Here is a 72,089-nt window from a genome sequence, read left to right as displayed (position 1 = left end):
AAATACCTCTCATAAAGGTATTATGGCGTAACCATGCAGTAAAAGAAGCTTCATGAGAATTAGAATCTGAAATACGCCAGAAGTACCCACAGTTATTTGATAGTACGTAGGTATATAGTAGTGTAGATGGTATAGATTGAATGGTATGATATTTGGGAGAGTCTTGTTTATAGATGTAATCTTCCGATGTATCTTTTATGTAACCTCGATATTCCTCCGCCATATGTGAGGGTATGTAATGAATTTAGGCCAAAGTCACTTTGTAGGTGACGGTCGACTCTTCTGTAAAGCGGAATTATAAGAAAAGATTATGTTAGCAATTGTTAGTAAATTTCAAGGACGAAATTCTTATAAGGAGGGGAGATTGTAAAGATCCAAACCCATATAAGCTAGGTTCGTCGACGAAGAAGTCACGTTCATCGACGAAGTCCTTCAGAGCCTCGTCGACGAGCAAATACCAAGCGAGATTGAGAAATATCCGGAACTTGGGCTCGACGACGAAGGGATGGCTTTGTCGACGAGCTATGTGGCAGATTCGTTGACGAAGACGCCACCTCGTCGACGAGTTGGACTTGGTCAAAGGCCCTATAAATATCTATTTTGGTTGCTTAGAAGCTAAGTTTCTTCTCAAAGCTCTCTCTCTCTTTAAACCCACGAAAACTCTCTCTCTCTCTCTCTCTCTCTAAGACTCTTCACTGTTCATCATCCGTTTCTAAAAACGAAAGTTCCTATGAGGATCAGAAGAAGAAGTTTTACAACTTTAGCGGATCGGATCGTTACTTTGAGGATTTTCGAGTTTTCCCAAAAATCGAGGTAAGGATCTGATCTCAATTTGATTGGATATTTGGATAGTAGTTGGAATTATAGTAATGTTATGTTTTGTGGTTTTAGGTTTTCAGGATCCCGGGTTGTCGGTTTGGATCGTATGAAATTTCATTTCGAGTTTAAGGTAAGGGGAAATTAATTACAATAGCATTTTTGGAAAAAACTAAACCGCTAAAAAGCTAGTTTATATTTATATTTATGATTGAACTACTTATTTGCTAAATTCTACCGAGTAGAAATGCAGGTTTTACGATTTTTACGATTTTTGGTAAAAATGAGGATTTTGGCGTATAATCTCCAATTTTTGTGAAAATCACCTATTTGCATTTAAACTATAGTAGGAGATGCTTGAATCCTTTACTTTTACATTTAAATGATGTTTATTGGATTTTTATCATTTAGCAGATTTTTGGATTGAACTCGTGTGATATATGTTGAAATGGATATGTATGAATTTGATATGCTATGTATATGAGATATGGGAACTGAAGTTCAAAATTTGTTATATGGAAAATGTGGAAAACAGAGGCCGGTTATACACCGAGCGTTATCAGTGAAACAAAAAGGGGTAAACCGAGTGGATAGACGCCAATTTGAACTCGATGTGATTATCCGAATTTGTGAAAATAATGGAATTGCACAAGTTACTATATTTTCCTATAAATTGTATATATGATAAATGGAACCACAACTTGCTACAAATAGGGGTTGAACGATACTCCAGTAAATGGGGTTGAAAGATACTCCGATGTGAGAAGTTGAAAAAACTTCATTAATGGAGGTGAAAGATACTCCCAATGGTAGGGAATTCCTCAGCTGGAAGGGTATAGTGCAACCACACATGTAAATTAGTGTGGGTACATAGATAGTCGGCTAGCAGGAGTAATAAAACCATTGGTGAAATAATAAACCAGATGGGGGCAGTCGGACTATATATTAGATACTTGACAAATGCTTACACGAACAGGACATTGTTGGAGATATTAGTGCACAACCCATGCCATGGGGTAAATAGGAAAAACATGTTATGACAAGCTGGTCGTTGTTCTAATATTCATATGCATGATTTAAATACTAGAATGTGCAAATAAATTTTATATATTGCAGTATTGTAAAGAAATGTTTTACATATACATATATGGGTTTTATTCAAATGTGCATATGTGATCACACACTGTTATAACACTTTCTTCCTTACTGAGAGGTGTCTCACCCCATTATGCAACCTTTGTTTTCAAGTCTATTAGGACGTCAGACTTAGTTGCTTGAGGGACTTGGAGAATTTTTTTTGGTTGTAGCATACGTAAGTGGTTTATGTGTATATTGAACTTAGTTGGAATACCTTTTGGGATTGTATTATTAGGATTTGTTCTAAGTCTGTATAAATATAATTGAGGATACAAGAGTAAACTCTGGTATATGTCTATTAGAAATCCCGATGAATGTTTATGTTTTTCCGCAACATTTACATTCCCGTTATGTATGAGTTACACCCATATGTCCTTGCTTTGGGCGGGTTGTCTATGTATCTTGAACAGGTATAGGTAATTTGTATGAGTGAGTGACACTTGAGTCTGTATTAAGGGTCGAGATGTTACATCTGACTCCAACTTTATTCCTATGCCCGCAGCGTACCAAACTCCAAAACCCTGAAATGTATACATTTCCTAATTACATCAACCCAACTTAGAATAATAACTATATTCACCTTTCCTATGCCCACATATTTCTTTATTCATAAAATTTTAAACTACTAACTATTTATCAACATTAGCTGAGTTCTTGAGCAAACACCCGCTGGGCTCCTCAACCTATGCCTGCGGTGTTCGGACACCCAACCCTGAAATCATAACACCCTAATTTAATCAACTCAGATTCCAATATATTTCCATCCAACATAAAATCTGGGTTCGGAAAACCTTACTAACCATATAATCCCTAAAATAACCTACTGACCCTGATTTTGGGATGGTGCCTAAACTTCTCCAACCAAAATTCTGCTCTGGCTAAGTTATAGATAATCTCCTCGGGATCATCATGGTAGCTTCCGATCGTCAAATCGGGGAAAAATAGGGCCAAAATCTTAGAGAGAAGGTGAGAGGACCGAATTTTAGAGAGAGAAACAGAGAAAAGAAGAATTTCTCTTGCTGAAATGCAATTTTCAACTATATATAGATAGTTGTCCACGTGGCTTCGTCGACAAGCCATGTGTACTCGTCGATGAATTAAAGGAGGGAGTTCATCGACGAAGATGATAAGCTTGTCGATGAACCAAAGGGTCTAAATTTTCTTCTCTCGGTATCTCTTTGTCAACGAGACATTGAAGCTCGTCGACGAACCCTACTTTGTTCCTTCCAAATTTTCCTTTCTCTCTATTATTTAATTGTTATTATTTTTCGGGTCTCTACACCCTAGTAGAGAGAATAGAGAGATTTGAAATTCTTTAACAAAAATGAGCTCAAACTCACTTATAGGTGAGCAGGCCCAGAGGAAATTCGGCGCCGATTTCCCCTGTCTCCACAAAATCATCATCGATTTTGTGGTTGACTCGCCTTGTTGACACAAAACCGGCGACAATTTTTCTCCTGCTCAGAAAACCATCTACAGTTTTGGTCCTACCTTACCAAAAAAGTTCTTTTTCTCTTATTTTCCTTTCTTTTTCTCTTTTATATTTTGGGTCTGAGATCCTACAGTCTCCCCTCCTTATAAGAATTTCATCTTCGAAATTTGCTAACTATTCTTATCACTTCCTCTGCACTAGAACTGCTCTGACTCTAAGAAGAGTCGGCGGCCACCCATATAGCAACCCTGTCCCAAATTTATTACCTGCCCTCTCTTATGACGGAGGAATACCGTGGTTACACATAATGTCTCGAGACATTAAAATATTTGTACAAAACTCTCCCGGTGACCATGCATACCCTAAACCTGAAAAAACCTACTCTATTAAACATATACACAAACAACTTACTTACCATTCTACTTACCTATCTAGCTCTGAACATCTCTAAATAACTGAGGATACTTTTGATGTATCTCTAACTCTAACTCCCATGAGGCCTCTTCTATTGCGTGGTTACGCCACAATACTTTCACTAATAGTATCTCCTTAGTAGGCAGTTTTTGCACCTTCTGATCCAGAATCTGAACTAGTACCTCCTCGTATGCTAATGCGTCTCCGATCTCCAGAGATTCATAACTTAGTACGTGCGAAGGGTTTGGCACATACTTCCTCAGCATTGACACGTGAAACACGTCATGAACTCTGGATAGTGCTGGGGTAACGCCACTCGATAAGCAACCGGACCTATCCTTTCCAAGATCTCAAATGGCCCAATGTACCAAGGGCTTAACTCCCCCTTCTTCCCAAATCTCATCACCCCGACCCTTTCATCGGGGCAATCCTCAGGAATATCATATCTCCTACCTTGAACTCTAACTCCCGTCGGTGAGTATCTACATAACTTTTTTATCGACTCTACACTGCTTTGATTCTTTCCCTGATAAGCTCGACCTTTGCAGAGGTCTGCTGAATCAGTTTTAGTCCCAAAATTTGTTGTTCGCCTACGTCATTCCAGTACAACGGAGATCGACACTGGCGACTATACAAAGTCTCATAGGGTGTCGTCTCTATACTGGCCTGGTAACTGTTATTACACGTGAACTCCACGAGTGGAAGATACTGAATCCAACTATCCCCAAAATCTAGCATACACGCCTGCAACATATCCTCTAAAGTTTGAATAGTCCTCTCGGATTGTCCATCTGTCTGCAGGTGAAATGAGGTACTGAATGTGAGCTGCAATCCCAAAGCATCCTGCAAACTCTTCCAAAAACGAGAGGTAAACCGTGGGTCTCAATTTGAAACAATAGAAATAGGGATGCCGTGGAGTTGTACAATCTCCGGCACATATAGTTCTACCAGCTTATTCATGGAATAGCTGACTCTGAAAGGAATAAAGTGTGCAGTCTTCATTAGCCGATCCACTACAATCCAGATGGCATTTTGTCCATGCATCACTGCAGGTAACCCTAATACAAAATCCATTGAGATATGCTCTCACTTCCACTTGGGAATGTCAAGTGGCTGAAGTGGTCCTGCTAGCCTCTGGTGCTCTGCCTTAACGTACTGACATGTCAGGCAATGTTCTACGAAACAGGTGATCTCTCTTTTCATGTTAGACCACTAAAAAGATTCCCTTAGATCCCTATACACTTTCATACTCCTCTGATGTACTGTGTAGAGCAAACGATGTGCCTTCTTTAGAATGACCCTCTTAATGTCAGTGTCATTTGGCACGCAAATCCTGGAGGGGAATCTCAATATCCCATCACCTGAGATATTGAAATCTGAATTTAAACCATTAAGAACCCCTTCCATAACCTCTATCAGCTTTGTGTCTTCCTTCTGAGCTGCTTTGATTCTCTCTTGTAAAGATGGCTGAATAACTAAGCTGGCAATGAATGCCTATGGATCCTTGTCCACCAACTCCACTCTCAACCTATCTAGATCCATCATGATCTGAGGTTAGATAACAATTGTTGAGACCGATGCGTCCTCGGACTTCCTACACAATGTATCAATTACCACATTAGCTTTTCCTGGGTGGTAACTAATGGTGCAGTCATAGTCTTTAATCAACTCAAGCCATCTGCCTTGCCTCGTATTTAACTCCTTCTGGGTGAAGAAGCATTTGAGCCTCTTATGATCCATAAAGATCTCGCACCTTTCACCATATAGGTAGTGCCGCCAGATCTTTAATGCAAAAACTACAGCTATAAAATTCAAGTCATGCATAGGGTAGTTCTTCTCGTACTCCTTTAGTTGGGGAGAAGCATAAGCGATAACCTTACCCCATTGCATCAAGACACACCTAAGTCCCTTCTGGGATGCATCGCTGTAAATCACGTAGCCATCATCTCCTAACGGAATGATCAATACTGGAGCAATGACTAAATGTTGCTTTAGCTCCTGAAAACTCTATTCACACTCCCAGTCCACTCAAACCTGCTATTTTTTCTCCTAAGTTGCGTTAGAGGACCTGACAGTTTAAAAAAGCCCTTGATGAACTGGCGATAATACCCGACTAGACCCAAGAAACTCTGAACCTCATGCACGTTCCTCTATCTTGCCCAGTCAATTACTGCCTCTACCTTCTTTGAATTCACTTATATTCCTTCCTTGGACACTACATGCCCTAGAAATGCAACCTGTTTCAGCCAGAATTCACATTTCTTCAATTTAGCAAATAACTTCTTCTCCCTGTGTACCTGAAGAACCAACCTCATATGACTCTCATGCTCTGCTGGGCTCCTTGAATAAACCATAATGTCATCGATGAACACCACCACGAACCTATCTACATACTCGTGGAACACCCTGTTCATCAAGTCCATAAATGCAGCAGGAGCATTTGTCAAGCCAAATGGCATAACTAAAAATTCATAATGGCCATACCGAGTTTGGAAAGCTGTCTTCAGTAGATCTTCCAATCTCACCTTTAGTTGATGGTACCCGGATCGTAGATCGATCTTAGAGAAGACTTGTATGCCATGTAGCTAGTAAAACAGATCGTTAATTCTGGGTAACGGGTATTTATTCTTTACCGTCACCTTGTTGATTTCTCTATAGTCGATGCACATCCTCATTGACCCATCCTTCTTCTTCACGAATAGTACCGGTGCTTCTCAGGGTGAAACACTCAGTCGGATGTAACCCTTATATAGTAGCTCCTGTAGCTGCTTCTTCAATTCCCTCAATTCTGCTGGAGCCATTCGATATGGAGCTTTCGATATTAGCACTATCCCTGAAGTCAACTTTATAGGGAACTCCACCTCACGATCAGGAGGCAATCCTGGCAAGTCCTCTAGAAAACATCTGGGAACTCACTTACTATAGGGATCTCCTCCAACTTAAGTTCTTTTCTCGGCGTCTCTTTTGCAAACGCCAAGTACCCCTGGCATCCCTTCAGAAGCAACTTCCTAGGCTGAGTAACTAAAAGGATCCATGGTACAGAACGCGCACACGACCCTATGAAATTGAATTCCTACTCCTCGAGAGGCCTGAATACTACCTCTCTCCTTTGGCAATCGATGGTGGCATAATTTGCTGATAGCTAGTCCATCCCCATAATGATATCGAAGCCATGCATATCAAACAAAATTAAGCTGACTGGTAATACTCTTCCCTAAATCTCTACAAGGAAATCCTGAATCACTTTACTACATACGACTGTAGACCCTGACAGTGTAGCCACTACTAATTCATCATCTAACAGTGACCCCACATAGTTTGATGAATCCCTGAGAGATAAAGGAATGCGTTGCTCTTAAATCAAATAGTACTACATTTTTATTCAAAAGCGTATAAATATTACCTGTCACCACATCTTCAGCGTTCTCTGTGTCGCATGGAGTTAGGGAATACACCCTTGCCTGGGCTCTACCCCTCTAAAATCCACCATGTTGTGCCTGAGTACCTCCTCTATATGGCTTCTGTGGGGGTGCATTGCTCCTCGACATGCCATAATCACGCATAAGATGTCCTAGCTTACCACATCGATAGTAAACACCTAAACTCATTAGGCACTTCCCTGCATGCTGCTTGCTACAAGTAGGACAAGCTAAGGAAGATGTGGTACCTTGAAATGTACAGCCACCAGTCTCTCGACGTTGGCCTTTGCCACCACTATATTTCTTCCAAGTGCCCTGCCTTGCACCTGAATAATAACTGGGAGGCGCTGGCCTCTTCTTTGGGATCTGAACCTTTGAGTCCTCCTGTAGGCTCTCCTCTACCACAGTGGTTTTATACACTAGAGTAGCAAAGTCCTGAAACTACAGTATCACTGTCTACTTTCAGATCTCCTTTTTCAGAGCCCTCTCAAACTTTCAAGCCTTCCTTGCCTCATCCGGTATCATAAAAGGAGCAAAATGTGATAACTCCATGAATCAGGCAGCATACTGCTGAGCTCTCAGCTACCCCGAAGTCGAGATCATAAAATCCTCCATCTTTGTGTTTCTGGCAGTGGCTGGAAAGTACCACTCAAAGAACACCTCTATAAAACGGCCCCATGTCATCACCACTGGTACCAATCGATGCTCCTCCAGCATCCTCACTGATTCCCACCACCTCTAGGCTTCTCCATTAAGTTTGAATGTCGCATAAGTCACCTTCTTCTCTTCCGTACAATATAAAACAACCAAGATCTTCTCGATTTCCCTGATCCAATTCTCTGCTTGAATCTGGTCTGCGCTCCCTGCGAAGGTAGGAGGCTTCAGTTAGGTGAACTGGTCAATAGAACATCGCAGCTCAACTGTGGGACAGTCCTACCCCCTAGAAGTTTGCACGACTTCAGCCATAAGTTGTTAGGCGAAGTCCTGCAAAACTACTGTTGAGTCATTGCTAGCCTTATGACCAGCCCTTCACTGCTATTGCCTCCGGCATTAGCAGTATTATCCCTGGACTCCATCCTAAAGAAACAATTATGAAAATTCTTTAGAATCTTCATACCTTACGTATCTACTACAACTACAAAACTATAAAACTCATTTTAATAAATTAACATTCCTAATAACAACCTACTTTGCTAACTTAATACTCTCATTCTAGCTTAAGTTTGGCCCCTCCACTCGGAAAAAAAACCATCAATGGATTGCTGTGATTTTCTGAACTCGTTGATTGATCCAGAAAAATAAAGAAGTCCATCAATGGATTTATGTCTCCAAGTCTACGAAGCAAGACTCAAAAGTTCTATCCTCATCCTATACTCTGGTAAAGTTATTCAACCTAGTCTGCAGAACCTAGCAACCTAAGTTCTGAACATTTCCATAACCACGCAATGTGAGTCTCTTCACACTTCCAACTGGAAAATGCTCTGATAACAACTGTAGCGCCCCAACCCTCTAGGTGGACCCGGAGTGTTACTATACATACATAACATGCATATCTTTGATACCATACATACACTACCTGCCCAAATAAGGAAATCGAGTGTTTCATATTGAACTTCATATTCATACACAGCGAAAAATATAAACATACATCATCTAATAAAACTTACCAGAGTTTCTAACTGTTTCCTCACATACATCCATACATACTAAAAACATAACTTGTTGTTACAAACCCCAAATGATATCCTGGCCAAAGATCAGCACATATACAAGGACTTACATAAACTAACAAAAACACTATGCTCCAGAGTCCCTCTAGAAGTCTAGGACCGGTTTTTTGCAGGACCTGAAATAAGATTTGTATATTGGGATAAGACACTTCTCAATAAGGTAGATCATATTACATAAGTGTGTGACTATATGAGTTTATTTCAGTAGAAATCAATTATACATTTAAATCATTCACAAACCTGTAATATAGAAGATATATATATATATAATTCCTACAGAAGATAATTTGACTCATTACAAGCCAAAGTCCCCGAGGTTGGGGTAGGGTATAGGCCCACACACTGTACGATCCCTCGGCTTGGTATTCAAAGCTGTAACTTTGCCTATTTTCTTTTTAAATCATGTATATGCCTAATGAACTCATCTCATCTTTGTAACATCATATCAACACCATTTACTTCCCCCATGGTACGGGCTATGCGTTTATAATGCTCTAATCTAGACCTGGGGGCACCAGACTAGTCATGCTACTCTCTTTAGTCCGACTTGACCTACACCACCCTTGCCTGTGATCAACTAGTGGCCTTTCTTACCAAGTCGACTAGTTCGATACCCAAACTCAGGGATAATGTGTGGTTGCACTGTATCTCTCATGCTAGCAACGGTACTGTGCTTTCTTGGTAACAAGCTTTCTCAAGCGATTCATATATCATATATACAATTTATATCAAAAGCACAGTAACTTGTTTTCATTCATAAAGCATTTAAGCAGTTCTAGTATTTTTCACAATTCATTCATTCATTTGTTCATTCATTGGTATAAACCGGCACACACAACTCTCGGTTTAACCTTGGTACATACATCTCTCAGTATTTACCTGGCATCTCTTTTCTATATTTTATTATAACAATTTAGAACTCCAGTTCCTATATCTCATAATCATATTTCTCAGTTCAGTATATTTCCATTTAACATCTCATGCCACACTCATTTGGTTTAAAAAACATTAGTATAGCATATAGTTTGAAAAACATAATTTAAATCGAAAACAAGGGTTTCAAGTTCCTCCTACTTTAGGTTTTATACAAAGAAATGAGCTTTAGGAAAAATGGAGGTCATATCCTAAAACCTTAGTTCTTACCAAAATCGTAAAATCGAAAAAAAACGGCAATTCCACCCAGTGAAATTTTCCAAATAAGTAGTTATATCAAACATAACATCTTAACCTACAGTTCTAAAGGTTTAGGTTTAAAAAATAACTGATGTAAAGAAACACCCTTACCTTTTTATAGAAAAATGAACCCGAACGGCTCGAAATGGCACTTCCAACCAATGAAAACACGTGTATTTGCTAGATGGTGGATGAAAGAGACAACAGGGAAGCAAAGGAGAGCTTGGAAGAGTCTTATGGTGAAAAATTTTTGCAACCCTAGGAAAGAGAATAGAGAGATTTGAAATTCCTTAAAAAAAAATGAGCTCAAACCTATTTATAGGTGAGCAGGCCTAGAGGAAAATCGGCACCGGTTTCCCCTGTCTCCATAAAATCGACATCTCCACAAAATCGTCACCGGTTTTGTGGTTGACTCGCCCTGTTGACACAAAATCAGCAATGGTTTTTCTCTTGCTCAGAAAACCATCTACGGTTTTGGTCTTACCTTACCAAATTCCTTCTTTTTCTCTTATTTTCCTTTCTTTCTCTCTTTTATATTCATTTCCTTTCATCATGGTTCGGGATCCTACATGGGTCGGATCATCCGATTTAGATTATTATATATATACAAAATAAACCCTAACTAGCCCTCTCTTGAATCCCCCTAATTCTCTCTTAGCGGGTCAACCTCACAGCCCTCATTGGCTCAGCCGGTCAGCCCTCAGACCCTCACCACCTCATACACCGACACGGTCTCATAGGTGACTAGGCAAGAAGCGGCAGTGCTGCAGTTGGCAATGGAAAAAGCCTCACCTGCTAAGGTGTTACTCAGACGATGTCATAGGGGACACCTGAATCAGATCAGATCTCATTCAATTCTCACAATATCACTTGCGTAGGCACGCAGCCGTCGCTCATCACCCGTCGAAGCCTCACCGTTGTCGGGTTTGGGTTTACCTGTTAGTCATCCGTTAATGAACGGGTCAACCTGAACATGAACCTATTTAACTTCGACCCATATTTTACCCACCCGAACCCGACTCGTTAACCCATTTTGCCACCTCTATAAACATCCCATTTTGTGTGACCATCATATAGAAAAATTTTAGTTTAATTTTGGTGTCATCTAAAGTTGTTGCCTAAACATGATCTCTCATTTTAATGCTCTTAGACTCACCACCCTAAAATAAATGCTTATTTATTAAGATGGGTTCAGACCCAGGTTTGTTTATAAAGAGTTGGGCTTGGATTGTTTAAAAATATTGACCTGGATTTTTGGGTAATAGGGCCGAAGCCCACTTTTTGAAATCTGGGTTTGGCTTTTTGAAAATTGGGCTTAGGTCTGGTTGCTTAAAAAGGATTGGACCTATCCATTTTTGAAATGACTAGGCCAAGTGTTATATATATATATTTAAAGAATGGGTCATGGTCTCACTATCGGGCTTTTCTAGAATATTGGCTAAGTGGTATGCACGCCTAAAATGGATGTAAGATGCATGACACAGCACAAACTATTTCAAACACATATACACAAAGGATTGGATTAAATCACATGGAAAAGGATGAGGATCTTATCCCAACCCAAGGTAGATCTATTCATTTGACCGGGTTTTTCAAAGCTCTATCCTAAGGAGTGAGATCCTGCAGTTATGTACGTGTGGGTAGGCTCTAATCCCTATAAACAACAGGTTCCCAGATTAAACTTCAATCCTCCCCTATAGGGGTTTGGCTAAAGCTTGGACTAAACGGAGTGGTTCGCAGGTCCCATCAAACTCTACCACGGAGGGACTGACGGTATTTCACTCCTATCTAATTCTAGCAGGGAAAGCCCGAGTATAGAGCATGTGAAAGTGTGTGACTTCATAAGTTCAACCTAATTCTACTATCCTCACATTTATTCATATGTTATTTCAATCATATATGGAAACAAATTCGATCAAAGGCATTTACATACTTATGGAAGCAAATATTCAGAAAGATATCCACATGAATTATTCAAAAGTATAGAAACAAATACTCGCAATTCAAATACTTATTCAAAAATATGGAAATGGATATTCACAATTAAGGTGCTTATTTGGGAATGGATATTCACAATTAAGGTGCTTATCAAGAAAATGTGGAAAAAAAATATTCACAATTAACATGATTATTAAAAAATTATGGAAACAAAATATTCACAATTAACATGTTTATTCAAAATTATGGAAACAAAATATTCACAATTAACATACTTATCCAAAAATTATGGAAACAAGATATTCACAATTAACATGATTATTCAAATATTATGGACACAAAATATTCACAATTAAAATACTTATCCAAAAATTATGGAAACAAAATATTCACAATTAACATGATTATTCAAAAATTATGGAAACAAAATATTCACAATTAAAATGCTTATTCAAAAATTATGGAAACAAAATATTCACAATTAACATTCTTATCCAAAAATTATGGAAACAAAATATTCACAATTAACATGATTATTCAAAAATTATGGAAACAAAATATTCACAATTAACATGCTTATCCAAAAATTATGGAAACAAAATATTCACAAAATAAATATTCACAAAATAATGAGCACTTAAAAGACTTGTCAAATTCTAATTTGAGATAATTCCTAATAAATTACTGGCTCGACTCTCTAGTCATCCCCAGCGAAGTCGCCAAGCTGTCGCGACGTCTTGGGAGCAAGGGTGCCCTGGGGTCGGCGAATGAAAAATGTATATTTAATTTTCGGGAAAAATAGGAAAGTAGTTTCCATTAACCTTTTAGTGTGATTAGAACACTTGATTACTACCCAATTAAGGGTAGAATCGGTCTGCGTTACTAAAGCAGAGATCAGGAGTTTGGTTATGCGAGGGGAAGGTATGAGCACCCCCTACACACTCGTTCTTACGAACAATACCTAATTAATCGATGATTATCCCAAATTAAACTTAATTGTCTTCTATCTTACCCCCTTTGAAAAATTATGAAATTATAATGTATATATACCAAATATTCACAAGATATACTTAATATAGATATTCCCTGAGAATCGGGGTACACGAAGTTTGAAAAGCTCATACCCTTTTGTTACAATCATCGGGATCAAAAAATCAAGAAAATATGTTACAAAATACACTCCCAACATTTTGAACTATCATAGGATTTTTATAAGTATGAAAATACTATTTCGGGAGGTTTTTGATCTTATTTGGGATGAAGAGTACAAATGATTTTCATATCTCCAAAATTTTTTTATTTTTTTATTTTTATTTTTGTAATTTTTCCATATCTCCCAAACTTTGAACAATTAAATAATGAAAAGACAATTAAAGAAAATAGTGAAAGTCTAGTCAAAAATATTTTTAGAATATTCTCCTAATTTTTTTTATTTTCTATAATTTTCCTGTATTTTTCCTAAATATTTAAATAGATAACATAAAATGAAAAATAAATGAAGAAAATATTTAACCATAAACAATCAAGACCTCCATAATAAAACCCTAATCTTAACAACAAAGGAAACTTTCAATAACATGGCAAGAAATCATACCCTAAAGGTAATATGGACAAATTTGGAAACAAATAAGGTGAACTTATGGAAATCAAATTACTTCTATAATTAATATGTAAATAATCAGTATAGCCACTGAACAAAAAAAAATTAATATACAACCCTAAATATCAACATGCGACATATTAAATGAAGAAATGAACCCTAAATATAACCCTACCTATAAACGTCAAATATGATAAGATTCCTAGATGCTAATGCCTGAATATAAATATTGAATATATCGTATAATAATAACAAAAACCCTAAATATATATATATAAATGTTAAACCACGAAAACCCTAACTAAATAAATGCAACAATAACAAATACCCTAAATCTTAAACATATAATATAATGAGAAAACCCTAAAATATTAAACTTTTAATAAATACAGCAATGACGACAACAAAGAGTATAAACATGAATATTTAAATGTAAAAAATAGTAGAGTTCAGTAACCATAATATTAACATTTTAATGTATACAATAAAATCTTAAATATGAATACTAAATAAATATTACAATAAATAATGCATTGAAAGAAGAAAACCTGAACATTAAATATTAACATACATGCATATACAATGAAAACCTAAACATTAAATATTAGAACAACTCAAAACAAGAAAAGAAAATAAAAAAAATACACGTGATGTAAGCTGTATTAACAGTGTATGTGGTGTGTGTGCATGAGAGTGTATTAACAGTGTGTGTGAGCAATGTGTGTGGCGTGTGTGGGCAGGGGACTCACCGAAGGCTGTGAGAGTGCTGAGAGAGAGACAGGAGAGAGATGAGAGGGAAGAGAGGGATGGGATCGTGAGCGACGATGAGAGAGTGGTCGTGGAGCGTTGTCGTGGGAGTGACGTCGGTGTTGGGTTGCCAGAGATACTATTGTTGTTGGGTGTGGCTGCTGCGAGTGAGGCCGTGAGGGGCTGTCGAAGATGAAGATGGTGATCGTGTGGTGCGTAGGATGGCCGGAAAGGATAGGGTGTGTTGTGAGCCTGTGGTTGTTTGGGTAGCGGCTGTTGAGAGGATGAGATGGTGATGCGGGCGTGATGGGTTGCACCGTGAGAATGGCCGGATGGTGGTGGTGGAGATGGTGTGTCGAAGAAGGTGGCCGAATGGAGACGAGGTGAGAGTGTATTGAAGGCACAGCCACGTCTCCACCTCAGCACACCATATTGCACCACTCAGCGCACAGCAAGGAAATCAGCCAACTGCCAAATATTCTAGAGGAATCTCAAGCTAACAGAATGGCTGAGGTGGTAGGACAAGATAGTAAAATGTAGTCAAGTTTGTTACCTGTAAAAGCCTATATATTCAGGTCTATGACTGTGTAATTATCATTGAAAATGAATGCAAGAGATTAGTTCATTCTATGAAATATCTCTTTAGCCTTTAATCAAATATTTTGTTTGCATTTCTTTCACCTTAACATGGTATCAAAGCCCCTTCACTGGACTCACGTCCCGATCCAACATACAATAGATTTCAATCATTTTCTTCTCCCATGGCATCCGACTCTGAGTCCTCCTCTGCTCCAGCTTCTCCTCCTCCATCCCCTCCACCTCCGTTTCCTAACCCTACACCGTTTACTACTACTTCTCATTTCATTACAACTAAACTTACCATTGACAACTATCTTCTCTAGAAGACTCAGATGGTTCCCTTCTTGAAGGGTCATCAACTCTTTGGTTTTTTTATGGCTCTTCACTATCTCCTCCACCATAGATTCATGGTAAATCAAATCCTGATTACCATAGATGGATACAGCAAGATCAGTTGCTGATGTCTACTCTTACTTCGTCTCTCTCCGACTCTGTTTTGGCTCAGGTGATTGATTGTACCTCCTCCTTTGAAATTTGGATGACTCTGCAATACTTGTTTGCTGCCAAGTCCTCGGCACATGTCATTCATACACGGTACCAGTTAGCAACACTCAAGAAAGGTCCTGAATCTGTGTCTGATTACTATGGTCGTGCTAAAAACTTAGCCTCGACCCTATCTATGGCTGGTCATACACTCACCAACTCTGAGTTCTCTATATATCTCTTAGCCGGACTTGGTACAAAGTATGAGTCTCTTGTCACCTCCTTGACCACCCGTCTAGAGTCCTTTTCTCCCCATCAGATTTACATTTACCTCTTGAATCATGAGTCTTGTTTAAATCATCAAACCCAAGCTCTCCTATCTTCCATAAATTTGCCTGCCAACTCCATTACCTTCCGACCTCCCTCACTTGGGTATTCTCGTGGCCGTCTCTCTGGTTCAAATTGCGGGGGTAGGCAAGGACATGGTTTTCGTCCCTCTTAGAGTTCTTCGGATTCCCCTTGTCCTGATTCACATCCTCAATGTCAGGTGTGTAACAAGTACGGACACATGGCTCAAACCTACTATTACCAGTTTGATCAAGCATATCAGTCACCACCTCCACCTTCCCTTGTGGCAAACTATACCACCTTACCTGCGCCTTGGCCTATGCCTAATACTTGGTTTCCTGATATGGCTGCAAAGCACCATTTTACCTCAGACTTTGGGAACCTCAATCTGGACTCGGCCTCATACTGGGGACACGATCAAGTTAGCATTGGGGATGGATCCTCCTTACCAATTCAACATACTGGCTCAGCTCACTTGAACACCTCCTCTAGCAATTTTCTTTTAAATAATTTACTTCATGTTCCTGCTATTACTCGCAATCTTCTTTCAGTACGTCAATTTTGTCTTGATAATAATATTTTCTTTGAATTTCACTCTAATTGTTTGCTATGAAGGATTCACGTTCCTAGGAGGTGCTCCTCAAGGGTCCCGTTAAAGAAGGCTTGTATGCCTTGCTGATAGATGCAGTGTCTTCAACCTCTTCTCCTCAAGCTTTTCTTGCTCTTCGTTCTACTGCTCATCTATGGCACTCAAGGCTAGGTCATCCCTCATCTTGCACTACGTCCCTAGTTCTTCATCGGTTTAATCTCCCGTTCACTTTCAGCATCAACTTTGGTCATATTTCAGCTTGCTCCTCCGCCAAAGCCCATGTGCTTCCACATCCAACTATGCCATCCTGCTCATGACAACCATTTCAACTCCTATTCATGGATTTTTGGGGTCTTGCGCCAACACCTTCCACAAATAATTCTCTCTACTATTTGTCCATAGTGGATGAATTTTCCAAATTTCTTTGGTTTTTCCCTATGCAAGCAAAGTCTAATGTATCCCCTATAATGTTAGCATTCCTTCAGTTTGTTCACAATACCTTTAATGCTGATATCATTGCAATTCAAACTGATTGAGAAGGTGAATTTCGCCCTTTAAAGTCTATTTTTCAATCTTGTGGCACTACACATGGGCTCACATGTCGCGACTCTCACCAACAAAATGGGAGTGTGGAACGTCGCCATCGTCATATTATCGAAACTGGTTTATCCTTATTGTCCCATTCTTTCGTTCCGCAAACATATTGGGTCCAAACAGCAACATTTCTCATAAATTACATGCCCACACCGATACTAAATAATAAATCTTCCTACAAAATTTTGTTGCACAAGGTACCGGATTACAAGTTTTTTTTGTGTCTTTGGATCAGCTTGTTGGCCCAATCTTTGGCCTTACAATCATCATAAAATGGATTATCGGTCAACTCGTTGTGTCTTCTTGGGCTATAGCCTAGACCATAAAGCCTACAAATGCTTGCATATTCCAACAGGTAGGCTTTATTTGTCTCAGGATGTTATCTTCAATGAAATGGAATTCCCATTTTTCAAGCACACGGTATTACCTGATCCAACTCCTCACTCTCAGCCCGATATCCACATACCTATTCCTACTCCATTATTTGTCCCATACACTTCCAATTCCTCACCTAGCCCTATATTCTCTCCCGGGCCCACTCAGCCTGACCCACATCTCCCTAACCCCAACTCAATTTCTCCCTCCCTCAAATCATCCTCTTCCGACACCCATATCCCTTCGTCTCCTTCCTCTAGTTCCCTTTCTCTCGCTAGGCCTTCCATATTACCTACTCATTCCATGGTTACCAGATCCAAATCATAATCTCTTTGGCCACTCCGTCGCACCGATGGAACCATTCTATGGCTATCCTCCAAACCATCTGTCGCACTTACCGTAACTCCCTCTTCCTCTCCAATTCTCAAAGAACCCAAGTCCTTCACTAAGGCATCCGAACACTTTGATTGGTGCACTGTTATGGCCTCTAAAATTGCTGCGCTCTTTCACAATCACACCTAGGAACTTGTCTCATTCTCATCTGATTTAAATCTTCTTGGCTCAAAGTGGGTCTTCAAAACTAAGCGCAGAGCTGATGGATCTCTTGATAGGTGCAAGGCTTGTCTTGTGGCTCAAGGATTTCATCAACATCCAGGCTTAGATTACCACGAAACCTTTAGCCCGATTGTTAAGCCAGTTATAATCTGTTTTATACTCTCCCTTGGTGTCTCTTCAAATTGGATGTTGCATCAAGTTGACATTTAGAACGCCTTCCTGCACGAGGTCCTTGGGGAAGCAGTCTACATAAAGCAACCCCCAGGGTTCGTAAATTCTGACTTCCCCTCTCATGTCTGTAAGTTAAAAAAATCTCTCTATGGCCTTAAATAGGCTCCTTGGACATGGTTTGCAAAGTTGTGTGATAAACTAATTTCCTTTGGCTTCCAATGTTTTAGCTCTGACTGTTCTCTTTTTATCATGCAAACTGCTTCTACTTGGTTATTTACTTTAGTTTATGTTGATGATTTGGTAATAACGGGCTCCAGCCCTTCTCTCATCTCCAATCTGATTTAGTTTTTAAAATCTCACTTTCCAGTCAAATACCTCAGTTCACTCCGTTATTTTCTTGGTATTAAAGTCCACCGTACTTCTGAAGGGTTGTTTCTGCCTCAACAGAAATATATCGCTAATCTGCTCTCCCGCACCAATATGCTCTTGTTAAGGACTATGTCCACTTCTGAAAAACTCACAGCAGTAGATGGTTGCTCCTTTGATGATCCTCACTCGTATAGAAGTGTTGTGGGAAGTCTTCAATACTTAGCCTTCACTAGACCATACATCTTATTTGCTGTAAATCATAAGTCAGTATATGCACTATGCCCGTATTCCCCACTAGACTATTGTTAAAAGAATTCTTTGCTATCTCAATCACACCCGTCATCATGGCTTATTCTTCTCTATTTCTTTCTCTCCTACTTTGTCTACTTTCTCTATGCTGACTGGGCTGGGTGTCTTTGTAACGATCCAAAAATTATACCATTTTTTTCATTTAATATATAAATTACTTTGATACCCTTGTTATACCTGCTATAGCATCTCAGGCCTTAGATGGGCATTGAGGTAACCCTGTACACAAATTGACACACTTTTGCAGTGAAAAACACAAAGTCATACACCCATATTTATAATACCAGAATTTAGTGTTTCCAAACCATATATATATATATATTCACACATCACTCCAGTACCATTTGCTCAAAAACATAATCCCTTGAATACACTTACCCTATAAGCAGGGCAAAACAAAAAATCTCTCTATTTGCAAGCCTGATCTGCTTGCCTAATTGGTTCACCTGAAAAATGTTAAATTGTTGGGATAAGACGACACTTAGTAAGTGGAAATATGCTATTACTAGTGTGTGGTGACCGAGATGCATAAATACTATAATGACAATATCTGAAACTGTATAAACTGACAAATCAATATAAAGTATGTCTTACATTTATCATAGTTTAAAACGTAACTGTATCATTTGAGTTTTCTACTTTTCATACTTCTAATAGCATACTATATTTGCTGAAAATTCTGTAAATCTGTATACATATACATAACTGAGATTTTTCCCTAGGAAATTGTATGTCATGATTTAACCCCTCATGACAAGGTTGTGCGGTTTGTAGGCGAGACTTAATCCTGGTTGGCTTACTAGGTAAGTCAACTGTACTCTACCAATCCTCAGTCCGGCCAAACTGCGTCCTCTCCTAAGCACAAAAATGGAAAACTACCTCGTCAAATCGGGTCCCCTCAACCTAGAGTATTAGGGAGACTGCAAACTCTCTAGGAATGGTTGACGGAATCCACATACTATCTGCGATATGTGGTTGCACTATGATCTGAAAATGGCAACGGTAGCATGCTCTGCTGACTGAATCTATTTGAAATAATTCATCAGGGATTTGATACTATATATACTATTACTATAATTACCCTACTGTTTTCATCATGTTTCCAAAATAACCATAACACTATAAATCTGATCTATAAGTACTGTAATATCTGAATAAAATAACTGTATGTCCGATTGTAATTTCTGCCCGTATAATCTGTAAAGTCTGAGTGTTATGGTTTTGGAAAACATAGCATTATGTAATTAATGTAAAATACTGGTCTGAAAAATATCTACAATACTTGTCTGATAAATATCTGTCTGGTAAATATCTATCTATATATGTATATACTGTAAATCATGATATTCTGGAAAAACTACATAAATTCTATATCAGACGAATATCCACTCAGGCCACACAAATAATAAAACTCATATTTTGGAAAAGATGAATAATAAACTGATATATACATGCAAAATTTCCTGGTAAACTTGCTAAAATTTCTAGCGTAGCATATCTCCCTTACCTAACTGGCTGGGAGGCTCATCTCTAGCTTAATCCTCACGCACACGGCATACTATCCCCAAAATCCTGAAATAAAACCCATATACATATTTCCAGTAAATCAACTATACTACTCCGAACCTACATACTCATAAATTTTTTGGATTATAATTTACCCGGGCTTCTGAAAATATTCACTGGGGGTCCCCAACCCATGTCTGTAGGGTCCCAAAACACCTTATTCCTAAAAATGTAATACTCAAATTTTACTTCACAAAACTCTTGTATATTCGCATATAATACTAAATCTGACCTCAAATGAACTAGGTAATACTAAAAATGCTCAAATAATCCACTCACCCTGGTTTTGGGATGATTCCCAAACTTCTCAAATAAAAATTTCATTCCGGTTATGTTGTAGAGAATCTCACCAGGATCACCGTGGTAGCTTCTAATCTTCGAACCGGGAAGAGACGGAGCCAAAAACTTAGAGAGAAGTGAGAGAATCCCATTTTAGAGAGAGAAAATGAGAGAGAGAGAGAGAGAGAGAGAGAGAGAGAGAGAGATAGTATATTATTATTATTATTATTATTATTATTATTATTATTATTATTATTATTATTACGAGTTAATTAAATTGGTGTTTGTGAGCCTAGGGATTTTATAATAATTGTTATTTTAAAGTTGAACCGATTAAATTAAAGTATTTTATTTCTGGATTATTGTAGTATATTTTCTGAATGATTTGGCCGTTTAAAATTATTGATTTGATTTATTATACGTATTTTGTGAATAATTAAAGTGACTAAGGTTGGTTATCTCCGTTTTTCTTCTAAATACATATTTTGAGTTAAATGAATGCGGGAGATAATTAAACCAGTATTTTTGGTAAAACAGATATTGGGTATAAAATGACCTGTTTTCCAGTAGTTTATATAATTATAATTATTGAATAAATCGTGTAACATGAGAATTAATTAAATGACCGGGACTCAATTTTGTAAAAATAAAAAAAAAATCAATTTTGAAATTAAAGGACCCAATTAAAAATAACTGGTACTTGAAATTGAAAATGAAAGGACTTGATTTTTGAAATAACTGAGACTCATTTTAAAAAAACTCCAGACTTAATTTAAAAATAACTTGACTCGGACTAGATCCTCTCATTCCTAGGATACGAAGTCAACTTTTATTACGAAGGGTCTTCTCAACCCAGCTTTTTTAAAATTGGGGTGTCTACACCTATTCTCTTTACATTTTAGTATTTGTATGCTTATATCTATCAGTTGGATATACTACATTTGTGTTTAAGTACTTATTTTTGATTGTTTGGGAAATATTAAAACTGCTATACTTGTTTAGCTTATTTGGGCATTCATATAGCTAATGGATTTATATTTAATTAAAAAGACTCTAGATTGAGTTATATTGGCTGTAATTTTAAAATAGGACTGTTGACCTAGAAATTTTTAAAATATCGAATTCACTCCCTCTCTTGGGATTACACCAAAAATCACAGTTTATTCACCTTGTCCTAATGGCCCTCGCTTGCTGGACAAGTCGTGACCCTCAAAAGCCTCGCCTCCAACACTTCCAAGATCACGTACCATCTCATCTCACTCCACAAGTCCTTCTCCAACAATAAGATCTTCAAGATCAAGAAAAAGGTCATGAGATCCAAAGGCATTTTATACCTTAACTCCAAAAACCAAAGGTTCTTCCTCTACCTCGCTTGCACCAAGATCTTGGAGGATCTTGATTTCACTGCGAATGTTATTGCTTGATTAGGCTAAAAATGCTTTGATTTCGAGTTAGTCTATTCCATCTAGTCTATAGTGATTCCAAAATGGGAGTTATCTATAGAATTTGCAGAACACTTTCATTGATACGAAGATGCCCTATATATATAGGAATTGTACAAAGTATGGTAGTTACAAATTCAAAAATATTCAAATACATAACAAGATGATCCTAGGCTATCATATATCAACAAATATTCAAATAATATAACAAGAGAATCCTAGGTTATCGGATATCAACCAATATTCAAATAGGAGATCTTGACTATTTCAGCAACAAGCAAAACCGTGGACAGTTTCCTTTTGAAATTTTTTTTTTCTGAAACTATCAATGAGCTATGCAATAACTATCGATGGTTGTCAAGAAATCTAGTAAGGCTACATGATTTCCTTTATATGCCCCCTCAATATAGGCGTGCAATCAGTTAAGCCAATCTTAGTACACAAAATTTGAAATTTCTGACGTGATAGGCCTTTAGTCAAGAGGTTTGCAAGCTGGTTGTGAATGCTGACATGAGATACTTGTAGCAATCCTTTGGTGACCAGATCATGAACAAAATGAAGATTAATATCAATATCTTTCATTCTCGAATGCATGATAGGATTAAGACTTAACTGAGTAGGCACCAATATTATCACAAAAAAAATGTGGAGGCTTAGGTAACAGAATGTTGAGTTCATGAAACAAGGAGTGAATCCAAAGAAGCTCGAAGGTGGCTAAAGAAGGGCACTATATTCCACCTTGGTGGAGGAACGAGCCAAAGCACGTTGCTTTCGTGTGCTCTAGGAAATAGGACAATCACCTGGAAATTAAGATAGGCAGAGGTGGAGGATCGGGTATTCCTATCACCTGCCCAATTTGCATTAGAGAACCTTTGAAGAGTAAGATTCCCAGTGCGCTTAAGGAGAATGCCATGATTTAGAGTGCTCGTCAAGTAACGCAGAACGCATTTGGTAGATGTCCAATGAATATGAGATGATTTATGCATGAACTAAGCCAACTTATTGACTAGAAAGGCAATGTGAGGCCGAGTAAGAGAGATACATTGGAGAGCTCCTATAACTTGGCGGTACTCGGTCGGATCTGTAACACCCCGACCCCGAGGGGTCTGGGATATTAACTTTTTACTACTCATTTATAGCGGAAGCAAAATAAACTCAATTTTTATTAAACCAGAGCACTAATTATCCATATTACAATCATTTATTTCAAAAAAGAAAAATTACACAAACATAAATATCTGAAACCATACTAATATTTCTAATCAATCTTTATTTTTTCTAATCCCCACCCGCATGCTTGCTAAGCCTGATTTCCGACATGTCCTTCAGAGTTATCTGAAATAAAATATGATTGAGGTGAGACGACGCTCAATAAGTAAATAAGATTATTATTAGTGTGTGGCCAAAATGAGTTTTTAAAGAATTTCGTAAAACAATATTTAATACTATAACTTCAAGACTGCTTTTAGAATAAACATAAATTTAAAAATTTCTGCATAAAATTTTTGTCATAAATTTCAATAGTAAATTTTTACAATCATATACTATAACTGTTAAATTAAACTTTTAACTTTAAAACTGTAAAAATATTTAATGATAAACATACATATACTTTTCCTTATACGTTTTCCTTAGATCGTCATTTAAGTACCAAAATGATCATTTTCACGCAAACTTACACTTTTCCTTCAAATCATCAGTAACTTTGTACACGTAATTAAATATGTATAAACATATATTATAAAAACCCACCCTTAGGCCTGTTTGCCGTAAGTCATGTTTACCCCCATGACTGGGTTGTGCGGTCCGAAGACTGGACTTAGCTGGCTGGCCGACCAAACTAAATCAACGTACGTAAACTTTAAGTGAGATTTTCCTTATTAAGTCCTGGACTTAAACCAGGTGTGCACTCAGGAGAAATCCACTAACATAAATAACCACTCTGTAAACAGTGTGGGTGCACTCTGATCCGTATAAACTTTAAGCTGCGGTACCGAGCCTCTGTAACTTTGAACTTCCGTTGCCATAAGGGGTTTTAAAATCATTTTATTATAATTTATGCAAATTTAAAAGTAATATCGTGAAAATCTCATCTTTACTCATATTTTCTTAAAAATGCAACATATAAATAAACTCATGCCACACAATTTTTGTGTTAAAAATATATATAATTTTATTTTTGAATAGAAAGAAATGCTGAAAATTTACCCGAGGGGATTGGAACATTTCTTAACCCAAAAATAGATGCAAGTATATTAAAGATAGAACTGGTATAATTAAATATGCGTAAAAATAAACTCATGGAAATTTTGTGGAACTAAGTAACATAATTAAAATTTACGTACAAAATAAACTCGGGTATGAATTTAAAATAAAAAGAAACTAACATAATCAAAATTTACTTACCTTCTTCTTTTACCGTGTGCTACGAACACAATAATTATCTTTAAGAAATGAGATCGGAAAAAGTGGGTGATTGAGAATTTATTCAAAAATTCTCTCTCCACCACAAATTCTTTCACTCACTAATCCTTCTCTTCCTTAGAAAATTGTTGTGAAAAATGAAGGTTGAAAGCTCCCTATTTATAGGAAAATTTTGGGGAAGAAATAGAATTTATAAAAGTGTGGGGAGATGGGTGAAATTATAATTTTAAAAATTAAAGAATGGGCAAAGGATGGGCAAGGTATGGGTTGAGTATGGGATGGGGATGGAGGCCATGTGGGAGTGCTTGCCACCATTCCCATTAAATAAATTCTTAATTAATTACTTACCTAATTAATTAATCAATTAGTTAATTAATTATTTTATTATTTTATTATTTTTCTTTAATCATTATTATCATTGTTATTACTTTTAAACTATTTTTAGTATTTATTTATTTTATTATTTATTTTTGAACAAGAATTTAATTTGAATTTTGAAAACTCATGTGGGCCCCACACGGTCTTGTGGGCCCCACACAACTTCGAGACCCGAATGGATCCTACGTAACTCGAATAATTCTTATACGATTTTATGCATCCTAAATAGCTTCGAGACTCGTGTAAACCTCCATACGGCTTCGGGACTCATGTGGGCCCCACACAGTCTTGTGGGCCCCGCATATGATACTTACATTATTATTATTTTATCATATATTTCTACAAATTATGTCAGTCAAAACATTATTTTATGTACTTATTTACGTATATAAACAGTGTCTACCTTGTTTATCCTATGAAATTCCATTTTGACCAGGCCGACCTCCAGGGAGCGACTGAGCCGCAATGGTCTCTGAGCACTCGCTTAGACAAGGTCTTTCTTAGGCATCAAACATGGAATCAAGGATCCTAACAAAGAAACACTTTCTTTTTTAATACTAACTATTATTATTATTATTCATTTTTTTTTTCTTGGGTTATTACAGGATCAGTAGGAGAAGAACCATCATGAAGCTGAAGATGATCCTTTGTGACAAGTGGAGTCATCACTGCCTTGGCACTGTCCATCTTGGTGTGAGAACAAAGATTCTGAATATATTTTTTTAGGGATAGGAACAACCCATGTTTGACTGAAATCACCTCGACACCAAGAAAAAAATTTAAGGGTCCAAGGTACTTCAGGGAAAAATGATGACCAAGCTACTGAACAATTTTGGAGATAACAACATAATTACTTCCAGTGAGTAAGACATCATCCACATAGACTAGAAAATAGAGTGTAACACCATAACAATTATAGATAAATAAAGAGGAGTCAGATTTGGACATCTGAAATCCTAATATAAGAAGATAAATGCTTAGTTCTTGATACCAAGCATGAGGTGCTTGTTTCAAGCCGTACACGAACTTTTTTAACCTGTAGACATGAGAAGGCAGATTAGGATCAACAAAATCCGGAGGTTGAACCATGAAAATATCCTTTTCAGGGTGGTCATGAAAAAATGCATTATTAACATCCAGCCGTCAAAGGGGCTAATTTTTCTAAACAGCAATGGGGAGGACAACTCGAATAGTCATCGGTTTCACAATAGGGCTGAATGTCTCATTATAATCAAAACCATGCCGTTGATGAAAACCTAACCTTGCTTTATAGCGAGAAATACTACCATCAGGATTTTGTTTGATTCGAAAAATCCATTTGCAACCATCGGGTATGATGGTGAAACGTAGTGGAACAAGCTCCTATGTGTCATGTTTAACCAAAGCAGTGAACTCCTCTGACATAGCATGCTGCCACTTGGGATCCTTCAAGGCCTGAGGCACACGCGTGGGCTCTATAGGTTGAGGAAGAGGATGTTTTTTGGCGAGGTAAAGATGCTTGGATTTATGAATATTATTCATAGATCAGGTAGTCATAGCATGAGTACAGGTAGACCAGTTTGGAGTTTCAGGTGTGGAAGGTGGAGTTATTATTGCTGGCCGAGATTGGGGATGGGAAGATGATGGCTAGGAAAGTGGAGCTGGAGTTACAAGAGCGCTGTCCGTCATAGTGGTAGGAGAGGAGGGTATCCGTCCAATGGAAGGGACCGCTGGTGTAAACATCCTAATTTTTACCAAGGCTTGTTTGAAAAAAACCCAGTGCAATAAGATTTGACTTTAAGTTCTGAATGATCCCAAGTTTTAAAGTTAAGACCTCGAGTCCCCATAATTTTTTTTTAAAAAAAAATTGAGTCCTTTTAATTAGTCGAGTTCCTTATAAATTTCAAAAAAAATTTGAAGTTGAGTTTTGTAAATTTCCAAAAAATGGAGTCTCTCAAAATCATTTTAGAGAAATTAAGTTTTCTTGATTCCTAGCATAAATCCTTTTAATTGCAAAATTAATCTCCTTTAGTTGTCCTTTATTGAGACCCCACAATTTTTCTTGTTAGGTTAGATATCATGTTAAGACTTGAAATCCAAAAATCGGAGTTCACAGTTTAGTCTTGAAAATAATTTATTTGAATACTTTAATTTTCAAAAGTCAATCCTTCTATTTTGATTAGGTTGAAAATCAAGTATTCCAATTTAAAACTAGGATTATTTTGAGCTTTACAAAAATTTCTTCAATGAATTGGATTTTTAATTTTGAAACATAAAGTCATTTTTTATTACCAATTGTCTTTTGGGCAGGTCAAACTTTGGTCAATAATGAAGTACATAAGGTCACATTTTACTTAAAAAAAAGGGGAAAGGGCAAAGGGAACATGTCAGAGCTTCGGATTGAAAAAGGCAGATTCGAGAGGGGGTCAGAGCTTCGGATTGAAGGAGTTGCAGAGAGATCCGAGAAAGCTTCGAAGGAAGAGGGGAGCTTCGGGTACGAAGGAGATTGAGAAGATGGTGCATGGGCGACGGCGAGGAGGGATCCGCTAGGATGATGGTGGAAGACGGTGGTGAGACCGAGAGCGATGGAGACGAGAGCGTTGTAGGCCGGAGTTGGTGAAGGTTGGTGGTGCCGACGTGGCCTTGCTATGGTGATGGGGAGGAGGCGCGGATGCTCGGGAGTATGAAGGAGACGAGGGTGGTGCAAGAGAGAGAGCAGAAAGAGAAGGGTACGACGTTCGAGCAGAGGGTAAAGAAAGAGGAGATCAAGAAGGCGTGGGGAGGAAGCTGACAATGGCGATGTGCGCGAAGAGCCTGAAAAGAATTCTCATGATGGATGGCTAGTAATCATGAATCATGGTGGATGGGGTTTCAGATTTTTAATTAATGTCTACTGAGGCTGCAGCTTGTAAATGTGGAGGACCCATCAAACTTTCTTTTGTATAGGATGAATATGCCCCTACTTTATTTTTGCAAATTATAATTTGGAAGTGATCTCCTGTTTGTAGTGGGAGCTTGCCGGGAAATATACGTTTGTTTTGTTTTGTTTTTTTTTTTATCATAAATGTATTGATCAAAGTATATGTTTACAATTACACTGAGCATTCGCAGGCATAGGGGACACATTTGCTCATCACTAATGCATGACATTACATCAAAAGATAAAATCCAAAGTTTAAAGCATTAACTCATAGAATGCAAATCCACAATGTCTAGTCATATGGATATTTACTTGAAATGTATCCTAAATTTATCAAAAGTCACTCTGAAAGTATGTCTCTAAATTACTCCTATCAGCTCTTATGGAGTAATGGATTTGTCTTCAAATTATTTCTGTTTCTAAAGTGTCAAAGGAAGTAAACTGCTGCAGCCAACACAATTTTACTCCCACTGGCCTTCACTCCTTTACCTTTTGCTTCCCTGTGTAGCCATTTTACAGCCGCTTTTAAGGATGTCATACTTCTTGACATTCCAAGCCAACTCCTGATGTAGTCCCAAACACGAGAGGAATATTTGTATTTGAAGAAAATGTGATTAATACTCTCATCCAGCTCCTTGCAGAAGCCACATTTTAGGTCACCGTCAAACCCATCTAGGTTGTCACAAGTGGGGAGTTTACCTTTAATACCAAGCCACAAAGTGAAGGCATGTTTTGGAGTGCTCCCACTCTTCCAAACCACATTATACCAGGGCACCCTACTTGCTTTATGCCTCCAGAAATTGTAACACTGCGCATAACTTTTGTGTTCAAGATCCTACTCTTCTACCAGTTTTTCGGCTATGTCAGGTTGGTTGTCACATTTCATCAAAATTTGGTTCTTAATAATTATCATCTTCTTAAACAACAGGGAGTCATCATGCTTTGAAGAAGCATCCCATAGATTAACACCTCTCAAGTACACATGGTGAACCCATCTGGACTATAGAGAGTCCTTTTTGGCTTGAACATTCCACAAAGTTTTTGAAAGGAGTGTCATGTTCCAAGCTTTTAGATCAAAGACTCCTAAGCTCCCTTCATCTTTTGGTACACATACCTCTTTCCATGCCACTAGTGGTTTCCTCCTCCCACCCCAAAGGAAAGCTCTGCACAGTTTCATAATGTGATCCAGAACATTATTCAATATGGGGAATATCGCAAGCTAGAAACATTCAATTCCCTGAATTATAGAGTTAATAATATCAAATTTACCTGCATATGACAAAGTATTTCTAGGCCATCTTATAAACAGATTTGCAATTTTATTGATCAGAGGAGAGTAATGGCAAGAATTTAGCCTGAAGGCCGCAAATGGAATTCCTAAGTAACGAAAAGGAAATTCCCTAGTACTGAACCCAGTCATCTGTAAAATCCCTTCCAACACTTCCTCTTTAACTCTAGCATGGTATAGATTAGACTTAAGGGGGTTCGCTACAAGCCCTGAGCAAACTGAAAAATCATTAACACATTCCATGAGGCTTTGGACTGATTTGTAATCCTCTCGTGAGAAGAGTATAAGATCATTTGTGAAGGCCAGGTGAGAAATTTGTAAGGCTTCACATTTGGGATGGTATTTAAAATCTGCATTGTTTTCTAGCATCCTCAACCTTCTTGATAAGTATTCAAGGCATATCACAAATAGCAGTGGGGAAAGGGGATCCCCTTGACGGAGACCCTTTCTACCTTTGAAGAGTCGATAATACCTTCCATTTAATGAAATGGAAAAGGAGGCCGTAGAAACGCATTCCATGATCCACTTGATCATTAGCTTTGGAAATTTTAATTTCACCAACATTTGCCTCAAAAAACTCGTAAGATGCAGAATCATATGCTTTTTTCAAATCAATCTTTAGCATGCATCTTGGGGAGATCCTCTTCCTTGCATATTTTTAACCAACTCTTGTACCAAGTATATATTTTCAACCATGCTTTTGTGTTCTACAAATGCTGACTGAGCTGGGCATATGATCTCATCAAGGCTGGGTTTGATTCTTGAGACAATAATTTTGTTTTGTTACCTTATATGAGGTAGGTTAGGCTAAGCTCTCCTATTTCGTAAAAAAAAAGTTAATAATAAATAAAAAATTCAATTCCAAAAAACTTACAGAAAATTCAAGACAAATTAGAAATTTTTTTTTTAAATATCTTGTGGCTTGACCTTTACTGTTTCCCTTAATTGTCTTTGTTATTTAAAAACTCATAAAAAAAAAAAAAACCAAAAATTCACAGCACTTAAAGAAATCACAAAAGTCAAGAAAAATATTTTCAAAGCCCAATTTTCATTGTTTTTACTTTAATTAGTTTTATGTTATTTTATTACTTTTAATTTGAAAAATGTGGAAAAATAGGAAAAATATTTTGAGACTTCAAAAATCAATTTCTACACCTCTACACCTTAGATCCCATATGAAAACCTCTTGAAATAATATCTTCATATTTAGAAAAATCCTATGAAATTTCAAAATGTCGGGAGTATATTTTTGTAAAACTATTTTCTCGATTTTTCAATCCCTATGATCGCAACTAAAGGGTACGGAGCTCTTCGGAGTATGATATGCTCCAGTTCTGAGGGAATATATATGTTATGTACATGTTTGTGTGATTTATTTCTTTGTATGTGCATTTCACAATTTTTAAAAGGGAGTAATTTTTAGAGGCTTCGCAAGTTTAATTTATGAGATAATTTTTTGTTTAATTAGGGACCGTTCATAAGAATGGGTGTGTAGGGGGTGCTAATACCTTCCCTTTACGTAACCGAACTCCCGAACCCGACTCTGGTAACACAGACTAATTCTACCCTTAATTGGGTAGTAATCATGTGTTTTACCCACACTAAAAGGTTAGTGGCACCTCCATACATCATGTTTTCTACAAAAATATCATTTTTAAAATCCATACTCTCATCCAGCTCGTGTATGGGATCTTCGTGACAATTGGTATGACAAGATCCTGTGTGTTAGCACCTGAAACTAACAGAAAATGCACAGTGACATAGGTAGAGGAAGAAAAGGGAAAAATACACTCATCAAAGACCACATGCCTAGACAAGTAGAAGCGAGATGTAACAAGGTTCATACACTTGTAGGCACTTTGTGAGCTCCAGTAATTGAGGAAGAGACAAGGCATTGATTTTGGTTGTAGTTTACTTGTGGTATAAGGTTTTAGCCATGGGTAACACTGACAATCAAAAATTCGCAACTACTTGTAATTGTGGGGGTGACCAAATAAACATTCGAATATACTTTTATTTTTCAAAATAGGAGTGGGCATATGATTTATTAAATAGATCATGACCTAAAACACATAGGACCAATAAGATGGAGGAAGATTCTCCTGACTCAATAGAGTTAGGCCTGTTTCGACAATGTGACAACTCTGGCATTCACTCGTACCATTCTATTGAGGTGTATAAAGAGCTGTGGTTAGCCAACTAATGGAATTAGAAGAAAGAAATTGGCAAAGAGCATGACATTCTCCCCCATTATTGAAGTAGAAGTGTTTGATTTGAAAGCCAAATTGGTTTTCAAGTAGCCCTTTCAACTGACAGAAAATGGAGCAAACATCACTTTTTTGATGAATGGGAAACAACCAACAACACTTGGTAAAATGATCAACAAATAAGACATAAAAACGAAACCCATCAAGTGAAGTGGAAGATATAGGCCCCCAAAGATTTGTATAGATATATTCAAGAGGATGAGTGCTAACAAGAGAAGTGGAAGAAAAATGCAATTTATGACTTTTATTGCATTGACAAGCATTGCATGATGAAGAGGTACGAGACACTACAACTGGAAGAGAAAATGTACAAAAAACAAAATAAAAAATTTTATATGACGGATGCCCAAGTCATCTATGTCAAGTGTTAGATATTGTTCGTTCACCAACAAGTGCTAAAACAAAAGACTTGGTAGCGAGAGAAGCCATCGACATTGGATATACACCCTCTTGACATTTACCGTGAAGAAGAGTCACCCTCGTGCTCTGATCCTTCATAAGAAAATAAAATGGGTGAAACTCAAGATAAACATGATTGGAACGGGTGAAATTATGAACAAAGATTAAGTTCTTGTGAATATTAGGAACACAAAGAGTATTAGTTAATGTAAAGGGTTTCAAGGAAAAGGGAAGCGTTATAGAGCCAACAAGTGTGACTCACAAACTTGAGCCATCACTAATGACGACCTCATCCATGCCATCATACTCTGAGTGAATAGATAAATTGGTAAAACTAGAGGTGATATTGTGAGAAGCAGAGGAATCCATAAGCCACTTTTTGTTTTGGACTCAGTGGTAGTGGCACAATTCACAAACTTCACTCTAGAAATCAAGCGACAAGTCTTGGCTGAGTGTCCCACTTTGTCACATAGCTGGAAAACAATCAGGGGCTTACCCCACCGCTATTTATGATTATAGAGACTAGAGTTGGTGCAATTCTATGATTATAGAGACCAACGTTGGTGCGATTCTGACTAGAGGAACCAGTGCTGGAATGTTGGTTGCGATTGAGTTTGAAAGCGGTAGTGCGGTGCTGAGTGGTGTTTGTAGTGGCAAATAGGGTGGAGTTGGAAGCTTCAATATGTTTCAATTAGCTTTCGTGGCCAACCAACATGTCATGAAGATCTTCAAAGATAAGAGAAGTCTTACGTGCCCAAATGGGTGCTGCAATATCATGGAATTCAGGACCGAGGCCATTGAAGACATAAAAAGTAATGTCATCCGCTGAGATGGAAGAGTTAATCACTACAAGTTCATCAACTAGAACCTTGATGGCATAGAGATACTCTAGGATCGAGCTGGACTCTCACTGGATGAGAGTTAACTTCTCCTTAATCTGCATAACACGAGTACGTGAACGATTGTCATGCAATCGTTGTAACTTGGGCCATGCATCACGAGCAGCGGCGGAAGCATCAATGAGCAGCATCACTGGTTCAGAGACAGATGCAAGGATAGTGTGAAGGATCAACTTATCTTACCTAAGCCAATTCCAGAAGGCTGGATTGGAGAAGCGGAAGCATCAATGAGCAGCATCACTGGTTCAGAGACAGATGCAAGGATAGCGTGAAGGATCAACTTATCTTACCTAAGCCAATGCCAAAAAGCTGGATTGGAGACATATGCAAAAGATGTTCCGGCAGAGAAGGTGTTCGTGGAAAGCATCGGTGATGGACATACAATGGTACTGTCAAGATAGCCCTGGAGGTCATAGCCAATGAGCAATGACGTCAGTTGGGGGCGCCATGAAGGAAAGTTGGAAGGGGTTAGTTTCAGTGGAATTTGGGAGCCGGCATTGATGGCAACAAGATGAGTGTTACCACTGCTAGGAAGCTCAAAGTTGTTGACAATCATAGACTCATGGGAAACAACCATGAGGGAAAAAAGCTCATTAGAGAAATAAGCTTTGATACCATATAGAATTTTCAAAATACTTTTATTGATATGAAGACGTCCTATATATAGGAATTGTACAAAGTATGATAGTTACAAGTTCAAAAATATTCAAATACATAACAAGAAAATCCTAGGCTATCAGATATCAATAAATATTCTAATAATATAACAAGAAAATCTCAAGCTATCGGATATCAACCAACATTCAAATAGGAGATCCGCGACTGTTTCAGCAAATCGTCGACGGTTTCATCAAACCATCGACTATTTCCTTCTAAAAATGTTCTTGTCTAAAACCATCGATGTAATTGTCTATGGGCTATGTAATAACCGTCGATAGTTGTCAAGAAATCTAGTACAACTTCATGATTTCCTTTATATTATCATTCTTTGAAGCTAAATTTTGCTTTCGAGATTTCGACAATGAGTCTGTTTTCTACTTTGGAATGGTTTACAACGATCCCGAAAATGGATTAATCTCGTGAAGCTAAAGTTCACTTTCAAGATGTCGATGATGAGTTTTTTTCCTACTTTGGAATCTCTCTCCAAGATGGAAATTTTAGAGAAGAAATTGCAAGTGTGGAAAAAGAACATAAATCAGAAGATGAATTAGAGACCTCTCTTTATGGAGCCAGACCTTCAACAAGATCATCAACCTCATGTCTCACACCCTCTGTTTCCCTCTACACTTGAGTTTGCTATGACAAAAGAGAGTCGAGAGTGTCGGGGACAGAAGTCGAGATTAGTGTCAGGGATGACATTCGCTGCACCTCAAGGCCAATTCCCACTTTGGTTTAGAATGGGCATTCCTCTTGTATTTGGAAGGAAAGTTCATTCCCACTCGAAGTTGGAATGGGCATTCACACTTTTTGCAAACCTTCCCAAGCATAAGAATGGAATTAAAATGTTGGAATGGGCATTCCATTCCATTCCATTACAGCTTACCGAACATAGTGTTATTTCATTTTGAAAAAAAAAAATCAATAAATACATATCTTTAAAAACCCAATTAATAATTTTATTAATTGAAACAGAGACTATTATTTATTTATTTATTTAATTGCACATATTTTTTTTGATTGCCTCTTATAATATTATTTTATTTTTTAATTTACCAAAAAGTAGCATGTGTTTTGGAGGCCAATGAGAACCTCTTATGCTTACACACATGCACACACACAAGCTAAACTTTTTTAACAAATCAACCTCGATCAATTTACATGAGTTGAATAACAAACTTTAGATTACATAATTAAGAGTTATTAAAATGTTAAAATCATTTCTTTTATATATATTTTTAACATTTAATTTTTTTTTCTTGTGAAAGTTCATTTACTCTTATATCTATAATTATAAATAAACTTTGTGTTATGCACATGGACAAAAAAATATCTATAGTCCAAACTATACTACTCACATTTTGTATATTTAATACAAATTAAATTTATAAAAATTAAATAAACAATCAATTGACACAAAATAGTATTTACACACAGAATCTAACATCTTTTTTGGTTCATATAATTAATAAAGTTGCTTAACCATCAATATCAAGAAATTCATAGTTACTTCTTTCTATCGATATCCGGTAACATTCTCCCTATTTTATGGACATCTCAAAATTTTCACAATAAAATCTTCATCAACAAACGATAGTTTTCCATTAAATCTATATTGTAAACATCACATATTCCAAAATACACTTTTCTAATTATTGATTTTTGCTTTATGCTTTCAACATTAATTTTTGTTTAAAAAATTGGTCTAATATCAAAAAAAAAAATTTTCGCTTAAATTGCGCTATCTTTGGGGACCTTAAGTGGACCCCACTCTCTAACCTTATATGCCTTAGGTCCCATATCCTCCCACCTCTCTCTCTCTCTCTCTCATCCTCTCTCTCTCTCTCATCTCTCTCTCCTCTCTCTCTCTCTCTCTTATATATATATATATATATATATATATATATATATATATATATATATATATATATTCATGCTTCCATCTTCATAACAATCTAAGATTACTTAAAAAGGGAGAGATTAGTATTCATCCATGCCCAACATGCAATGAGATCTTGCATTACCAAGAAATTTGAGATATTTGCCATGTAAGATTCTTTTGAGGACAAGGGCAAAGACAAAATTTTATCTTAAGAGGGATATGTACTAAAAACATGCAAGTATAATACTAATTCGTAAATACATTTCGTCTGTACTACTTATATTAGAGAAATCTCTTCAGATTCCATCTATAGATTATTGTACAGTTATTAGAACAAATATTTAGGCATTATTCTTGGTTAGCAGATATTTAGGCATTATTCTTAGAATTATTCTTGGGATTTTGTTCCCTTTCTCATGTATTATATACAAACTATAACGTTGAATATTTGATATAGAAAAGAGTCCTTCTTCAACTTTGACGTGGTATTAGAGCTAGTTTTCCACGTATATATTTTTTTCAATACCGTTTGAATTTTTTTCTGTGATCATGTCCAACATCACATCTCTGAAGGTCTCCTCCTCCAATCCAACATCCCCATCAATTCCATATGTGTCTTCTTCATATTTTCTCCATTTTGCTGATCACTTAGGTGCCATCCTAGTCTCCACCCTTCTCAATGATGACAATTATCCTACTTGGAAGAGGGCCATGAAAATGACCTTGAATGCTAAAAATAAGATTGATTTCGTTAATGGTACCCTCCCCAAACCAATGTTCTCCTCAGTAGAAACTCAATTGTGGGAATGTTGTAGTGATATGATCTTATCATGGATCCTCAACTCTATTGATAAATCCATTGTTCACAGTTTAATCTATCATGAATGCCCCCGTGATGTATGGCTGGATCTTGAGGATCGTTTCTCTCAAAACAACAATCTTAGAATTTTCAAGTTGAAGCATGAAATTGCTACTCTCACCCAAGGCTCCATGACCATCTCTGTGTATTTTACAACACTTAAAGTTCATTGGGATGAACTCGCCATGCTTGCCTCCACACCACAGTTCGTTTGTGGTGTCTTAAAAAAGAATTAACCCGAATGCAAGACACTGAGTGTGTTTTTCAGTTTTTGATGGGGTTACATGACTCATATGCTTCAATTTGTAGCCAAAATTTGGCCATGGATCCTTTACCTCCTGTTACCAAGGTCTATTCAATTTTGCATCAAGAAGAGAGGTAGCGCCTTTTTAATATCTTTAGTGTTCCAAGAGAATCTGCTACCATGGTGGTTCCTCATAATTTTTCTCATCCTCCTGATAGCAAGGGGCGAGGGCGTGGTCATCCAAATTGTGACCACTATGGTTGTGATGGTCATTGGAAAGCCCACTATTATAAACTGCATGGCTATCCCAGCAACAAGTTTCAATATCGTGGAACACCCGATGGAAAGTTTGGTTCTTCAATGGTTGCAAACACTATCACAAGTTCTTCAACTCCTTCTGCGATAGCTGTCTCTGGCCTCACTAGCAAACAATACCGTCAACTTTTGGATCTTTTATCGCCCTCAAACATCAACTCTGCCAATTTTGTTGGTAACCTTACCTCTTGTCGTTCTACTTCTTTTTCTAATAGTGAATGGATTGTTGATTCAAGTGCCTAAGATTACATGACTTCCAATTTGTCTTCATTTGATAATATTCAACTGCTTACTCAGCCATGCCCCATTAAGCTTCCAAATGGTGACGTTGTTCTTATAACTCATATTGGCACTCTGCGTTTTTCTCCTAATCTCTCTCTTTATAATATTCTTTATGTGCATTCATTTAAATTTAATTTATTGTCCATCAGCAAAGTCACCACTACTCTCAATTGTGTTGTTATATTTTTTTTCTACCTTTTGTGTTTTTCAAGACCTATCAACGAAGAGGCTAATTAGAATGAGTGAAGTACAGGATGAACTTTATCACTATAAACATTTCACCGCCTCAGTTTTCCACTCTCAGTGTGTTCCTGACCCTACCCTTTGGCATCAACATCTTGGTCACCTTTCTATTTCATGTTTTCCGAAAACTTTAAATATTTTTTTGTTCTCATTTGGCTTGTGATATTTGTGCTAGAGCAAAGTACGCTCGTTTATCTTTTTTATTTGAATACAAATAAGAACACATTTTATTTTAATCAGATTTATTGTGACATATGGGGTGGTTATCCTACAGCTTTACATTCTAGTGCATATTATTTTATAACAATCGTAGATGATTACTCACATACTACATGAGTCTATCTTATGCACATGAAATCTGATACTTTCACTTGCCTTAATAAAATTTTTTGCGCCATGATTAAAAATCAATTCAATTGCACTCTTAAGCATGTGCGCACTGATAATGGTCAAGAATTTCTATCCAATAAACTTCAAACCTTTTTTCACTATCAAGGAATTTTTCACAAACGCACATGTGTGGATACACCTCAACAGAATGACATTGTCAAGCGTAAACATCGCCATCTTCTTAATGTGGTGTGTTTACATTTTCAAGCCAATCTTCCCATCTGTTTTTGGGGTGAATGCATTCTCACAGCCACTTATTTAATTAACTGCACTCCTTCACCCAGTATTACTTATAAGTCACCTTATGAGCTCATTTTTCAGAAACTACCAACGTATACACACTTGCGAGTATTTGGGTGTTTGTGCTATGCTCAAACCGCTTGCCAACATCGCGATAAATTCTCTCTTTGTGCTCTTCGATGTGTTTTCTTAGGCTATCTTGCCCATCATAAGGTTTATCGTGTATACAATCTTGAAAAAAAAAAAAAAATTTCATCTCCCGTGATATCACTTTTGAAGAAAATGTTTTTCCCTATCATCTCATACCTCTATATCCTACATCTTCTCCAATCCTTCCCCTTCCTATTCCTGATATCCACCCTTCCTACACTTTACCTACCCAACCAAACATACCTATCCCTAGTCCCTAATCTCTCCCTCTTTCTCCCTTGGTATCCTCACCCTCACCCTCTTCCACACCAACCCCCTCCACCCATCTCTTCACGGCAAAAATGAGCTGTCACGCAACCCTCTTACTTGAACGATTATATCTGCCCTCTTTTACCAAAGTCCTCAATGGCTTCATAAGTTTCAAGATCTTTCTCAAATACGGTTCATTGTCTCTCCTCTTTTTTATCTTATCATCGTTTTTCTAATCATCATTTGGCTTTTATTTCTATTATGTCCCAACATCTCGACCCCACCTCATATTCTCAAGCTGTGTACCACCCACATTGGCGTGATGCCATGGCGACTGAAATTCAAGCCTTAGAAGTCAATCATACTTGGATTCTTCAATCCTTTCCATTTGGAAAAAAAACCAATTGGTTGTAAATGAGTGTTCAAAACAAAAATTCGGGTTGATGGATCCATAAAGCGACACAAAGCTTGCTTGGTGGCCAAGGGCTACACTTAGGTAGAAGGTTTGAACTTATCACATAAGTTGAGCATTACAGATCTCCATGCTCTAACTTGAGGGGGAGTATTAGAGAAATATCTTCACCTTCCATCTATAGATTATTGTGCAGTTATTAGAGCAGATATTTAGGCATTATTCTTGGAATTATTCTTGGAATCTTGTTCCCTTTTTTATATATTATATACAAACTATAACGTTGAATATTTGATATAGAAAAGAATCTTTCTTCAACTTTGACATGGTTTGCTCCTTTTCTCATGTATTATATACAAACTGTAATGTTGAATATTTGATATAGAAAAGAGTCCTTCTTCAACTTTGACAACTTACAAATTAATCAGGTGCCTCAAAAAAGAAGTCCCAAACCCCATTTTATTTAAAAATGAAAAACAACACAATAAAGGATAAAAGCAAGACCAACTAAAGAAAGAAAGAAAGAAAGAAAGAAAGAAAGGCTTTAAACCAAGTTGCTTCACTAGGTCAACGTTTGATTAAATTTAATAAGTTTGCTTAAAATTGCATTTATATTTTAGATTATTATGGCAATGGAATATATATTTTGGTAATACAATGAAAGAATTTAATTTTATGAAGGTTGCTGTTTTTTATTTTTTATAAATGTGAAAATAATGGACTAATGAAGGGGTATTTTTGTAAATGAAATTATAAAGAGAGGGTTTTTTATGTAGTTGTTAGAAATCCAGAAGTCCAAGAAAATGCAATGTCATTTTAGAAAACTCAACAGGTGAGATAGTAAATTTTATCTTTGAAAAAACAACTTGTGTGAAATCACTACATTCAAATTCAATAGTTTGATTAGATGTAAAATAATTTTCTTGTAATAGTATCTTAAATAATGTTGTCAAGATACTCATTAATAAAATTAGGGTGAACTACAAAATAGTTCCTAAACTATTGCCCATATTTCAAATTGGTTTTAAACCTTAATTTGTCTCAGCCCTTAAACTTTCAAATAGTTTTAATCTCGTCTGACAATTAGTGTCGATTAGAAATTTTTAACAAAGTTTCTTGTTATAGCGACAATGCTTGAATAAATTGTAAATAATTAATTAAATTTTAATTATTTGAAATTATAAATGAGGCAAACTTGAGTTTCTCTAGGTGTTTTCTCGTTAGCATGCATTAATAATTGCACCTCTCTCTCTCTCTCTCTCTCTCTCTCTCCCCACCAAGCATAGGAAAGGAGACTTTTTTCACTAAACCAATATATTAGTACACACACACACATATATATAACAAAATAAATAAGAAGCACAAAAAAAATTCATGCTTCCATCTTCATAACAACCTAAGATTACTTAAAAAGGGAGAGATGGATATTCTCTATGCTCAACATGCAATGAGATCTTGCATACCCAAGAAATTTGAGATATTTGGCATGCAGATTTTTTTGAGGACAAGAGCAAAAATTTTATCTAAAGGGTTTATGTACTAAAAACATGCAAGTATAATACTAATTCATAAACGCATTTCATCTGCACTACTTGCAAATTAATTAGGTGCCTCAAAGGAGTCCCAAACCCCATTTTATTTGAAAAAAAAACAACACAATAAAGTATAGAAAATTTTGTTTCATAGAACACACATATCTATGTAAAAACATGGCCAACTAAAAAGAAAGAAAGACTTTAAACCAAGTTGCTTCACTAGGTGAACAATTGATTAAATTTAATAGGTTTGCTTAAAATTGCATTTATATTTTAGATAATTATGGCAATGGAATATATATTTTGGTAATATAATGAAAGATTTGATTTTTATTAATGTTGTTGATTTTTATTTTTTTAAATGTGAAAATAATGGACTAATGGAGGGGTATTTTTATAAATGAAATTATAAAGAGAGGGTGTTTTATGTAGTTGTTAGAAGTCCAGAAGTCCAAAAAAATGCAGTGTTATTTTTAGAAAACTCAACGGGTGATATAGTAAATTTTATCTCTGAGAAAACAACTTGAATGAAATCACTACATTCAAATTCACTAGTTAGATCAGATGTAAAATAATTTTCTTATAATTGTATCTTAAATAATGTTGTCAAAATATTCATTATTAAAATTAGGGTAAATTACAAAATAGTTACTAAACTTTGTATCAATTCTTCAACTTTCAAATAGTTTTAATCTCGTCTGACCATTAGTTTCGATGAAGGATTTTAAACAAAGTTTCTTTGTTATAGTCGTGAATAAATTGTAAATAATTAATTAAATTTTAATTATTTAAAATTATAAATGAGGCACAAGGGCAAAGTGTCAAAAATAGTCAATTCAGAACTTTTTGGTGCAACTTACTAGAACATTTACATTCCTATTGAGTTCACTCCAAAATCCTTGATGGAATTTATGACAGGACGAAATTGAAATCATTATTTGTTTTGAGAATTTGTGATTGAGAGCGAGACAGATTGAAGTTTTGGGATGAACATGAAATAGGAATCGGTGATCATCGCTGCATTTCTCTTTAAGGTAAAACCCTACGCGTAACTGCTCAAAGCGTGTCACATGCGAACCTCTCCTGCACAGCGTCGCATCAGATAATTCCTCCTAGGGCCGAAGCCGACCGTTGGGGGTCACAGCGTCACCGGTAACGGCTACTTCCGTTTAGAAAAAAATCCAGACCATTAGAATTGAAAGACCTATCCGGAAATTCTCTATTTCGTTTTCTTCTCAGAAAAGATCAAACTTTCTTCACTCCGTCGATCTCTCTCTGCATCAAACACTTACGATTTGACGTCTTAAATACTCGGCAAATCTGCCAGGGAACTTTTTAGCCATGGATCTTGGGTGCTTTGACTTGGGTTGCGTATCTGTGTCAGAGAAGCAAAGCAATGAAGCCTATGTCGATTCAGAGAGCAAGGAAACGGAAGCCAGTGAGTCTGTTGCAACGGCTTCGGAGGTTGGGAAGGTAGTAAACCCTGAAACCCATTCTTCGAATTGAAATGTTTGTCACATTTCTCTATGTCATTTTCTTGACTTACTCTTTTCTGGGTGGGGGTGGGAGGTTTGAGTGAACAAAAACCGTAAACCCGAATCTTTGAATTGAAATGTTTGTGGCGTTTTCTTGGGTTACTCTATTTTGGGCGGTAGTGGGAGGTCTTAAGTGAACTTAAACCCTAAACCCCAATCCTTGAATGTTTTGGTTTAGAATATAGTGAATATAAAGCCCTAATAAAACTCTAACAACCAAGAAGTAGTAGAATGCTTTTATTTTGATTTTTTTTTCGGGAATATTTTATTTACTGGAAAACCCTATAAACCCCGATCGTTAAACCTCATTGTGTTACCGTCAGTTTTTTGTTCATTTTTTAGCAGATTTTGAGGAAATTAAGATCCCAAACACCCACAATTGAGAGCGCCCTATGTGTTTTATGAAGAATGAAAGTACTAGCCCATTTCCTAGCACATTATCCGATAATCTTTCTAGGGTGGTTAAAGAATTGCAGTCATTCCCATGGCAGATGATCACACATATCATCAATTTTAGGTTCTCCATGTACTGTTCATTTCAAATTCTTAGTTTCTGATGATAACTGTATATTCTCTGGTGGCCTCATTTACAATAATATAAAATGACAGTAGATTACTGAAAGAATGCTGCTGTCATATCCTAGTTTGCAAATTGCTTTTTCTATAGCGGCCTGAATAATTTGATGTGGTACATGAACGACATGCAGGAACCCCTGAAACTGATCCAAGTCATCAGAGAACATTGAATGGCCTTTTAGATTTGTTCATTATGCTCATCAATGAGCTTCCACATGATTTAACTAGAAGAAATCCCTGGATTTCTATGTATATGATTTTATAGCCAAATGATGTAAAACATGAAAGCATAATACACTTTCTCTGGGTTTCACATTCTTGCTTCGGAAATTGTACCTGGTGGTACTAGTGGCACATTATTGTTGTAAAACAGAGAATTCAATATTGGTGGAGAGGAGTGGAGAAATTACAAAAAACTTTGAAACTTCGATTGATGAAATTGACTTGTTATAGCTATTTATAGGCTTACATGGAGCCTTATATACGTGCCAATATTAATTACAAATGATGTATTTAATGTGGCCTATAAACCTAGATACTTAGTCATTTAGATACATCACAGAATTTTGAAAAGACTTTTCAACTAATTGTACCAAACATAATGAACAAACAATTTTAATTTCAAACACCACTCTTAAACTTGATTTTTTGTTCATCCCAAGAAGACTCCTTTATTTATTGAAATCGACAAACTTACAGGACTATATGAAAATATTTGCAACCTGATCTTAAGATATCACAAACTTGAGTTGCACTTCTTTATTTCCTTGCAAGTGAAACCTTGTATAAATATGTTTACTTGGAACATGAAACACCGACTTCTTTGCCAATGCAATTGCTGATTTGTTTTGTTAACCACATAAATTTATTTTGGTTCTTAGACCATCTTAAACTCCTTCAATAAATTTATGAGCCAAATTGCATGACATACACATGATGTTATTGCAACATACTCCAATTCATAGGGTGAAAGAGTAACTATGGATTGTTACTTTGAGACCCATGTAAACATTATTTGTCCGGTGTAAAATACAAATCTAATATCCAAATCTCCAACCTTAATCATAGTCACTATGTCTTAGAAGTTTGAAAACTTTAAAATATGAAGAACAAACATATCCCAAAGTCAAGCATAACTTGATACAACGAAGAATTATTTTGGCTGCCTTCAAGTAAGTTGTAGTTGGTGCTTTCATATATACGCCAACTCTACTCCAAAAAGAATGTTTGGTCCTGTGCATGTCAAATACTGGAAACTTCTAACAAGACTTTGAAAATAGATTGGGTCAACCTTACTCTCACCATTTTTTGATAAATTAACTCCTTACTCCACAACATAACTAATATTCTTACATTCATTTATTTGAAATTTCTTAAGAACTTTCTTTGCATATATTTTCTTCATAAATGAAGATTTCTTCTTCCTTTTGCATCATTTCTATCCAAGATAGTTTGACTCACTTAGTATTTGTCATTTCGAACTCCTCCCTCATTTGCCCTTCAACTCTACAAACATGCTTGGATTATTTCCTACGATATTAAATCATCAACATACAAACAATATACCTCCATTCCTATATGACTTAATTTAAAAAGCATATTCCTAGGGGCATTTTGAAAATTGTTTTCTTGAAATATTTGTCAATTCTACCATACCAAGCCCTGATGTCCTTGCTTCAACCCACAAAGTACTTTGTTGAGTCATAGCACTTTCTTTTCATGCCTTCTTACTTGATATCTTGAAGGTTGTTCCACATACTCCTCAAGCAATCCACTAGGAGATGCTGATTCGACGTCCATTTGATGAATCTTCTATCTATTCTAACTTGCTAAGAAGATAATAAATCGAATTGTTCCTAAATAAGCAACTGGTGTGAACACCTCACCATAATCAATTCTAGGTCTTTGATTATATCCTTTCTCCTTAGTCTTGCCTTGTACCTTTCAACTTCTCCCTTGGCATTTTTTCTTCACTTTGGAAACCCATTTTGCTCCAATTGCTTTATGACCGTTCAAAGAGTGGTTAACTTCGATGTAGCATTCATCTTGATTCCTAAAATTCTTCCTTCTGTTGCGATTCTCCACTTCTCATTTTGCATTGCCTCGTGAAAATATAGTGGTTCATGATCAACAAAAAGAAAAAAAAGGTTATTGTCATATTTTATGTTACCTCATAGATTACTCGAAGGCTTTTCATCTAAGGTGGTGTTCTTTCTAATGATGTTGATGATGTGTTTCCACTAGAAGGTGATGATATAATAGAAATTTCAATGGATTTATCTTCTTTCTACTTACTTTCTTCAAATAAGGAAAGAAGTTATACTTCTCCTCTTGAGTGTTCTAATTCCATGTGCTTGCCTTATCGAATTTGACATCTCAATTTATAATTACTTTTTCGATGCTTGAATTGTACAACTTGTATCCCTTGGAATTGGGATTTGAGTCATATCTGATGAAGACACTTCTTAATTATGTCATCGAATTTGGAACACTTTTGATATGTTACATGCACATATGTATACTCATGACACCGACAAATAAAATACGCTTGGCTTCTTTCCACTCCAAGTTTCTTGTAGGCTTCAATTCCACATACTTCTAGTAGTAGACAAATTCAACAAATATACTTGCAGAATTAACTGCTTTGGCCCATAATTCTTTAGGCTTACTCTTCAACATACTTCTTGCCATATCAAGGAGTGTTTAATAATTTTTGGGCTTTAGAATACCATTTTGTTAAGGGAATCATGAAATTGTCAAAGGATGGTGAATTCCATTGTTTTCATAGTATTGTTTGAATTCATTTGAGTAGCATTTGATTCACAAGGAGTGTTTAATAATTTTTGGGCTTCGTAATACCATTTTGTTGAGGGAATCCTGAAACTGTCAAAGGATGGTGAATTCCATTGTTTTTATAGTGTTGTTTGAATTCATTTGAGTAGCATTTGGTTCACAACTGAAATCAGAATTGGAAATTGGAAACCAAATGTTAGATTCCTCTCTCGTGCATAGTAGTCAAAAGCTTGGCGTGAGGCTAGTGGGGCGACGAGGCTAGCACCTCATCAGGTTTGAGGCAAGGCGACCTTCAGGAGACGTAGGCAGGCGCATTGAAGCTCCAAGCGCAGTGAGTCGTGCCTTAGATATCTGACCTTTTAACTTCATATTTTTTTAACCTTTTAAGAAAGAAAACGTAGCCAGACTCGAACTAGCCCAAGCCCTAGCCAGAGGCTTCGACTCAAACCAGCAGGTCTAGGCTTTGTCTTCGAGCCTTTGAGCCTTTACCAGCAAGAGAAACATTGCAGAAGCCCTTTGTCCTCAAGCAGGAACTAGCATGAAACACCTTCATCTTCAATCCTTTGAGTCTTCGAGCCTTCACTAACAAGAGAGCCTTCACAAGAGCCCTTCGTCTTCAAGGTTCAAGCCTTCGAACCAGCATGACCTATGTATTCAAGTATTCGAGCCTTCCACCAGAGAACCTACGCTAAAGCCTTCAAACAAGCCAGAGGCTTCTTCTTCTTCTTCTTCTTTGGCTTCTTCTTCTTCTTTAGTTTTTTTACTGCTGTTGTTGCCTTCTTCTTCTTCGGCTTCTTCTTCTTCAGTTCCTATTCTGCTTCTTCTTCTTCAGTTCTTCTTCCGCTTCCTCTTTTTCAGTTCTTCTTCCGCTTCTTCTTTTTCTTCTTCGTGTTCCTTAGGATTCAGTATTTTGCTGCTACTACTTGCTGGTGGCTGGTAGGCTGCCCTGCTCTTGGCAGGTTATAGATTAACTTGCATTAAGCCACTATGTTGATGCTTTTGAGCCTTCGGCTTGGCAATTTCATTTCCTTTCTAATTTGAAGCTTGAACTCTTGCACATGTAATTACTTATGTTGAACTATGTTTGTTTCAGTTGGAACTTGGTACTTGGTTGTCATAATTTCTATGTGTTTATGTTATGGTATGGTATTGAATATTTGGCATTTTAAATTATAATATTACTATTGATGTGTTTTCAAATATCAATTACCCATCAAATAGGCATTGACGCATTGTACACAATGTCAATAATTGTGCGCCTCACCTTTGTAAGGCAAGCGCCTTCGCCTCTTGTCTCGCGCCTCGACTCCAAGTACCCTTTGCGCCTCAATGTGCCTTGCACCTTTGACTACTATGCTCTTGTGTTTGGTTACACACATAATCGACGGTGAATTCCATTGTTCTATAGTCTTGTTTGAATTCATTTGAGTGGCATTTGGTTCACAACTGAAATCAGAATTGGAATTGGATTGGAATGCAACGGAATTGGAAACCAAATGTCAGATTCCCCTCTCATGTTTGGTTATGCATGGTACTGGATTAGAAATTGTATTTATAGTATTTGGTATATGTAAACATAATAATCATAATGAGTTTAATTTATCAATTATGCCACAAAACAATTTTTAGGATCTCTTATTAAAAGTTACAATTTTTCATATGGATATCATATCCTTTTTCTAAGAGTTGTCCCAAAATCCTTTTTCTAAGAGTTGTCCCAAAATTTTAAAAAAGTTCTTCTTCATATTTGGCACATAATATACATTAGAGGATGAATTATCATTTAGATGAATCAAGATTTTACATTTTCCCTTTAGTGGAGTCTTAGACTAGTTTCCAAATGTAACATTGCCACTCACTTGTTCATCAAGTTCCACTAACAAATTTTCATTCCACACATATGGTTGCTTGCTTTGATGTCAAGATACCATGTGTTCTTCTCTTCTCCTCCATCTCCTTTGTAAGCTAGCAACAAAGAATGCTCCACTCCGTCCTTTTCTTCTACATTCACTTGTTCATTTCTTCAACATTGTTGGGAGTTCTACACTTATATGAGCAGTGACTATATTTACTGTAATTTTAACATCTATTCAAATTATCTATTCAAATTTTCATTAGCCTTCTTGAATTTGACCCTTTTCCTCCATGTCAATTGAGACTTTTGGTTTCTTATTTGATGAGTTGGAATCACTTATTCTTCCTCTTCCTTGACCTTTAACATAACCATGACCGCATCCGTAGCCTTTTCTTTCCTAACTTTCCTTTCTCTTGTTGGAAAGGAAGTTGTGTTTGAAGCAAGGACTTAAATTCGGTCAAAGCATTGAAATTTTGATTGAAAATGTGAGTTTCAGAGGGTATTGAATTGAAACTCACCGTCAAATTAGTTTTTGAAAATTTTTGATGTTTTGGTAAATTTCAACCAAAATTTCGATATTTTGGTAAGTTTTGATAGAAATTCCAAAAATTTTGGTAAAATTCAATGGAAATTTTGAAATTTCAGATAACTTTGATGTTTTTGAAATTTTTGATAAGTTTGGCATTCTAGCTCAAATTTTATGGAAAAGAAAAATGAAATTTGAAGCCTAAACTAAGAATACCTCATCACTTAGGCCTTATTTTGAAGCCCTAAACTAAGCATATACCCTTATTATTATTATGGAATAAAAATGCCCTCTGGTTTTACTATTTTATTGCTCGCAATTCCCAATTACAACACGTACTCCTCTATTTAACTTTAGCTTTATTCTTGCCTGCTTTGCGAGATATGCTATTTATATATCCTACTCATTAAAAACATGTCATGTATGCATTTGCTAAATTTATTTTGACTCAGAATTATGCATAATCATCTATTTTGATGCTTCCCAAAGTTCCATTATAAATTTCCATCATTTAATATAAAAGACTATCATTTATTTTTCACTGAAATCAAAATTTCCGTTGAAATCTTCGAAAATTAAGACTACTGAAATTTCCATCAAGATTGAATTTTAAGTCCTTGGTTTGAAGAGCTCTAATGGATCTTGCTTCCCAAAGTCCCACTGTTAATTCCTATCATTTACTATAAAATTTTGTCATTTCTTTTTCATAAAAACAAAATTTTCTGTCAAATTTCTGTAAATTGAGACCATTGAAACTTCCTTCAAAATCAAGTTTTTGAGTCCTTGGTTTTGAAGAGCCTGCTCTAGTGTGGATCTTGCTTCTTTTTAATCTTTCTTCATAGGCTTGTAGAAAGACCCCATGAGTTGATGAATTGTTATGGAATCCAAATCCTTTGATTTCAATTGAATTTTTGGGTCCAATGATTGGAGGATTTTTTTCTATCCCTAGAACATCTTTTTAAATCCTTAATATATCTTCTCAATTGGTTAAAAATACCAAAAACTCGTGAAAAATACTTAGAAATTAATTCAGAATATTTCATATGTAGTGCTTCAAATTCACCTCTAAGTGTTTGGAGACACTTTCAACACTTAATTGACTCATTTTTGTGAGCTTTGTAGGCTGTCCTAGACTTGTTTAGAAGAGTTGCACTTGCAACTTTTTCTAAGATAACCTTATCTAAGCCTTGAATATATGAGGTGAGAGCTGTATGATCCTTCTTTCTTGAATCTTCTAAAGCATTTTTGTGCTTGATTCAAGGTACCATTATCTTGAAGTTCTACGTAGCCTTTTTCAACTATCACCCAAACATCTTGAGTTCCAACCAAGGCTTTCATTCGAATACTCCAATTATAAAAATTATTGTTGGTGAGTAGAGGGACTTGAAATGGACTTGCCATCGTTTGAAAAAACACACATTAGCTCTGTTACCACTTTGTTGGAAAGCAAAAAATTCAAGATAGGTGGAGAGGAGTGGAGAAAGTATCGAATACTTTGGAACTTTGATTCCACTTGATGAAAATGGCTTGAGTAGATGGCTATTAGCTATTAAGCTTTACAATGGAGCCTTATGGATGTACAAATATTATTTAAATTAATGTATTTAATGTGGCCTATATACCTAGTACATGGATTTGTTGAGATACACCACCCAATTCAAAAAGATGTGTAGATAGCTATTAGCTATTAAGCTTTACAATGGAGCCTTATGGATGTACAAATATTATTTAAATTAATGTATTTAATGTGGCCTATTTACCTAGTACATGGATTTATTTAGATACACCACCCAATTCAAAAAGATGTTCCAACTATTTATACCAAACAGGCAAAGACAATGAAGAAACAAGTTTAATAATTACTGATATATTTAAAATGGAGCCTTATGGATGTACAAATATTATTTAAATTAATGTATTTAATGTGGCCTATTTACCTAGTACATGGATTTATTTAGATACACCACCCAATTCAAAAAGATGTTCCAACTATTTATACCAAACAGAAAAAGACAATGAAGAAACAAGTTTAATAATTACTGATATATCATTGGACACTTTCAATTTTGTCTTTAACCTGTTAAATGTGTAGAAATTAGACTTTAATAATTTTCAATCCATTTTAATTTGATTTCTTGAGTAGTCAAATAAGCAAAATAGTTGAAATGATGAATTGCGGTCCTCCGTTTCGTAATTTCTTGCCCAAGGTTAAGTTATGATGTACAAACAATTTCCACATCACGTTTTAGAGTCCAGAAAATAATTGGAGGCTACGTAATATATTTTTGGTGGAGGTTGTTAGTGAGATATTTGAACCACAGAAATTGAAATCACAAAATGAAAGCCATTTCTTGTTTTTTTTTTTTTTTAAAGAAGTTTGTCTTTGTTCATTATATTCTTAAATTATTGTGTCAATGGTAATAACATCCTTTATATTTGTAAATTTAGTAAATTAACATGTGAAAAATGGGCCTTTATGAGGTTTTTACACATAGATGAGTCAATGAAAATAAAAAAAATAAAAAATTGAGAAGGCTTAACTATTTAATTTTCTGTCTTATTTTTCATTTTATGCTCTAATATTTTTTTGGTTTGTTCCAGAATAAGGCATTGAAAGAGACTGGCCAACCAACAGCGAATGCTCTTAACAAATTTACATTACAAATTAAGAAGCCTTTTCACCGTAAAAATTCTCCCATCAATTGGTTCCCACGCAAAAAGGCGGACTCCTACTTAAAGAGGAAAATAAAGATGCTGCAGGTAGTGCCATCCTCCTTATTTTTAGGTTTGGGAGAGTGACAAATACCTTATAGATCTATATTGGTTTCAGGAGTTAGGTGGCATGAATTCAACTCTAGATGAGACTCTAGGCGATTCAAATCCACATTACACCAGAGTTGAGAAAGAAAAAATTGCAGCCAGAGAGGCAGCACGCAAGGCAATGGAGGCACGAAAAGCTGCAATGATTGAAGCATCTTGGTGTCGAATTCTTCAAGCTGCCAGGTAGAATATGAAACACGGAGATGGCAGGATTAATGCCTTTCTCAGATTATATTTGATAACTTTGTTCTCTTTTCATCCTTTGCAGGATTCAGAGTAAAGAAGCAGAAACCCTGCTACTGAACGCTGAAAAAAGCGTATCTGAAGCTTTTGAGGCAGCAATGGCCATGGGAGTGATAATGTATGATATACTGAACTTTTCTATGAAGCCGTGTGAAATTGAAACATCATCCATTCATGGAGGAGGATCTACAACTACTCACACTGTTGCAGCAACTTTTGAGACTGCATTTGAGGTAGATAAGGACGTAGCTGCAGCAGTCAAGACTGCATTCATTAGGCTGGCAAATTGCCCTTCAATTAATAAAGATGAATTTAGAGATCTTCTACGAAAAATCAGTCAGAATCCTGATACAGGCGAAGACAATCAGGAATTATCATATTTTTCTTCAGAATGTGAATTGGATACTGGGCCCAAGCTTGAACTGGGATTTCAAAAAGATGACTTTTGTGACTTGGACTGCAAGATGTCAGTTGCAGAAACAGAACAGAGGAAATGCAAGAAGAGGAAACTTTCTGACAATTTTAGTAAGGAAAAGCTTATTGACATGATGCTTGAAAGGCTTAAATGTTTACAAGAAGAGGAGCTGGCTTCTCTAGCTACCATAGTTGCAACTTGTGGATTAAGTGCTGCCCTGGCTGAAGCAGAAAATGGTAAGCAGCAACTGGGCTCTGCTGCTGATTTTAGTTCAGATCTAACTCCCAATTTCATCCGTAGAATGTCTTCCCTTGGACCAAGAACATTAAAAATGTCTAACTTAGAATTGAATGGGCAGATGACAAGAAAGCAAGCTGAGTTTGCACTCCCAAGTCTAGATAAGATTTTGGTCAGGCGCATGTCAAAACTTGAAAGAGAGGTGCTGGAAGCAAAGAACACCAGAATGAATGAGCCTAAAAAGGCCAGTGGAGAGAAACTAGACAAATCTGATGTTGAAACTGTTGAATTAGATAATAATATAACTTCTTCGGAGACTATGCCAGACTTGGGAAGTATTCTTGTCAAGCATACCTCTAAGCTTGAGAAGGACATCGAAGAGGCAAAAAGGAATTCAGGAAAGAAATCTCAAATTGACCACAAGGATTCAGTCTGCGTTAGAACTTCATCTGAGAATGTTCCTGACTTGGAAAGTATATTAATCAAGCATTCTTCAAAGCTTGAGAAGGAGATTGAAGATACCAGAAGTAAATATGGAGAAACATTAGAATTGAATGACAGAAAATCAGAAAGATTGCGAAATGGGGTGGTCAGCTGCAGAAAGAATAATGTTGTTGATGTCCCCAGCCTGGATAAGTTTCTGGTGAAACATGTATCAAGGTTGGAAAGAGAAGTCCAAGAAGCAAAAAACAGAAGGAGAAATGACTCAGTTGAAGGAACAAAAGTGGGGAAAGAAAATGTCAACTTGATTCAGATCAATCAAGTGAACAATGAGGTAGGAGAAACATTCTCTCAGGAAGATGAAAAAGATGGAATTGATGAAAAAGAAAATATCATGGATAAGATATTGGTCAAACCAATGCACAGGTTGGAGAGGGAGAAAATGCAAGCATTGTCACCCATGAGGGACAACGGAATTCAAAGAAACAAAAAGAAGCTTGGAGGAAATAGTATTACAGATTGTGAGAGCTTGGACAAAGTTTTAGTGAGGCATGTTTCTAGGCTAGAGAGGGAAAAAATGACTTGTAAAGAAGTGGAGATTCTGAAGAAAAGCAATGCTAAAATACAGTCAGAGAAAAATGAACGTGGTTTGGACCAAATTTTGGTTAAACATAAATCTAGGCTTGAGCAAGAAAAGATTGCTGCTGCTCAGCAATCAGGCGAGCAGATTAATTCCCTGGCTGGCCAAGAGGCAAGAAAGAGAGAGCTGCAAGAAGCCTGGGGAGGCTTGAGCTTGGAAAATTCCGCACAGTCGGAGAAGAATGAAGGAGGTCTGGACCGAATTTTTGTTAAACATAAATTAAGACTCGAGCAGGAAAAGATTGCTGCTACCCTGCAATCAGGTGAGCGGATTAAATCAGGCAAGCAGATTAAATATTCCCTAGCTCGCAAAGAAGCAAGAGAGAGAGAACTGCAAGAAGCTTGGGGAGGCTTGAGCTTGGGAAATTCCATACGTCCACATCTTTCAAAACTTGAACGAGACAAGGCAAGTTTCAGCTCTTGCTTATAAATTGCTTCCAATGTTTTATTAAGATGCTTATTTGTAATAACTTCAGTTCAGTTTTCCTGCTATCTATGAAGTTGCAACTTCAGCAACTACTATATTATTTCTTAACGTGGGCCTGTTCAATCTTGCTGTTGTTTAGGCAGCTTGGATCAAAGCTGAAGAGGAACAGAAGAGGGTAGCTAAAGGGGCTAGCTTTGATCCTTATGGTTGATAGATATGCTCTAATGCTTTGCGACCCCAGGGAAAGAGATGATATTTAAAACTGTAAGCAGTTGATCAATTCATTGGAAACATCTTACTCATGGGTTGATACATTCTGTCGCTTTGTGACCTCGGGAAAAAAGATGATGTTTTATAAGATTGCATTGAACTACTTGTAAACAGTCGATCAATTCATTGGAAACAACTTCCTCATTCTTTTATTATTATTATTATCATTATTATTATTATTATTATTATTATTTTCCTCTTAAAACTAGTTTTCTTTCATGTTGCTCCTAGCTAGGTTTGCATATTTGGGATAAGGGGCTAGACAATAGACAAGCTTGTGCAGGCCTGACATTGCATGCTCCATAGACCGGCAGCTGCTTAATGAACTTGTGGTGCATTTTTGGTAATAAGGCCTTACGCTTTGTTGGCGTGGCACAAAGAAGCAAAGAGTGGTGCTGCAATTACTTGCCTTTGAAACATGAGTGCTCCACGAAGGGAGGGAATGAATGAGACCAAGGCAGAGAAGCGTGGGGGTGATTTCCTTCAATAATTAACATGTCTCATTAGACTCTGATGGAAAAAAAAAAAAAGGAAATTCTTTAATTTGCTCTTTCGTTCCCTCCCAAATTCCCTGATTTTTAGGGGTTTTGTTTTAGGAGTTTTGGAGGGTAATAGAATTCCCATATGAGGGAACTGCCTCCTCTCCCCCAAGCATAGTAAATAAATAAATAAATAAATATGAAAGGCCACATGTCCTGCTCATCAAGTTGATGGACGTGTCCCCTCCTGCCTACATGGGCTTGTCAATTCTGAAATTCAACTGATACTGCTTAGTGTTAGATTTATGTTAAATTATAAGAATGAATTATCTTTTATTTTTGCTTTAATTTCCATATATGCACCAGTGGTGCTACAACAGCAATTTGCATCCTCCTCTTTCAGAGTAAAATAATCATTTGAGCAATGCAATATTTCTATGTTATCATAGCCTAACACTTTTCCACTATAAGTTTCAAATCTGCTTGTCGTAATAGAAATTATCTGCATCAAATTTCTTTCAGAATGAAATGAAATAAGTATTATCATTTTCAAATACGTTATCTTTTGTTAGCTGCTCAAATGTCCAGCAGATATATTATTTCAATGCAAATGCATCTCTGTTTTTCATATTATAAGATTACTGCATTGGACCCCTCATTAAACTAAAGTGACGGCTAATATCCCAAGCCTTTTTAACTTTAAAATTCTACCTGCATCTTAGCAGTGTCTGCCGCTTCAACTTGGGAATCTATGGGATGTAACCGTAACGTTGTTAAGTTTGGTTCCGAACAGGGAAGGTAAGACAGCTTCACGAGTTGTCGCAATGTCCCTAAATCCCAATTTCTCATAAGTCAAATGATAATATAGTAGTTCGCTACAAATGGTTCGATGCTCCACTTCGATCTGGTATGACATTCAATTTCTGTTTTAGATGAAGGATGGTTGCAGAGACTGGCAGCCTAAACATGAACATCACCTTTCCATCCAAACTTTCAATGGGCATGATCACAGTCATTGTTTCACAATCATTGTTAAAAGGGAAAGTGAAAAAAACAAAAAAAGTGTAGCCTGCTGTGCTAACAATTGAGGTAGGATGGCTTGGAATGAAGAAATGGCATATAACGAAGGTAACAAATTTCATGATGAAAGGGGGCGTGGCAGGGAAGCTGTATAAAATTTCAGATCTCTCCTATTATGGTTTTCAAACAAACCACATGACAAAAAATCATTCCAGGGATTTTTTTTTCTTCTAATTTTAGCAGCTGGGCAGCAGGTGCTTACAAGGTTGAGTTCACCTACTAAAAGATTATGAACGCTAATAAGAGTAAGCAACAATCGTATCAACAATAATCATTCAGTGGACTGAGGGGAAGAATTGGTAGAAATGGGAAATTACGAATAGGGCATGTATGGTTTGAAATTGGACCAAATGAACTTCAAATGACACACTGAAATATAACAGAGGACGTATGTTATGATTCAATATCAGAACAAAAAAGCTAGACCTCTTCCAATACAATGCTGATGCATGTAGAGTTCCTTTATCATTGTTGTTATTTTTGGAAGAGATAACTGCTTAAAAGAATATTCATGTTCATGAAACTGAAGAACTTGTGTAGAATTCCAAAACCCAAACTAATTTATAATTTTAATGCAAAAGAGAATTTTTCCCAGTAAGTGGTGCTTCCCTCTCTTGAATGACTTGAAACAAATGAGGTTAACCCATTACTACATGTTTGCTGCATCCAATGGAATGCAATCAAATCTATCACTTGATTTTATAAATTTTCATTCCACTTCTATCCTACCTCATTTTATTCTGCTAATCAAACATAATGTTAAGGTTGACTTCAAAATTGATTTCAAGATCAGAAATACCGTATGCCAATTTATATATAAAGCATCATTCTGAACTTTAGGACACCAAATCAAATCAAAATTTTCATTTTCTAGAGCTTGCTTGAGATAATCATGTTAAATTTTAGAAAAAAGAAAGGTTAACGTTGATATATTTTGCAGCAAAAGTTATCGGGAAGAGCGAATACATGTTGCAGACCATGCCGCTTGTCACCAACGGCCATTCCTAAAGACTCTGCAAAAAAGTTAAAACAGATCATATAAAGGTTCAAACTAGATGGACACCGGCAACTCATGGGATTTACAAAGACAATGAGGAAAATTGTCCAGGGGGAATAGAGAACCCATTTTAACCAAGCTAGTATCTCTATGCAGCCAACAAAATAGGATTTCTTTCTCCATTTTGCATTTAGTAAAGAATTCCAGAGATAAAAATCTCCTCATCATGATAATATAAATATAGGTTGTCGGCTGTGTCACTTCGCCTTCTTTTCCCTTCTACCATTTGTGTTGGGCGGAGAGAAGTGCAGAAGGAGCTACAGTGGGAGGGAACCGGAGGGAGCAGAATCAGTGTGATGGTGGGTGGTGGACCCATCATCAAGAGAATTGAAGAAGAGATAGATGTGGGACCCATCATGAATCCCATAGTCAACAAGAAAGTGTCCATCTTCCTCTATCAGACGGCTCTGGTTGTCGCAGAGAGTCATGAAGATAAGTCTGTCATTGGGAAGCTTTTCCTGGGACCCGATTTCCCTCTTTAGATCAGCAACTGTGGCATCATCCCCAACTTGAATGTAGAATAGAGTTCCTGTCAATATTTCCACTATTAACCTCATTTTCTAGGCACTCTTCATACGTACATGAATACAGAGAGAGAGAGAGAGAGAGAGAGAGGTTGAGATGTGGTCACTTGTGCTGCATTCTCGTTGGTTAGTTTGTAGCACAAAAAAGTGGCTTATATTGAGCAGACGATGGGTTGAACAAGTCAGTGTAATACTTAGAATTTGCATTAACCAATTATAGATCGAGTTAGAAAAGATTGTATTTCACCTAGAGGAGGACGTAAATGCTCTGTGCATGTGTCTCATCTAATAAAATAGCGTGCACAAGTCCTAAGTGTAACATCATTTGTGCTTATGTAACATTATTTTGTTAGATGTGACATAAAAATAATAATAAAAAAAAAAAATTAAGGTAGAATACTAATAGAATTTAACATTTATCACAACACATTCTGCTTTGGCAATGATAAAAAGCACATAGAAGCACCAAAAGGAAAGATCAACATCACTCTTTTCCTTCATCATCAGTTTTCAAGTCTATTAGCTCTAATTGTCACTTTTTCTTTTCATAATTTGCCGATCAAATGCCCATTGGGTCTTTAAATTTTTAAAGCATCAACATCCTTTTGGCAGGAAGAGAGAGAGAGTAGTGCGGAAGCAGGGAATCTGCATGGGCTGAGAAATGCTTTGGGAGTGACTATTCAGTTATAATGCATGCCAGAAGTGCACAACACCCTTTTGGCATTCCATCTTTCGCTATAAATCCAATTGAGATAGCTCATTTTTAAAGTACTGGTCCTTGAACTGAAACAAATGAAAATTTATGAGATAAACCCCTAAAATAATTTGTGCATCATACAGGCTACTTTCAAATTTTATGTTTGACGCATATACCATGTTAATAGTGGCCAAATTCTACTTTATTATTATTGTTGTAAGAGTTCTAATCTAACCTAAAATTATTCTTTTCAAAGGATAACTCCCGCAAATTTAAGTCTATAATAAAAATAACCATATGGACAAGAAGAACATTTTGGCATGGAGCTTTCTTACCTTTCCTGAAAGAATCCATTCGTGGCGAATTCAAACCATAACCATATCACCTTTTGAAAATTCCTGCAATTTTCGGTGTACATCATCAATAGATTTATAATGCTCATTGCTTAAATTAATTTTCATTGTTATCCGAGATTGTAAATCATGTATGTGCTTGGAAATATATCAGTCAGCTCACTCACTCTAGACTCAAGTGGTAACAAAATAAAATCTACAGGCTTCCTAAGACTATCTTGTAACAATTCTTGAAATGGCCCGAGTCCTGTGGTCCTATTCACTGAACTATTGAATGCAAACTCGGCCATAGGAAGGCATAAATCCCAAGCTGTGATGTTCTCGCATACCAAACATCTCAATAGGTCCCCCAAGGCTCCTATTCACCACTTCAGTCTACCCATCAGTCTGTGGATAATATGCACTAGAAATTTTGTGCTTGGTAACTAGTAATACCCATAAGGTTTTCTAGAAGTAGCCCACAAACTTCACATCCCTATCAGAAACAATGGTTTTGGGAAGACCATGAAGTTTCACTACTTCCCTAAAAAATATAATGGCAATCTAGTAGGCATTATACTGCATGAAATAAAATGTGACATCTTTTTAAAATTTGTCCACAACAACAAACACTAAATCATTTCCCATGGTAGTCCTAGGGAGACCTAACACAAAGTCCATACTAATATCCTACCACGGGATCTATGGCACAGGCAAAAGTGTATACAATCCTGAGTTCTATTTCCTACGCTTCGTTGTCTGACAAGTACGACATTGTGAAACAATCCTAGCAACATCTCTCTTCATACTAGGCCAGTAGAACCTATCCTTAATCATAACAATGGTCTTATCTCTACCGAAGTGACTCGCAGTACCTATAGCAAGTAATTCCTAAATAAGCTGGTCACATAAAGATATGGATGGGATACACAATCTAGCAACTCTAAAAAGAAATCCACCATGAATCACAAAGTCTGGGTGAGATCTACAAACTCCCTGTAACAAATCAGAAAAGATATCACAACTTTCACCTGAAGAGTACTCTCAAGTCTTTACATAGAGAGTACTGTTGCTTGATGCTATCGAAGCCAACAACTTTCACTTGAAGAGTCTATATGGTCTCTACAACTCAGCTCAAAGCATCAGTAGCCTTATTCTCAACACCAGCTCGGTGTTTGAGTGCAAAGGTGTACTGTTGTATGTACTCAACCCATTTCATATGCCTATACCCTAGCTTCTTCTGAGTATGTAAATACCAAAGGGCCTGGTTGTTGACTCTATGAGTCCAATCCTGTATTGATAATGACAAATCACTTAGTATCTTACCTGTGTATTGAGATTTTGAACAGGATTATTACTTAGCACGCACGAAAGGTAAGGATGCTAAGGAAGCCATGAGGAACTTAAAGTGCAAACGACTTGACTCAGTCAATGGAAGTAGAAGAACAAAAGGATGAATACAATTCATCTTTTCAATTGTAATTCATATTTAGTCTTGTTTGTATTTACATGTCTCATAAGATATGATAGGAAGCTCAAAATGACCAATAGATGGACCCTATGATGCATGTTTTTCATGAAATATTCATATGCACTTGTCCTAGGTTGGATCTGTATTTTAGAAGGTCAATAGGGCTGAATAATAGGGACTCGTCGACTAGTCACATAGTATCGTCAACGAGCGAGTAAAGTACACTCGTCGACTAGTCTCGTTAACAAGAAAAGTATCGAGACCCTAATTTTCTCAGATCGGCCACTCGTCGACTAATACCCTAGTCTCGTCGACAAGTGAGTGAAGGACACTCTTAGACTAGTTCCCCACTCGTTGACGAGTCTATCAGGTAGACCTGACACTTCAGCGCTCAACAGTCAAATTTTTATATCTTTGAATGATCCAACGGGTTAAAAACAGCTATATGTCAAAAGTGTCTATAAATAATAACACTAAAACTTATTTTACAACCTCTTGCCTACATTCTCTGACACTTAAATCATTATTGGGGATTCTTCTCTTTTATTTTCAAGATCCAAGAGCATCCACTCACATCATCTTGCAAAGCTATATTTTTAATACCCCAACCCCGAAGGATCTGGGATATTTACTTTTTACCATTGATTTATAATGGAAGTAAATAAACTCAATTATTATTAAACTAGAGCGCTAATTAACCGTATTACAATCATTTATTCAAAAGAAGAATAATTACACAATGCATAATCATCTGACATCATACTAATATTTCTAATCAATTTTATTTTTCTATCCCCACCCGCATGCTTGCTAGGCCTGATTTCCTATATGCCCTTCAGAGTTATCTGAAATGTAAAATATGATTGGGATGAGACGACGCTCAGTAAGTAGATAAGATTATTATTAGTGTGTGACCAAAATGAACTTTTAAAATTTTGTAAAACAATATTTAATACTATGACTTCAAAATTGCTTCTAAAACAAATATAAATTTAAAATTTTCTGCATAAAATTTTTACCATCAACTATAACAGTAAAATTTAATAACCATATACTATGACTATTAAATTAAACTTTTAACTTTAAAACTGTAAAAATATTTAATTATATATATATACTTTTCCATATACGTTTCCTTTAGATCATCATTTAGGTACAAGAATGACCATTTTCATATAAACATATACTTTTTCTTCAAATCATATACCGCAGAGAGGATTAGAAAATAATGGGAATGAAGGTTCAACAGAGAAGAATGAAGGGGAGTGTGAAGCAGTCTGGTGTGATGATGATTCTCGAGTTTCAAATGATGAACCTATATCTCAAGAGGAAGTGGATCACGTGGGTAGTTTTAAACTGACTGAAGGTGGGGACCAAGGTTTACATTAGGAGGAATTGGCTCGAGGTTATTCGTCTGAGAGGGAGGAAGGTGAAATATTAGTTTTAAAGGGTAAATAAAAAATGTATGAGTCTGATACAGGGCAGGGATGGATTTCCGTAAAAAAATTATGTGAGGAAATGTCAGAGGGTTCTCGTTTGACTGCATAAATTAAATTTATGACAGATACAATTCTTTTTTTGAATATTAGGGGGTTGGGCAGGTCTAGAGGTAGGTTAAAGAAACTAATTAAAAAGTTTAATGTTGGGTTGTTTGCTATTTTAGAACTGTTCGTGGCTAAGGAGCGGATGGTAATGCTGGGTAATTTTATGAATTATCACCATTTTATATCTAATGAAAATCAGGGCGGTAAAATGTGGCTATTTTGGAAGGATATAAATGCCTTTGAGGTGATTTTAATCACGACTCAGAAGATCTTCGGGTAGTTTTTTAAGGACGGACAAAGAATTTTGGTGAGTTTTGTCTATGCCAAATGTTCTTATGTTGAAAGAAGAGAGTTATGGAGGCGACTAAAGGAGTGCCAATCATATTTTCCTTGGTTGATCCTGGGTGATTTTAATGTTATTCGAACGGATACCAAAAGAATTGGTGGAAATCCAAGACCACTATTACCTATGATGGAGTTTGATAACTGCTTGTGGTCTCTTTGATTTATCAAACATAGGCTCACGAATGTCGTGGTGCTATGGCCATGAAGGGGTGGCTCATAGTTGGGCTAAGGTTGATCGTGTTCTTATTAATAATGGTTTTTCCAACCTATATGGTTCGACTCAATTCAAATATCTGAGTCGGAAATCCTCAGATCATAGCCCTATGGTGGTGTATAAAAATATGTCTTTCTCTTGGTATGGCCCTACCATATTTCGGTTCTTGAATATGTGGAGCTCACATGATATGTTTTTGTCATGTGTTAAAGATGCCTAGATCAGGAATGACTTGGCCTCGGGTCTTTTGAAACTTGCTATTCTCCTTAAGAGAATTAAAGTTGCATTACGTGCTTGGACTAAAAATGTCTTTGGGAGAGTGGGAGAAAATTTAAAAGCTCTTGAGGAAAGGATGGAATATCTAGAAAATCAATTGCAAGCAGGTTTTTTTGAGGATGTCAAAGCTGATTACTTGACTACTAAGTTGGAGATTCAGGTATGGGAGAATAGGGAAGCATCTCGCCTAGGGAAAATTGCGGAAAAAAAAAATGGTTGATTAAGGGGGATCAAAACTCTAAATTCTTCTATTCAGTTATCAATCAGAAGTGGAATAAGAGTCGTATAGACCGTATGGTTCTAAACGAAGGGAGGATATTGGAGAGTGCGGAAGCAATTCATAATGAAGCAACTATTTTTTTCCAGAATTTTCTTTAGAGTCTTCAGTTGTTGAACCATGCAATCTCTTCGAGTTAATTCAAAGGCAAATTTCAGATGTTGATAATAATTTTCTCTGCGTCGAACCGACAGAAGAAGAAGTTAAAAGAGCAGTGTTCTCTATTCCCAACGAAAGCAGTTTGGGATCGGATGGATTTGGCTCTGAATTCTATAAATCTTGCTGAGACATTGTAAAAAAAGATCTCTTGGATGCAGCAATGAATTTTTTTCAAGGCACTACTCTTTCCAAGTTTTTTTCCTCTTCGTTTATTGTTTTAATTCTGAAGGTGGATAATCCTTCTAGCTTTGATAAATTTTGGCCAATTAGTTTATACTTTGTGGCTTATAAAATTCTTTCCAAGATTATTGTTTTTAGACTAACCGAAGTTGTTGATAAGTTAGTCTCGCATGAACAAGGAGCTTTTATTCCTAGACGTAGTATTTTTGAAAATATTACACTTGCTTAAGAAATGATTCAGTCTTTGCACAAAAAAATAGCTGGCAGCAATGTGATGGTAAAACTCAATATGGCTAAGCCTTATGACAGAGTGAATTTGAATTTTCTTCTGGAGGTTCTTAAGGCTTTTGGTTTCTCTAAAAGGTTTTACAAACTCATAAAAAATTGTGTGGAGTCCCCATGGTTTTCTACTTTGATGAACAAAACCTTTAAAGGGTTTTTTCAATCTACGAGAGACTTGCGGCAAGGGGATCCACTCTCTCCTTATTTATTCATCATAATGGAGGAGGTTTTGACAAGGTTGCTTAAGAAAAACTATGAGACTGGTTGGATTGGTCAATTTAATCATCCGATTGGGGCCCCATTGGTTTCGCATTTATTATATGCAGATGATATTCTTATTTTTGCGAATGGTGGGAAAAGGTCTATTAGAAATTTAGTTTACGCTCTGGAAATGTATGAGAAGTGGTCAGGTCAAAAAATCAGTACGACAAAGTCAGCGTTATTCCTTTCGAAATACATCACTCCTGCTCGGAAGCATGGTTTATTGAGAATCATGGGTTTCATGGAAGGTAATTTCCCAATTACATATTTGGGTGCGCCTTTGGTGTCCGAAAAATTGTCTTCGAGGACAGTGGAGCCTTTTGTGGAGAATATTAGAAAGAAAATTGTAGGGTGGAAATCTAAGTTGCTCTCGTAAGGTGGAAGATTGATTTTATTAAGACATGTGTTGTCTAGCATGCCTATTCATTTGATGTCTGTTATTAAGGTTTTGCAAGTCACATATTCTCGCATTAACTCTATTCTTTCTAATTTTTTGTGGGGAGAGGTGAAAGATAAAAGGAAGATTTATTGGCACTCTTAGGAGAAAATTTGTAAACCTACCTCGGAAGGGGGTCTGGGCCTAAGAGATCTTAAGGAAGTTCGGGAATCTCTTATCATGAAATTTGCTTTCAGATTGTTCACCTCTAACAATTTGCGAGTAGGTTTTTTCATGACTAAATATTGCAGAAATGATCATTTATTAATAAGGAATGGGAGACTAAATGACTCTTGGTTCTGGAAATCAATTATGACCACCATTCTAGAAGTTATGGATAATGTTAAAATTTTGGTGAGAGGTAGAAACTCTTCTCTTTGGTTCGACAAGTGGCTGTCATCAGGCCTGTTATCTGTGAGCACTGAGGATATTTTGAACAAAAAATTGTGTATTAAGGATTGTTGGCTAAATAATAATTGGAACTCTAATTTAGTACTGGAATTTGTTGGTGCCGATAAAACTTGGAAAATTTTGCACCAAGTGCCGCCGGGTAAAAGTAAGCAGGATATTTTTGTTTGGAAGCCTGCCCCTGATGGTTATTTTTCTACAAAAACGGCTTGGGAGGCAATGAGAAGCAGAAGTGATAATTTTGTGTGGAATGACTGGTTTTTACATTCTTTATTGCCCAAAAGAATCTCAATGTGTTTATAGAGAGCCTGTTTTAGATGCTTGATTGTAGATGATAGAATTCAGGTCAAAAGAATATCGATGGCTTCGGTTTGTGATTGCTGCGTTCAGAGAAGTTGGGAAAACTTTGATCATATTCTTTCTTTAAGTGAGGTGGTTTCAAAGGTTTGGCGTCGGGCTAGTGTGGTATTAGGGATTCCTTTCCAACGATTCCTTCCTTGGAAAAACAAAATGGTAAATTGGTTCCACTATGCTCAAAATTTGTCTATTAAAGGTATTTTAATCGGGCCAATTCCATGTTTGATTACGTGGTGCCTCTAGAATTGAAGATGTAAAGCGAGAATGAAAGGAGTTTATCAAAGTGCAAATCAGATGTGGAGAAGTGTTCGATTCTGGGTTAGTTTTATTGCTGAGAGTACCAATTCATTTCAAAAATTGAAGAAGTCGGACATTAAGATTTTGAATAAGTTTCAAATTAAGCATCAAGGAGTTTGCAACAGACCTAGAAAATTATTTCGTGGGTTAAACCTCCAGTAGGGTGGATAAAACTTAATTATAATGGGAGCTGTAGGGGCAATCTGGGTACTTCAGGAGTTGGAGGAATTATTCGGGATTGCCATGACATGGTAAAAGCGGTTTTTTCAAGTTATTTTGGCAATGGTACGAATAATAGTGCGGAATTAAAAGCAATCAGGGAAGGAATTTGTTTGTGCAAACGTTTACATTATTTTAATGTGATTATTGAAAGTGACTCGCGAATTGTAATTGATTGGCTTCGGAAAGGTAGATGTACTTTGTGGTATCTTTGGAAATTTTGGGAGGAGCTCGTGGTGGAGTTAGAAGGAGTGAACGTCATGGTGATGCGTCAATACAGGAAAGGCAATAGTGCGACTGATTTTCTTACTAAAGAAGGAGAAATGGGAAACAATGTAATCTACGAAGAACAACACATTTTACCACATTATCTGAAAGGTATTCTTCAGATAGATTGGTAGGGTCTCATTTCTATTCATCGTGAGTTCAACTCTAGAGTTTCGTTTAGTATATTTTGTTTTGATTTTGGTTGTGTTTATATTTTTTTCTTCTTTGTTAGTTATGTTTAGTTTTGTTGTCCTAATTTGGTTGGTTGCTAGTTTAGGGAGGGTTTTTCTGTACTCTCCCTTTTGTTTTATTTTGTAACCACCGTATTCCTCCGCCAAAAGTGAGGGTATATTAATAAATAAATTGAAGTGCCGCCCTCTTTTAGTAAAAAAAAAAAAACATGAATAACTCTGTACACGTAATTAAATATGTATAAACATATATTGTAAAAACCACCCTTAGGCCAATTAGTCGTATGTCATGTTTACCCCCAAGACTGGGTTGTACGGTCCGAAAGACTGGACTTAACTGGCTGGCAGATCAAACTAAATCAATGTACATCATCATTAAGTGAGATTTTCTTTATTAAGTCCTGATCCGAAACAGGGGGTGCACTCAGAAGAAATTCACTAACAAACATAACCACTCTGTAAATAGTGTGGGTGCACTCTGATCCGTTTAAACTTTCAGTTACGGTGCCGAGCATTTGTAACTTTAAACTTTTATTGCCATAAGGGTTTTAAAATCATCTTATTATAATTTATGCAATTTAAAATAATATCGTGAAAATCTCATCTTTACTTATATTTTCATGAAACATGAAACGTAGAAATAAACTAATGTCACACAATTTTTGTGTTAAAAATATTTTTTTTTAAATAGAAAGAAATGCTGGAAATTACTCGAGTGGATTAGAACATTTCTTAACTCAAAAATAAATGCAAGTATATTAAAGATAAAACTAGTATTAAATATGCGTAAAAAAAAACTCAGGAAAATTTTATGAAACTAACTAACATAATCGAAATTTACTTACAAATAAATTCAAGTATAAATTTTAAATAAAAATATAACATAATCAAATTTACTTGCCAATTCCTTTACCTTGTGCTGCAAATACAACGAATATCTCTAAAAATGAGATCGGAAAGAGTGGGTGGGTGAGAATTTAATTATAACCAAAATTCTCCCTCCACCACTAATTCTTTCACTCACTAATCCTTCTCTTCCTTTGAATTTTTTTTTATGAAAAATGAAGGTTGAGAGCTTCCTATTTATAGGAAAATTTTGGGGAAAATGGAATTTGTAAAAGTGTGGGGAGATGAGTGAAATTATAATTTTTTTAATATTAAGGAATGGGCATGGGATGGGCTAAGTATGGGATGGGGATGAGAATCATGTTGGGGAAATGGGAGTGCTTGCCGACACTCCCATTTAGTTAATTATTAATTTACTTAATTAATTAGTTAATTAATTCATTAATTTTTAAATATTTTTTTTATTTTTTAAAATCATTATTATCATCATTGTTATTATTTTTAAGCTATATTTTAATATTTTTTTCTTGAAAAAGAATTAAGTTCGAATTTCGAAAAACTCATGTGGCCCCACATGGTCTTGTGGAGCTCACACAACTTTGAGACCCAAATAAGTCCTGCGTAACTGTAATAGTTCTCACACGATTTTATGAGCCCTACACAGTTTTGAGACTCATGTGGACCCCCACACGACTTCGGGGCTGGTGTGGGCCCCACATAGTCTTGTGGGCCCTGCAGAGGATACCTATATTATTATTATTATTATTATTATTATTATTATTATTATTATTATTATTATTATTATTATTATTATTATATATTTCTAAAAATTATGTCAGTCAACTTTATTTTATATACTTATTTACGTATACAAATAGTGTTTACTCTGTTTATCCTATAAAATTTCATTTTGACCAGGCTGATCTCTAGGGAGCGACTGAGCCGCAATGGACTTTGAGCACTCGCTTAAACAAGGTATTTCTTAGACATCAAACATGAAATTAAGGATCCTAACAGAGAAACACTTTCGTTTTGATACTAACTAAATGACCATTATTATTATTATTCTACACATTTTTTTTTTTTTTTTTTGGTTATTACATCCTCCCCTCCTTATAAAAAATCCGTCCTCGAAATTTTCTAAAATTAAAATGAGTACCTTGTATAATGTTGTGCTTTTATCTGATCCTACTATCGATGAAAAGATGTGGATATTTCTGGCATATTTCTGCTTCTAATTCTCATTATGCTTCCTCAATGTCGTGGTTGTGTTAGAGCACTTTTACCAATGAAATCTTCTTTGTACATAACTTCTGATCCTTCTTGTCTAAAATCTTGATTGGTACTTCTTCATATGATAGAGTGTCACTAACTTTTAACGACTCATAACTTATCATATGAGAAGGGTCTAGAATGTACTTCTTTAACATTGAGATGTGGAATACATCATGAATTGTCGATAGTGCAGGAGGTAGGGCAATTCTGTAAGCGACTGGACCAATATTCTCCAATACCTTGAATGGTCCAATATACCTGAGGCTTAGTTTGCCATTTTTCCCAAACCTCATGATTCTTTTCATTGAAGCAACTTTTAAAAATATATTATCCCCCACTTCAAACTCCAACTCACACCGACGAGTATTCGCATAGCTCCTTTGCTGACTTTGAGCGGTTTTTATTTTATCTCAGATGAGCTTAATTTTCTCAGAGGTCTTTTGTATAATCTCAGGACCTAACAGTCGTCGTTTGCCCACCTCATCCCAATATAATGGGGATTGGGACTTTCGACCATATAACGATTTATACGATGCCATCTCTATAATGGACTGATAATTGTTGTTATAGGTGAACTCAACTAATGGCAGATACTGAATATAACTTCCTTTGAAATCCAATACACAAGCTCTCAACATATCCTCCAATATCTAAATGGTTCTCTTTGATTGTCCATCAGTTTGAGGATGAAATATCGTGCTGAAAGTAAGTCAGGATCCCATGGCTCTTTGCAAACTCTTCCATAATTGTGATGTGAATCGTGGATCTCGATCTGATAAGATAGACATAGGCATGCCATGTAGTCTAACTGTCTCTTGAACATACAACCGTGTAAGCTTGGTCATAAAGTAGTTAACTTTGATCGGAATAAAGTGAGCGATCTTCGTTAGATGATCAACAACCACCCAGATGGCGTTCTATCCATGTAGTGCTGGAGGTAGCCTTATTACAAAATTCATGGAGATGTGCTCCCATTTCCACTCGGGAATGTGGAGTGGTTGCAGTGGTTCTACTGGTCTCTGATGTTCATCCTTTACTTGCTGACAAGTAAAACATTGTTTCACAAATTGGGCAATCTCCCTTTTCATGTTATTACACTAAAAAGACTCTCTCAAGTCCCAATACATCTTCGTGCTTCCCGGATGCACTGTATAAAGAGATCGATGAGTTTCTTCCAAGATTGTTCTTTTGATATCTTTGTCATTGGGCACGCACAATCTAGTTTGTAATCTCAAAACTCCATCGTCAGCGATGTTAAAGTCTCCCTTCAATCCACTCTGTACCTTACCCATAATCTTCACTAGCTCTGCATCTTCCAATTGTGCAGCCTTAATCTTTTCTAGTAAAGTCTGTTGGATTACCAGATTAGCAATGAGAGCTTGATGATTTCCCTCCACGATTTCCACACGAAATATTTCTAGGTCCATCATGATTTGATGTTGGGTCACCATTGCTGAGACTGATGCATTCAATGACTTTCGACTTAATGTATTTGCTACCACATTGGCTTTTCCCTGGTGGTAGTTGATGGTGCAATCATAATCTTTGATTAATTCTAACCATCTTTTCTGTCTCATGTTTAATTCCTTTTGCATGAAGAAGTACTTGAGACTTTTATGGTCTGTGAAAATCTCACACCTTTCACCATACAAATAATGTCTCTAGATCTTTAGTGCGAACACCACAGCTACCAGTTCCAAATCGTGTATTGGATAATTCTTCTCGTACTCCTTGAGTGCGAATATGCAATGACCCCCAGTTCTATTAATACACACCCGAGCTCTTTCCTAGATGCATCCTTGTAAATTACAAAATTATCTTCTCCTGATGGAATTGTCAGCACCGGGGCAGTGATGAGTCGTTGCTTTAATTCTTGAAAGCTTTGCTCACATTCATCAGTCCATTCATACTTCACATTCTTCCTTGTCAACCTAATCAGAGGACTAGATATTTTAGAAAATCCTTCCACAAATCGGCGATAATACCCTGCCAGACGTAAGAAACTCCTAATCTCATGAATATTCTTTAGTCTTGCCCAATCCACTACTGCCTCTATTTTACTTGGGTCCACAAAAATACCATCCTTAGATATCACGTGCCCTAAGAATGCAACTCTTTCTAGTCAGAACTTACATTTCTTAAGTTTGGCATAGAGTTTCTTTTCTCTTAGTACTTTGAGTACTGGCCTCAAATGGTTCTGATATTCCTGGGGACTTTTTGAATAAATCAAAATATCATCAATGAAGACCACCACAAATTGATAGATATTCATGAAATACCCTGTTCATAAGGTCCATAAATGCAGTAGGAGCATTGGTCAGTCCAAATGGCATGACTAAGAATTCATAGTGACCATATCTCATTCGGAATGCGGTCTTTGGAACATCTTCTAACTTGATTTTCACTTGATGGTACCCTAATCGGAGGTCAATTTTAGAGAAGACCTGTGTTCCTTGGATTTGATCAAAGAAGTTATCTATGCGAGGTATTGGGTACTTGTTCTTGATTATTACTTTATTTATTTCCCGATAATCAATACACATTCTCATTGATCCGTCTTTCTTTTTAATGAATAGTACCGGTGCTCCCCATGGTGACACGTTGGGTCTGATGAATCCTTTGTCCAGCAACTCTTGTAATTGTTCCTTTAGTTCTTTCAATTCTACTAGTGCCATTCGGTATTGAGTTTTGGATATCGGCGTCGTCCCTGGTAGTAGGTTGATAACAAACTCTATTTCGCGGTCAAGAGGTAGCCCAGGTAAGTCCTCAGGGAATACATCCAAAAATTCCCTTACTATTAGGATATTCTCAAGCTTTAATTCTTCCCTTGGTGCCTTCACCACGCATGCTAGGTACCCCTGACATCCATTCAAGAGTAATCTCTTTTCCTGGATAGCCGACAATATTTTTGGTGAAGGGCATACCTGAGTTCCATTGAACTTGTATTCTTGCTCTCTAGGAAGTCTAAAGACCACCTCCTTATTATAGCAATTTATACTAGCATAGCGAGAAGCTAGTCAGTCCAACCCAAGAATTACGTAAAACCCATGCATACTAAATACTACCAAGTTAGCCGGTAATATTCTTCCCTCAACAAAAATTGGGTATCATTTAAGTATTTTTCTTCATACTACCAAGGTTCTCGTTGGTGTAACCACAGATAACTCAATTTCTAATGGTTGAGTCTCTAACCCACATATTTTAACATAAGTTGTAGATATAAAGGAGTGTGTGGCTCCAGAATCAAATAATACTACTGCTTTCTTGGCGAATATGGGAATAATACCTATTACCACATCATTAGTATTTTCTGCATCTCCTAGAGTGAGGGCATAAACACGCACCTGAGCGGTGTTCTATTGATTACTGTTTCGAGGTGTTTGGTTGCCTCCTCTTTGTTGATTTGGACTATAGGAGTTATTTTGTGGGCATTCTCATTGCATGTGACCAGGTTTACCACACCGATAATAGACCCCTAATCTGGTTCGACACTCACCCCCATGTATTTTGTTGCATTCTAGACAAGGGGTGCTTTGTGCATTATTTGGATTTCTCCTTGTTTGCCTTTGCCCCACATTATTGTTATTGTTGTTGTTGTTGTTGTTGCTCCTTTTCCAAGGTCCTTGATTTCTACTAGAGTGAAACCCTTGTGGCATGGGTCTTTTTCTCTAGTCAAATATTTTTGCACTCCTTTGTAGACTTTCTTCTTCTTTCGTTGCTTTGTTTACCAATTTGGAGAAGTCTTTGAGCTCAAATACTGTTACCATTTCATAAATCCTTGAGTTCAAGCCTTCTTCAAATTTCCGGGCTTTCTTTGATTCGTTCGAAACCAAATATGATGCAAATCGGGATAACTTAATGAATTTTGCTGCATATTGTTGTACGTTCATATTTCCCTGTTTTAACTCCAAAAACTCCCTGACCTTAGCATCTCTAGTGGTTTTGAGGAAAAATCGTTTAAAGAAGACTTTCTTAAAATGCTCCCATGTAAGGATTATTGGATTTGGTCCTTCCTCTAGGAGTAACTTTTTCGAGTTCCACCAGCGTTTGGCCTCACTAGTCATTTTATAGGCAGAATATAGCACCTTTTGTTCATCCGTGCAATGAAGGACTCGTAGTATTTCTTTCATTGCTTGTATCCAATCTTCTGCAGCAATTGGATCAGCTTTTCCCTCAAAAGTCGGAGGGTGCATTCGATTGAACTGTTCAACCATACAACCTTCATGGGTTGGTGGACCATTCCGTTCCTTGGAGTTTCATAGAATTTTCGCCATGACTTGTGTCATATCACACAACACCATAGTAGCATTGATGTCTTCTCCATTGCTAGGTTAGTGGACCATTCCGTTCCTTGGAGTTTCATAGAAATTTCGTCATGACTTGTGTCATATCACACAACACCATAGTAGCATTGATGTCTTCTCTATTGCTAGTCCCCATATTATTCTCGTTTCCTTCAACACTCACGTTATTGTTCTTTAGGTCCATTCTGAAGGAAAGGACTAGAGTTATTTTAAAATCATAACCTTATCTTTAAAGTTTAATCAAAGTTATAGGCAAAATAAAAACATCTTAGTTTACCCTATCTTACCCACATCATGGTTTATGTCTATGCTCTGGTAAGATTATTTTTTAAAGTCTACAGAACCTATAACCTATTGCTCTGATACCAAATATAATACCCCAACCCCGAAGGATCTGAGATATTTACTTTTTACCATTGATTTATAGCGAAAGTAAATAAACTTAATTATTATTAAACCAGAGTGCTAATTAACTGTATTACAATCATTTATTCAAAAGAATAAAAATTGCACAATGCATAATCATCTAGCATCATACTAATATTTCCAATCAATCTTAATTTTTCTATCCCCACCCGCATGCTTGCTAAGCCTAATTTCCAATATGCCCTTCAAAGTTATCTGAAATGTAAAATATAATTGGGGTGAATGACGCTCGGTAAATAAATAAGATTATTATTAGTGTGTGACCAAAATGAACTTTTAAAATTTCATAAAATAATATTTAATACTATAACTTTAAAACTGCTTCTAAAATAAATCTAAATTTAAAAATTTCTGCATAAAACTTTTAGCATCAATTATAACAGTAAAATTTAATAACCATATACTGTAACTGTTAAATTAAATTTTTAATTTTAAAACTGTAAAAATATTAATTCTATATATATATATATACTTTTCCTTATACATTTCCTTTAGATCAATATTTAGGTACAAGAATGACCCTTTTCATATGAACATATATTTTTCCTTCAAATCATCAATAACTCTGTATATGTAATTAAATATGTATAAACATATATTGTAAAAATCACTCTTAGGCCTGTTAGTCATATGTCATGTTTACCCCCATGACTGGATTGTGTGGTCCGAAAACTAGACTTAGCTGGCTGACCGACCAAACTAAATCAACGTACATCATCATTAAGTGAGATTTTCCTTATTAAGTCCTGGTTCGGAACCAGGTGTGCACTCGGGAGAAATCCACTAACATACATAACCACTCTATAAACAGTGTGAGTGCACTCTGATCCATTTAAACTTTAAGTTACAGTACCGAACATCTGTAGCTTTGAACTTCCTTTGCCATAAGGGGTGTTAAAACCATCTTATTATAATTTATGCAATTTAAAACAATATCGTGAAAATCCCAAATTTACTAATATTTTCATGAAACATGCAATGTAGAAATAAACTCATGCCACACAATTTTTGTGTTAAAAATATATATTTTT

General features: G+C 36.4%; 1 protein-coding gene across 3 annotated transcripts; it reads left to right on the top strand.

The window, feature by feature from the left end:
* Positions 1-40,990: 40,990 nt before the first annotated feature.
* On the top strand, positions 40,991-53,609 carry LOC131156510 (uncharacterized). Of its 3 annotated transcripts, none has more exons than XR_009137015.1 (6): positions 40,991-41,550; positions 49,964-50,122; positions 50,193-50,365; positions 50,451-52,567; positions 52,728-52,848; positions 53,090-53,609. XR_009137015.1 is itself a non-coding variant. In XM_058110242.1 (5 exons), exons 1-5 carry the CDS (start codon positions 41,419-41,421, stop codon positions 52,793-52,795), a joined length of 2,649 nt encoding a protein of 882 aa, XP_057966225.1. In that variant the 5' UTR covers positions 40,991-41,418; the 3' UTR covers positions 52,796-53,030. The 3 variants fall into 3 exon arrangements, 1 of the variants encoding a protein (XP_057966225.1); XR_009137016.1 differs by having other exon boundaries at positions 53,086-53,609; XM_058110242.1 differs by lacking the exon at positions 53,090-53,609 and having other exon boundaries at positions 52,728-53,030.
* The last annotated feature ends 18,480 nt before the right edge of the window (positions 53,610-72,089 follow it).

This window comes from Malania oleifera, chromosome 5 (genome assembly GCF_029873635.1).
Source record: "Malania oleifera isolate guangnan ecotype guangnan chromosome 5, ASM2987363v1, whole genome shotgun sequence".
Classification (NCBI taxonomy): Eukaryota; Viridiplantae; Streptophyta; class Magnoliopsida; order Santalales; family Ximeniaceae; genus Malania; species Malania oleifera.
This window is presented reverse-complemented; position numbering and strand designations above follow the sequence as displayed.

What these genes read in the sequence shown, in the direction of transcription:
- LOC131156510 (XM_058110242.1), top strand. Translation starts at nt 41,419, where the DNA reads ATGGATCTTGGGTGCTTTGACTTGGGTTGCGTATCTGTGTCAGAGAAG. An exon ending in CGGCTTCGGAGGTTGGGAAG is followed by an intron (nt 41,551 to 49,963) that starts GTAGTAAACCCT and finishes GGTTTGTTCCAG; the next exon opens with AATAAGGCATTGAAAGAGAC. An exon ending in CGAATTCTTCAAGCTGCCAG is followed by an intron (nt 50,366 to 50,450) that starts GTAGAATATGAA and finishes CATCCTTTGCAG; the next exon opens with GATTCAGAGTAAAGAAGCAG.